Below are 55,244 nucleotides of genomic sequence, written 5' to 3' on the forward strand. Positions count from 1 at the left end.
CCTTTTTTTTTTTTGGGAATAATTTTATCATTATTCTTCGAATCGATCATGTTGCCTATAGTATAACACTAAAACCAGCCGCTCTTTTTTTTTTTTTTTTTCTTTTATTTATTTATTTATTATGTACGAATATTGGTGATTAATATATGCCAAACTGGACCAATAACTCATTTATTAATTTTTAATCAAGGACCAAATAATTCATTCAGGTTAAGTTCGGTATAAAACTTTTAATTTTTTTTTTTTTTTTAAGAAGTATCAAGTCTATCAACCTTTTTATTTGTTGATTCTCAACACAATATATATATATATATACACACACACACACACTCACACACACAAAAACTTAGCGTGAGTTTGAATATAATTGAAATTCAAACTCATGTCTGCATTAAATAATGGGTTTCTGCATTGTTTACAAAACTCACAATTACAAAATTTGATAAAATTAACTTTAAAATTGAATCAAACAATATTATTTACACATTTAAAAATGCCACCCTTACCCCTGTGTGTTCAGTCCGTGTCTTTTTTTTTTTAAATAATAATAATAATAATAATAAAATGATGCCATGCATAACCTGCTTTTATGTTGAAAAAAAAAAAGAATTAATTTTCATGAAAAGTGCAATCATGGACTGTATAGAGTCAGGCCAGCTGTTTCTGTCATTGATTGAATGCCTCACTGGGAATACTACAGAAATAATGTAGGCACTAGGCTGAGACTACTACATTGGCAATAGCAAAGCATATATTCTGGCAGATTCAGATCGGGTGATTCCATATTCTGCCATTGTAATTGTATTCTACAGCTCCACGGGTGGAGTGGACGGTTTACTTTATTCATTACCATCAACTTTATATTTTTATTCTAAATTTATCTTTATTATTTATATATTTTTTAATACATTTATTATTTAGATCTTTTTATATTTAAAGCACCAATAGATTTCCTTTCTAAGAAATTGTGGGGAGTACGTCATTCCTGAGTCTACAGGTTTACTTGGTTTGAGACTTTTAGGGGTGTTTTGTTGCTGAATTCAAACTCATATTTTCATATTTTAAGCAATATTATAAATTTTTTTATATACTTTTTCACTTATACAAATTTTAAAAAATTATAAATAATAATTTTCAAATTACTCTACCAAACACGTATTGTTATTTAATATTATAGAAATATATGTGGGTTAAAAAATGTTGTGAAAATATGTGTTTCAGCATTTAAATATTGAAAACTATTGTTTAAGTGCATGTACCAAACACCTGGGGTGATGAAAAAGTGAAAGGATAGAAAATAATGAGATAATGGAAAAGTGAAAATATAGAAAAAATTTAGTTTTCCCTCGTGTGTGTTTGGTTGGAGAGATAGAAAAGTGGAGGGATGAAAAACTTGTTTGTTTGAATGAGAAGAAAAATGAGAGGAAAAAAAATATAGTTGGTATAAATTTACTTTTATACCCCTATTATTTAAAATATTTTATTTTTATTTTTAATTATATTACCCACAAATATATAAATATATTTATAAGCAAGTCAATCTAATTTTTTTAATTACATATTTTTTTTTAGGAATATTACACAAAATATTTCTTATAAAAAAACTCTACATACAAATTTAATAAATTTTTCACGTTACGTGCTTACCTATTAAATAAAAAAGATTATATATATATGTAGGGTCTGTTTTTGTTGCCCAAGCCCAAAGGATATGAGTTAAAGGCCCAATGAACTCAGAACAATGAATTTGTAGAGAGTGGATCGAAGGTTTAGGCGCTCGCCGGCGTGCATGAAGCATGAACTACTTTCCTTTTATTGAAAAATACTAAGAACAGTTTACAACTGGGGGATGCTCCTCGGCCCATGGCCGAGGAGGTTTTTTCTTCCCCTTTAACTTTTTTTCCTCTCCCTTACACTTTGCTCACCTCTCTTATATATCCCTCTCTTCCTCCTCCTGTTGATCATCTATTGGTCTCCCTCCAGATCGTCTGTCCCATCAGAGGCCATATCCGTGCTCCAGTGGTTCACCCTGATCGATGTTGCTCTGTCAAGGGGTTACATCCCCATTAATGCGGCCAGAAGGGTTAGGTGAGCGTATTCAATGCCGAGGTGACAGTTCGCCCAGGACTTGCCCCTTCTTCGTACTTTTGTTGCCAACGCGTGGCACTGGGTCCTCTCTTCCTCGGATATTCCAAGAGTCCTTTGGTGGGGTGGTCCTCATGTTTTTCCCAGGTCTCGGACGACTGAGGACAGGATCGTCCTCGGCGTGGGCCACTTGGGCCTGGTTTGAAGTAGGCCGAGGCTGCCCGATTTTCTGGCACCACAATAGCCCCTCAAAATCTTGCTGCACGCATCCTTGGGCGGGGAGAAGGATTTTGACATCCTCGGCCTTACCCCCCCGGTCAGTACTGGGGTCTATTCATCTGCCCAAGGCACGTCGCTGACATTTCGAAGAACGTAACGTGTCCCTCATTAAATTCAGGCGACTCTGTGCTCCCCACGTCTAAAGAGGAGTTACCCATCCAACGGTGGAGGTTCGTCTCGCATTTATGGGTGGGAAAACCCGCATGGTTCCTCGATTTGGGGTATAAATACCCGTACGAACCGTTTCTTCCTGTTTCCCATTTGTAATCAAGGATTCTCGTGCGCCCCTCCTGAGTTCAGCCACACTCTCACTAGCACCTCCAGCACAAAAGCCTGTCCGAAGAGCCCTTCCTCTTTCCAGTAAGTCGCTCTGTCTCTCTCTGACCTCTCTTTCTCTTTACCCTTTTTTCTACTTCGCCTGTTCTTTCTTAGTTCTTTTAGGCGTCAACTGGGATGGGTAAGTTTAAGAAATACGTCGATACCGCGGAGGCGATGGAGAAATTCATCACCGACCGCAGAATTCCTGGAAATGTAGGTCTGAGATATTGTGAGGACGGGGAGTGGCGCATACACAGGCAGAAGGGCAAGGTGGTAATTCCTATAGTCGCCTTCCTTGAAGGGGGGATGACAATCCCCATGGGGCCGGTGATGAGGGATTACCTCATGCACTTCCAGTTGGCCCCCACCCAGTGTGGGATAAACGTCTTTAGGATTCTGGGCTGTGTGGACGCCCTGAACGAGAAGATGGGGCTGAGGTTGACCCACCACGACGTGAACTGGTGTTACAACCTTCAGCTTGTTAAGGGCAAGTCGTATTACCTGAAGACGAGAGACGACAGGGTGTGGCTCATTCAGTGCCTCCGCGAGTCCAACAAGGGGTTCAACGAGGATTTCCTCATCGTGTCAAGGGAGTGGCACGACGGCCTTCACTGCCCAATAACAGAGGGAATACCAGGTGGGACAGTGGGAAACAGAAGGGGTTTCAAGCTCTCATCTTTTTTCTTTCCTTTTTTTTTTTTTTTTTTTTACTAACGCGATGGTACTTTCCGTTTGTAGATCCGCACGCTTTTGAGCGTCACTTCCATCTGGTCAACCGGGAAGATTTGCAAAAGGTGCTGAGGGCGCCGGTGTATATAAACGAGGACGACAATCAGGTTAGGGCCGCCCACATAATTTTGGGGTATAAATCTACCCAGAAATCGTTCCCGGTTCCGAAGCACGTCATCCGAGCCAACGATCCTCGGCTTCAGAGGATTACTGTGACCGAGGACGGATTTTCGTTCCCCGAGGAGCCCTCCGACCAGGAAGCTGTCACACTAGCCGTCCCCTCCTCTTCCCAACCGTTCGCCGAGGTCGCCGAGGAAGCTTTAGAGGGGGAAGGGGACGCGTTTGACGTTTTCGATCAGCTTGATCAATCCGAGGACCCTCCCAGGGACTTGGGTGATCCCAATTTGACCGAAGCAGGCCTCCTTGCTTCAGAAGCCCCTCCTCGACCGACAATGGGTTACAAGAGGAAGCCCACCACCAACTTGCTGGACCTGATTGAGGGCCAGCCGGGGGAGTCCCAACAGAAACTTCCCACTCCACCTCCGAAGACTAGGTCGACTTCCGCTCAGCAGAAGCTCCCTCCTTCTCCTTCTCAGACGCGCTCGCCCTCTGGGTTCGTGCCTGCTGGCCCCAAGAAGAAGAAGGATAAGGGTAAAAGGCCTATGGGGGATAAGACCGTGTCCTCGCAGGAAGAGGACACTACTCTGCGATCGTCCAAGCAGCTTAAAATAGGCGACAAGAGCCAGGAGAGGCAGGTCACCGACACCACCTCTTCCGAGGCCCAGGCCTGGCTCCTAACCCCGATACTCCGTGGGGAGCCCTTGAGGGATAACGCCTCCCTTAGGGACTTCAATGAGGGCGAAGGTGCGCGTGTGGCCGATGCGCTAGAGAGGAGCCTACTACTCCCAGCAGATATGGCTGAGCTTAACTCTCTGACGAGCGAACAGGTCTTCCTCAGCCTCAAGCGATATGTGGGAATGGTAAGGGCTACAACCTCGACTCTTCTCCCACTCTTTTCCTTTTATTGGGTTTATAGCACATTGGTTATTCTGGCAGGCTGTCCAAGCTATCTTTATGTTGGAGCGGGCGGCAAACGATCAGAAGGAGGCCCTCAAACGGGAGCGTGATTGGCGCTTTCATGCTACCCGGGCTCTGAAGAATTCCGAGGCTGACCTCGCCAAGGCCTGAGAGGATTTGAAGGCGGCGACCAGGGAGCGGGACAGTGCCCTGTCCGATCTTGAGGGTGCCCAGAACTAGGCCAATGAGCAGACGAGGCGCCTGGTTGAGGCGGAGGAGCAACTGTAGACCGCGAGGGATCTGATAGCTGATCTGCAGGCTAAGGTGACAAAGGCCGAGGGGGCCCAAAGGGAGGCAGAATGGGCCAGAGACCAGGCTCGGCGGGCTAAGGACGAGGCTGACCATGGCAGGGAGATGGCCGAAAGTGCCAAGGAGGAGGCTGAGACCACAGCCTACGCTGATGGGATGGCTGCGGTAGAGGCCCACTACAAGGCTCAAGTCCCGGGAGTGTGTTGGCGATACTATTCCCAGGTTTGGGCTGAGGCCCTCAAACAGACTGGGGTGGAGGCCACGTCTGACCTATGGAAGGCAGAAAGCATCTACTACCCCCTGCTATCCGCGGGGCCACCCCTGATGGCGCTAAGGCTAGGGAAATTGTTGAAGAGGCGGGGGCAGCTGAACTGGTAGAGCATTCGAGCGAGGGGGTGCCCCAAGAGATAGTGGAGATCCCTTCCGATGATCCAACCCCCACCACCGAGGAGGTAGCTGTTCTCGCCGCACCCTTGCAAGTTGTCCCCTCAGGCCAGGGCTCGGAGGGGTCGGGGGTTGCCCCTGTCCAGCCTGAGCAAAAGGAGTAGACTTCCCGGCGTCTCGGCTCGTCCCACTTTCACGCCGTTTCATTTTATTTTGTTGTGCTTCTCCTCTATGTACTGTGGCTCTTGCCGTGCAATTTTTACGAACTCATTACTGTAATGCGAATTTAATTTCCTTTTCTATTTATTTCAATTGCTCATTTGTGTACACGCTGCCTGCTTTTCCTCTTTTCCTTTGATCTGCACGATTTTAGCTTGGATTGTATGTTGGCCAATTGCGCCAGTAACGATGATAAGGAGAGAGGACGTATGCATGGGCAGCCCTCTTGCGTCTCAATGGCTGGGTGGGGCTTGATCCTTTCCTAACTTGGGATATTTTGTTGCTAGTCTCCCTATAGGCCTGAGCTCGAAGACCATGAAATGCCCCTGTTCTGTCTAGTATCCAGGTATAGCTGAGCGGTTAGTTTCCCCATTGGCTTGAGTCCGAGGACCATGCAATGCCTTGGTCCTGTCTAACGCTTCCATTTCTCTGTAAGTATCTAGTTTCCCCATAGGCTTGAGTTCGAAGACCATGTAATACCTTGGTTCTGTCTGTACCCAGGTATAGCTGAGCGGTTAGTTTCCCCATAGGCTTGAGTCCGAGGACCTTGCAATGCCTTGGTTCTGTCTAACGCTTCCATTTCTCTGTAAGTATCTAGTTTCCCCATAGGCTTGAGTCCGAAGACCATGTAATACCTTGGTTCTGTCTAGTACCCAGGTATAGCTGAGCGGTTAGTTTCCCCATAGGCTTGAGTCCGAGGACCATGCAATGCCTTGGTTTTGTCTAACGCTTCCATTTCTCTGTAAGTATCTAGTTTTCCCATAGGCTTGAGTCCGAAGACCATGTAATACCTTGGTTCTGTCTAGTACCCAAGTATAGCTGAGCGGTTAGTTTCCCCATAGGCTTGAGTCCGAGAACCATGCAATGCCTTGGTTCTGTCTAACACTTCCATTTCTCTGTAAGTATCTAGTTTCCCCATAGGCTTGAGTCCGAAGACCATGCAATACCTTGGTTCTGTCTAGTACCCAGGTGTAGCTGAGCGGTTAGTTTCCCCATAGGCCTAAGTCCGAGGACCATACAGTGCCTTGGTTCTGTCTAACGCTTCCATTTCTCTGTAAATATCTAGTTTCCCCATAGGCTTGAGTCCGAAGACCATGCAATGCCTTGGTTCTGTCTAGTACCCAGGTATAGCCGAGCGATTAGTTTCCCCATAGGCTTGAGTCCGAGGACCATGCAATGCCTTGGTTCTGTCTAACGCTTCCATTTCTCTGTAAGTATCTAGTTTCCCCATAGGTTTGAGTCCGAAGACCATGCAATACCTTGGTTCTGTCTAGTACCCAGGTATAGCCGAGCGGTTAGTTTCCCCATAGGCTTGAGTCCGAGGACCATGCAATGCCTTGGTTCTGTCTAACGCTTCCATTTCTCTGTAAGTATCTAGTTTCCCCATAGGTTTGAGTCCGAGGACCATGCAATACCTTGGTTCTATCTAGTACCTAGGTATAGCCGAGCGGTTAGTTTCCCCATTGGCTTGAGTCCGAGGACCATGCAATGCCTTGGTTCTGTCTAACGCTTCCATTTCTCTGTAAGTATCTAGTTTCCCCATAGGTTTGAGTCCGAAGACCATGCAATACCTTGGTTCTGTCTAGTACCCAGATGTAGCTGAGCGGTTAGTTTCCCCATAGGCCTAAGTTCGAGGACCAAGCAGTGCCTTGGTTCTGTCTAACGCTTCCATTTCTCTGTAAGTATCTAGTTTCCCCATAGACTTGAGTCCGAGGACCATGCAATACTTTGGTTCTGTCAGTACCCAGGTATAGCTGAGCGGTTAGTTTCCCCATAGGCTTGAGTCCGAGGACCATGCAATGCCTTGGTTCTGTCTAACGCTTCCAATCCTCTGTAAGTATCTAGTTTTCCCATAGGTTTGAGTCCGAAGACCATGCAATACCTTGGTTCTGTCTAGTACCTAGGTATAGCTGAGCAGTTAGTTTCCCCATAGGCTTGAGTCTGAGGACAATGCAATGCCTTGGTTCTGTCTAACGCTTCCATTTCTCTGTATGAAGGGGTTTGTCCTCGGACCGCTTTATTGGAAACGATTCCTCCTTGGGTTGGACTATGATCTTACACATGGTGTTGACCTCGCCTCAAACTCGAGTCCCCCATCTTTTTCATTTACGAGGCGTCCCTTGGCCGTTCGCGTTCCGCGCTTGACGTTTCGGTGTGCAAGACGCGCCTTCATTAATGTCCTCGTGAATGAACGCAAATCCAGCGATCTACAGTCCCCTTGGAATTTGGTAGTTTCGTGATTAGCATTGCTGATAATTCTCTTTTCGAATTCTATGTGGATTAATTCTCACCAACCTTCATCCTTTATATAAGGCCTTCCGGAGGGATGGTTTCTCCATACTCCATGAACTTCCCAACACAAACAGAAAACACGCCCTTTCAACTCCCCAAGCCCCTTTAATAACCCCACCGAAATTGTGACTGGAGTTGGCAGATATGGGGCGGCTTTGGGTGGGTGTGAGGACATCCGTGCCAAGAGCCATTGTAACCGCAGCCCCCACTGGGCTTCCGGCGCAGCAGAGTCTAGGCGTAACATTGACAGTGCCGTACGTGGTGGCCAGGAGGGATGTCGCTGAAGTACCTAATGTCTCTCCCCGAAGCGCACCCCAGACGGAGGAGACGCGCGAACTCATGTCATGGCTGGTGCTCGAGTGTTGCCGTCTCCAACGGTCAACGCTCGTAAGGATTTGAGAGAATCAAGGGAACATCACGAGGGAGGGCGTCTCGGTGCCTCTGCATCTACTCCTCGCTTTGTTCAAGTTCCGCTGCACCGAGAAAGGAGTTGTTGGTGGCCTTGAAGTGAGCTAGCCTCAGCCCCCTTCCCCCATCTTATTGTCAAGTTCTCCCATTCTCTTGATGCCAATAAGAGTACGGGTTGACACTTCCTTCTAGCTAGTTTTAGGACAGGTCCACCTGGGCCTCTGATTGTAGAACTAGCTTGTAGGAATAGTTTTAAAACACGCCTGCCTGAGCCTCTAATTGTACATTGTAACTTTTTGTTTAATAAAGTAACGCGCAGTTTTTCTTTTTTGTTTCTGTTGGATCTTCTGCTTTGAACTTTTATCTTTCTGCAACGTCTGTTTGGTAGTTCTTTTTTTTTTTTTTTTTTTTGCGTCACCACCGATCTTCCGTAGAACGATTACTTAGAACGATCACCTATTGCGCCGGCCAGCGCACTAATCCTTCCCACAGACGGCTCCAATTGTAGGGTCTGTTTTTGTTGCCCAAGCCCAAAGGATATGGGTTAAAGGCCCAACAAACCCAGAACAATGAATTTGTAGAGGGTGGATCGAAGGATTAGGCGCTCACCGGCATGTATGAAGCATGAACTACTTTCCTTTTATTGAAAAATACTAAGAACAGTTTACAACTGGGGGATGCTCCTCGGCCCATGGCCGAGGAGGTTTTTTCTTCCCCTTTTACTTTTTTTCCTCTCCCTTACACTTTGCTCACCTCTCTTATAAATCTCTCTCTTCCTCCTCCTGTTGATCATCTATTGGTCTCCCTCCTGACCGTCTGTCTCATCAGAGGCCATATCCGTGCTCCAGTGGTTCACCCTAATCGATGTTACTCTGTCAAGGGGTTACATCCCCATTAATGCGGCCAGAAGGGTTAGGTGAGCGTATTCAATGCCGAGGTGACAGTTCGCCCCGGGCTTGCCCCTTCTTCACACTTCTGTTGCCAACGCGTGACACTGGGTCCTCTCCTTCTCGGATATTCTAGGAGTCCTTTGGTGGGGCGGTCCTCGTATTTTTCCCAGGTCTCGGACGACTAAGGAGAGGATCGTCCTCGGCGTGGGCCACTTGGGCCTGGTTTGAAGTGGGCCGAGGCTGCTCGATTTTCTGGCCCCACAATATATATATATATATATAAAGAAACTGCAGCACACACTTGCACATATAGAAAAATAGAAACAAACAAAAACAAAACCCATTCATATCAACCTTTTGTCTACCCATGGTCCCATATCCAGTTCCAATAACTAGAGCACGGAGAGGACATCAGAGGAATAAGAAACAAGATTTTGTGGGTGGCAAAGGTGACCTATGAGATTTTGTGGGAGGCGATTTGAAATTTTGTGGGTGGCGAAGTCAACGGCGTGAGATTTTGTGGGTGGCGAAGTTGACGACATGAAATTTTGATGAACGGCGTAGGGCGACGGCAACAGCAACTTGGCTGACCTTGACTCAGATGGGCAATTATGGGGGTATATGCGTCATTTCTAGATTGGAGCTTTTTCTCTCCTCTGTTTTCTTCTCGATTTGAGGAGATAAATTTTTGTGGGCCCAGGTGACTTGTTTTCTCCCCTATTTTCCCTCCCATCAGTTTTCTCTACTAAACCAAACGGTGGAAAATAACATTCCCCCCCCCCATTGCACACAAAAAAAAAAAAAAAAAAAAAAATTCATAATTCATTGTACAAAGTGAGAGCAGGAGTTGGAATTCAAGTCTCTAGAAGGGAGGGGAGCTTCATAAACACATACACTTAGATTAGACTTTCTATCTCCCAAAAAAAAAAAAAAAAAACTTATATGATCAGCTGCCAAATTTATGTCAAGTGTCAACCCAAATTGATGAATGACTGTTGCATTTTTTACATGGATAGAGACAGTAACCCAAATCAGAATTGAAGTTTACATGGAAAGAGAAAGTACCCTATTGAAACTTGTTTTGACTGTCAAATTTATGTCAGCCCCAACTTGTTGAATACAATTGCATATTTTTATCCTTGGTTAAAAATGTGCAACGCTGAAACAATCAAATTTAGTCATTCCGATATTTCTTTGTCTAAAACATGAGAAGTCTCTGCCAAATTTCAGGGAATCCTTCTTATTGAGGACAATGTTCGCTATCAAGTCTACCAAATTGTGTACTCCTTGTTGGCTAGTAATTATATGGTCTGACTATTCTCTAATTAGAACAATAATAGACACAATGATAATTTTTTGCCCCACTTGGATAAGTAGAGAGTGGGAATTATATATTCAGGTGGATAATGAGAGACATGGTGGGATTAGAACAAGATATATGAAGCATCACAAAAAATGCCATATCACTAGACCGCATCTCAAACCCTTTCCCCCAAACCTCCAAGTACTTTGTTTATGAAGAGGCGTCAAATAAGCTACAAGGCCCTTGGCCACTAAACTATCACTTAAACCTCTAATACAATGATATATACTTTCTTTTTCTTTTTTTTGGATGAGAAATACTGCAACTTTATTAAGATGAAGAGAGATTCAACATAGCTTGAGTTATGATTGGCTCTATAATAGTTGGATTTTCCTCTATATGCCAAATGACTAAGATGATATATATTTGATCGCAATATGAATGGGAATATCATTAATTTGGATAATGAGATACGGTCGTGGGACAAACTGTATGTCAAGCATGTTTGGTAATACATATTACAAAATAAATTAGTCATTCCAAAATATTAAGGTTAAAATATCTCAACCTTCCTTGGATTAGAACAACCCAATATCTTTCATGGAGAAATATTTTATGGAACCTATTATTTATATATATATTATATATATATAGAGAGAGAGAGAGAGAGAGAGAGAGAGAGAGAGAGAGAGAGAGAGAGAGATTGGGTTCAAGTTACACCTGATGTAACTCTAATCAAGGTTACACCACCCAATAACTTGTTATAGAATTCATATTTTGAAAATTCCACCGTTGAATTACATGTTTTATATGTTTTTAGCATTCTTGCCAATTTTCATGTCAGTTGGATGTTATTTACTATTTGATTCATAAACTCATATTTTATGTATTATTTTAAACTACAAAAATTTGAATTTAAACAGTTGACTGATGATATGACTATTAATTTTTGATTACTATGAAAATTTGTAGGAATGGAGAATATATGAAAATAATGTAATCTAATAGTGGATTTGTGAAAATTCGCATCCAATTAAAAAATATTAAGCGGTATAACATTGTTTAAAATTATATTATGTGTAACTTAAACCTAACCTCTATATATATATTTTGAACTCTAGAAGTCTTCATTAAAAATATTAGAAGGTGTCAACCAATTGAGGTAAAAACTCTTGATTTATAGAACCTATTGTTAAAGTATATGTTTGTCCCATCTTCAATTATACAAATAAATATCAAAATAATTAGAGATTAAAAATCATCTTGTATAATTTGTTCAAATTTTATTTTAAAATACATTAATTGCATAACTTTATAAATTGAATAGTAAGTGGAATTCGATTCATATGAAATTTGACGTGCATTACCATATTTAATTTTTTTTTTTATTATTATAAAGAATTATACGTGGAATATGACTTTATTGGATAGTAATAACATTCGAAGAGATGAATTGATTATATAGGCTTCTTCATTTTGCTCCATCATGGTTGTTGAATGGAGTTAACTGCATGCCAACTATTAACTTAAAGGAGGTATGAAAAATTAGTTTAAAAGAGAAGAAAATACACTTTACTTACCAATAATTTGGGGTGGAATTGAATTTCAATTAACAACATATAGCCCAAAAAGTTACGCTATTCATTCAATTGAAGTCTAATAATATTTATTTTAAATTCATGAATTTAATTTATTCAAACTGTAATTGTGTTACTGGAACTTTTCGATTTATACATGTAAATTTTAATGAATAAGAAAGTTTTTTTTTTTTTTGACATCATGTTAGTAAAATATAGGTTTACAAACCTCAATTAGTAAATCAAACTCGATCCCAAACATATGTAAACATAATTAAACCTTTTAAAACTACAAAGAAGATACATTCTGTCTTCCCTACGTTTGAATATTTTACCAAAATTTCAGCATGTTGCTCAAACAGCTATAGTTTACTATTTTCTTTTCTGGATAAACTCATAAACAGCTTAGTTTACTGTGTACTTATTAGTCAAAATGGTGTTTTATACATATCCATTTACTTATTAGTCAAACTCTTAGAAACACCAACGATAGATGATAAATCCAACAAATAAAAATAGCATTTGGAGAGAGAGAGAGAGAGAGAGAGAGAACCTTTCTTGGCCAGCAGTGTCCCAGATCTGGGCCTTGATGACTTTGCCTTTAATGGTAACAGTCCTGGTCTGGAATTCAACCCCAATGGTGGACTTGGAGTCAAAGCAGAACTCATTCTTAGTAAACCTGGACAAAAGCTGACTCTTCCCACAGCCGAGTCTCCGATCACCACCACTTGAACACATAATCAATTTTCTCATACCCATTCTCTTGGTAACTATCAGTGTCAACCCCATTCATTTCTTGATTCATTTTTTTCACACACAAAAGCCCACACAAAGAGGAAGCTAGCTAGCTGGGAGCTTAGTATATATACTATATGACAGTATGACACTCACTAAATGTTAATACAAAGTAAAGCTCAAAACTTTGGCTTTGGTCTAAAGTCTTTAGGTAAGTGGGAGTAAGTAAGAGAAAAGAAGAAAAAGCTGTGATGAGAGTGACAGAGTGAGGTCTCACTATATGGGGGGCTATTAATAACTATTCAGCGGCGGAAAAAGAGTGCTAAGTATGAAAAATGGTCTTGTCCTTGTCTTCAACTTTAATTGCTTTATCACAGTGGATGTACCATGCATTATGTTTGTATATGTATTGTTGTAGCATGATTCATGATTTTGGGGGCCATGGATATCACACAAAAACAATAGTACTTGACTGTCAGACAAAAAAAACTATAGCAGTTTTGCTCTAAAAATGGATAATTAAGGAATTGGGATTTGTGAGTGTAAATTGAAATGCCAGAGCTGAATAGCACTGATCATATCTTAGTTCCGTGCGTAATCTACGGCATTATTCCATACAAGTCATGGAGATGATCGTTTTAGAGTGGCTTTAGTTTATAATAAAGTCGATTTCATTATTTTTTTTTGAGTAAAAGTTGATTTCATTATTGAAAGCGAAAGAGGTGGGTCCTTCAACGTGGAACAGCTCATTCAATCCAAGTTGCGGGTTATGTTTGGATTTAATTGTGGGTTGCGTACTTCGCAATTTCTCGTAACTTATTTATATAGTATTTGTTTTTCAAACAAAATATATAGTGTTTGATAATTTTAAGACTAAAATGCAAAACTCATTTTTTAAATTTTTTTAGAAATCATTTCAATTTTTTAATTTTGTTTTCATTTATTTCAGTTCTTTAAGTTTTAGATTTATTCAATTAATATTTTTTTATCAACTTTTCTTAAATTTTTTTTGGAAAAAAAAATTCTGAAAATAATTTTTTAATCATTAACTAATTTTTTTTTTATTTAAAAATTTTGAAGAAATTAGAAAATTAACTACAAAATATAACAAAAGTTGATGGAAAATCCTTAATTGAATAAACTTAAAAATTATAAGACTGAAATGAATGAAAATAAAGTTAGGAGACTGAAATGAATTTTGGTCAGACATAAATAGTATGTTTTGCATTTTAGCCTAATTTTTATGTTCAACATGTGATAATAAATAAAATAAAAAAACTAAAAACAAACTTATTTTCTAAAAAATTAAAAAAAAATTATATTATTTGTAAAAGCTTGAAAAAAAAAAAAAAAAAAAGGCAAAAGTGTTTCAAAATATGGATATAAGTATAACATAAAGAGACATGGTCCTTAAAGTTGTATATTCGTATTTAGAATGAAACAACCTGAACCTAACAGCAAAAACTGAACTGACTAGGACTTCAACAAAGTTTTTTTTTTTTTTTTTTTTTATTGGGTTGAAATTTAAAAAAAAAACTTATAAATTTTTTTTTTCAAGTTGGTGTAATTTTGGTTTTTTCTTTTTTTGGGGGGGGGGGGGGGGTAGGCAGTNCGGGGGAAAATAACATTCCCCCCCCCCCCCCCTTTTTTCCTCTCTCCCTTGTTTTCCCTTGCCTTTTCACTCGAACCAAACATAGTGTTAGGGGTGTTTGGTGAGTGAGTTCAAACTCACATTTTCATATTTTAAATAACATTACACACTTTTTCACATACTTTTTCACTCATACGTATTTCAAAAAATTACAAACAACAATTCTCAAACTAATCTACCAAACATGTATTGTTGTTTAGTATTGTAGAAATATATATGGGTTAAAAAGTGTTGTGAAAATATGTGTTTTGGTGTTTAAATATTGAAAAACTGTTGTTTAAGTACATGTACCAAACACCTACTGCCTTTCAATTATGTGTTTCATCTTACCAAACAAAAATATCATCCACATGGACGGAGCCATTCATGGACTAGGGGGGCAATGACCCCCCCCCCCTAATTTTTTTTAAAATAATATAATAATATAATTATATATTTAGGTACTAATTTTAGCAATTTTGTTCAATAAAATTACATTTTGTCTCCCTTATTGATCATTATAAGAGAAATGCTACATTTACAACATTTTTATAGACTATTGAGGTAGCAAATTCTTACTTGTTTATATCTGGGTCCATCACTTATATCACTTTTTTCTTTACTAATAACCACTAATCACAACAAAAATTTGTAAAAAAATTTGTAGATCTAGTATTTTCCTCCTTTTTTAAAGTCCATAAAAAAAATTTATAGATCTAAAATCTAAAAAAACAATATACAAGCCCAAAATATTATCCCAACAACAAAAATTACCAATAGGCAATAGCAAAGCTAAAAAAAAAAATTTTGAGACTAATCAACTAATTTTACCAAAAACAAACAACTTAGCCCTTTAGAAAACTTTAAGCAAAATAATTTTGTCCTTACCAATAAAAGACACACTCTACACACACATAAAAATAATAATAATAAAAGAAAACCTTTGTTGGCTAAGTAATAGAGCTGAAAGTCGAAGCCATTACATATAGTTAATAATAAAACTGCCTCCCTAACTCCAAGTCCTGGTTTTGTCTCTGATCATCCATAGCAAAGCATTTTGAAAATTTTATTTTGTGCAATAGTGATATGTAACATCATTTACATATGAACCTTTTTTTTTTTTTTTTTTTAATAAAGCACTAATAGATTTTTATTTAAGAAATTATGGAAAGTACATCTTGTTGGAATGGGTGTTCCATCAAACCAAACTAAAGTCAAAAGATCATCCGTCGTGAAACATATTGGAATTTTTTATTTGTATAACTGTGATATTTTGTATGTAATGCCTCTTCCCATGGGAGTAAACCCCACCTCATATGAGAGGGGTGTTATTGTAGGCAAGTTTCTTTGCCTCTTTCTCCACTCTCAAATGAATGATAATGATTCAATGAAGAGTTTATTCTACTTGTGCTGTGCCTCAAAGACTTTAGCAAACTCTAAGATTAGAGAATGGTAACATGTACTCCTTTTACCACATAAATATTGTATAGAATATAGAGAAGGATAATGCGCATGAAAGTTGGTGAAAATTTTCAATGAGTAAGTTGACAGAGTAAATTCTTTATCCAATTTAATCTAATTGTAAGGCACCTAATATTCAAAAAACCCGTGTAAACAACACAAAATTAACGAAATGTCATGTGTCTTCAACTTAGTTAAAAAAATTAGAGGGAATTGGGGGATTTAAATGAGAGGAAATAGATAAATCAAGGGGCTTATTACATCCAATTTCTTGCTTTAATGAAATTACAAAATTTTGCATAACTTGTTGTCAAGAAATTTTTTTAACTGATGTGAGAAAAATTATAATTGTGCAAATAAGTTTTACACAATTCAGTTTTTTATTCAACTTTTAAAATGTTTGAATCCAACAAAAAGGTAGATTTGAAAGACACCAAACACCACAAAGGGTGTCGATGCCTTCGGGCTAACGACTTGAACCCAACTGTCAGACTAAAAATATTATTTTATCTAATCTAAAAACAGTATACTTAAATAGGTCATACTAAAAAAAAAAAAAAAAAAAAAAAAAAAAAAAACCTAAGATTAGGATTCGGATTCGATGAACTGCCCAAGTGGACACCTTTTTGGGCTTTACACAAAGCCCATACGCTATACCGACCATACCAAAGAAATGAATATGCAAAATTTCGTTTCATGAGTGAGAAATGCGAATACAGGAACAAAGATTCGTGCAGCCCAATTGGTTTAAAATGCTTGACATTATTGTCCGGAAACATAGTAACATACTAAAACACGAGAAGTAGTTGTCATTTCATTTTGTGATCGTTGCTTATTAAGAGCGATTTCATCATTTGTCAAAAGAAATAAGTTTTTAGTCATAATTATTTTTCAGAAAACGAAGGCATTCATTGAGATAGACCTAATATTCTATGGTTGTTGAAAAGAAAATAACTTTGTTCCCCGTTTATATTAGTTGTCACCAACCATACCTAACTCATCATTGTGCTTAGTTTGTTTTTGAAGGATGAAGTTCAGGTTAACCTACACAACCTTGTTCTTTGGAAGTACTCTTATGTCTTATCTGCGAGATGTATAATTGAGGCAGTTTGTTGGGTTTTATTGTCTTTTGGAACTTGGAACTTAGAAGGGGAACAATTATGCTCTGCCTACAAAATTTTGCTCACCAAAACATTCTCAAGAAAGGCGTGGGATTCTTTTAATGATAAGTGAAAAGTACTTTTAATTTGAATTGCTGATTTAATGTGAAGAGATGTTATTGGGAAATATAACTTATATATGATATGAAAAATTATTTAGTATATACGGTGAACTACATCTTCCTCTCACATAAATGTGAATCCCGTATAATCCACAAAATACATTGAATAATTTCATAGTAAAATTAATGTAGCCATACTGTACATTCCATGGCCCACTTAAAAAAGCATATAGATAATAAAGTCCAATAGTGTTCTGATATTTTATCTATAATTTAAGATTAAATCTTACGTTCGTTAAATTAGGAGACAAAGAAAAGTTCAAAGGTAAATTAAAGTTTGATAGAAAAATTACTACTTCAGTAAAGAGACTCTAATTGATATCATAAAAATAAGAAGTCTCTAATTAACTTTAATTGTTAAAAAGAAAAAAAAAAAGTTCAGGAACATGCCATATTGCCATATATAGTGAGACAAACAGTAGCACATGGATAATATCTTACTAAATTTCAAGTACCAAAATTGGTGTCCCAAAAATCCAACTCCCCCACTATTTACTTATCCAAAAACAATTATATTAAGCCATACATGGACTAAGAATTTTATTTTTCTTTCCTAGTCCACACGAGCAACTATAACTCAATCCTAAATCCCCATTTTTTTTTGGGTAGATCGGATTTGATTATAGTCTCTCATTTTTCAAGGACAAAAAAACTTTGTCAGCTAAGAGCTGACATTCATAGAGTTAAGACCTATCAATATAACACATATAAAAAAAAAAAAAAAAAAAATTAAGCATCTCCCCCTATATTACTCCCCTAAAAGATAGCCACCACAGAAGAGATTTACTTCTCAATAAAAGGATCTAACAAGAACATGCAGATAATTTCTTCATCTCACTAATTTCCAACTCAGCCCCAGAAATAACATCAATCTTGGACCCTTTGAGTGCCTGGGCATCACCACCATTAGATTTTCCATTGACACATTCCAAATTCTTCTTAGAAATCACACCATAAATTTCCTCTAGCAGCCTAAAAAATGCAGTGTCCACATTGTCACCACTGAGAGCTGATGTCTCTGAGAAGAAAAACCCTTTTATGAAAGAGGTTGGTTAGGTATGTTTAATGGACAAAACTAAATATTAATAAATTGAAAAAAGTACAAAACAAAATTAAACCAAAAAGAAGGTTGGTTGGGCATGTTTAATGAAAGATTTCAATGACTAATACTACCCCTACTTTTTTCTTATTATTATTATTATTATTATTTGTACGACCTTTACTTTTTCTTTTTCTTTTTTGAGAGTTTTATAATTTATAGCATTCGCTCTTGTTGATAACTATTTATTATCAGATCAAGATATCAATTAGTTTTTTATGTAGGCAGAAATTAAACTCCAGATCTCTTATTCAACCATAAAAAATTTTACCAGTTGAGTTAATTAGAACCCGCGTACAACCCTTACTTAAGTAAAGGTATACTCATCATATTTTAACCAATAGTTTTTATTCCAAAACATATCATTTATCTTTAATATTTTTTAACAAAACCTTATTGAAAAAATATTTTTTGTAACAAAAAAAAAAAATGAATATACCAACAAACTAACAATTTTATCTTGGCGTAAAACCCATTTTCGTCTCTACATTTTCATGCGATTCCCACTTTGGTCTCTAACTTTTTTTTTTCACCGCTTTTAGTCCCTACCTTGAAAAATGCGTCTTGTTTTTGTCCCTGTCGTTACATCAGAGACGAAAATTGCACATGTGGCAAACGGCATAAGTTAAGATCATTAAAATAATAATAATAAATTTTATTTTAGCATTAAAAAATGCCACGTCAGTATCTAAATTAAAAAAAATTAATTTATTAATTTAAAAATTAAAAACAGATTTAAAAACAAAAAATTACATTAACTGAGATCTAAGGGTGTCTTGGACAAGAACAACAAGAACATAAACTCAAATCTAAGGACACAAAATTAAAATCCAAAAATCACAAACCTAGAAACACAAACACAAAAACAACAGATCTTCCTTGTCAACCAAACACAAACCCAAACAACTTATTTTTCTTGTCAACCAATCACAAAAACAACAAACACAAACCCAAAAATCAGTAAGAATACAAACGCAAACCTAGAAATCCCGCCGATTCATCTTTTACCCTAGAAGATAAATTGGTCTCAGCACCCACATCCCCATATTCGTTAAACAAGCTTTCTAGGATAGGGGCCAAGCTCTGAGGCACTAAGCAATCCCTCACATCAATGAGTTCTTTCATGAAATCAGGGAGCTGAATCGGCAACGAAGTCGGCAGGGGCTTGGGCTCATTGTCGGCCCATCGCGACTTCCTCTTCCGCTGCCCGCTGCCCGATTCGACCTTGATCTTTATAACTTCATAGTCTGACTCGAGTTGGATCTTCGCAATTTCTAAGGACTTGAGATTCTATTCCAATTTGCGAACGTAGTCCGCCTGCTTGGACACGAGTGGCCATGCGCATAAAACAACATCCTTGACTGGGCCCACCAACTCGCCCACGGACATTGGTATTTATTTTATATAAACAAAATTTTGAATTGAAAATGACAAGAAAGGAGCAATGAGAGAAGCACTTACGGTGGAAAAAGGAGAGAGAAGGACTAGATCTAGTAGTGTTTAAAATGTCGCTTTGGACTGGGTAGTAGAGGCCACTTGATTTGAATGATTGTTTAGGTACAAGGAAGGATTGGATCATGGTGAGGAGCATTTTGACGTTATTCTTGAGGACGTCAATCTTGACGACATGCTAATTCATGAAATTGGATCTGAAACATTGAAACAGAGTAGATTTCGGTGATAGAGAGAGTGACAATCCAAAAAGTAAACGGGAGGAAAATAGTCAATAGACTTGGATTTTTTAATAGTCAATAGATTAGTTGCTGGGTTTGTATTTTGTGTTTGGTTGACAAGGAAGATATGTTGTTTTTGTGTTTGTGTTTTTGGGTTTTTGATTTTTGGATTTTAATTTTGTGTTCTTAAATCTGGGTTTATGTTGTTGTTCTTATCCAATACATCCTTATATCTCAATTAATGTAATTTTTTTAAAAAAAAATTTCTGTTTTTAATTTTTTTTATTTAGTTAAAATTAATAATTTTTTTTTAATTTAGATGCTGACGTGGCATTTTTTAATGCTAAAATAAAAATTTTATTATTATTTTAATGATCTTAACTTATGCCATTTGTCACCTGTGCAATTTCTGTCATTGATGTAACAGCAGTGGCAAAAAGGAGACGCTTTTTCTAGGATAGAGATTAAAAGTAGTAAAAAAAAGTTAGGAACCAAAGTAGGAATCGCATGAAAATGTAGGAACGAAAATGGGTTTTACACCTTTTATCTTCTATTAATAAAAGTCAACTTGTTTGAATTTTTATTTTTCAATTTTCTTTTTGTTGAGAAATGAGAATGATCTTAATTATCACACGATTACTAAAGATTTATTCACTAATAGTATGTCATATCATATGCCATTTATCATTCAAAGTTTTTGTCGGATAAAATGCTTAAACTAGTTATCTTGAATCCAATGTTTCATTACTTCATAACGTCTATTTTTCAAAAAAACAAAAACATTTTATAGAGAAATATATTTTTAATATTTTCCATAATTAATGTATTGGATCAATCAAAATTCCAGAGGCATCTAATGGAGAGTGGGTCCAGAACTTTCATTTTATGATATATTACTTTAAAAACTTTATACATATCTCCTTTTATTGATTGAATTAACGAGGCCGGAAGTGAATTGAATTTGTAATTCCAACCAAAGACCCATAATAAGAAACAGAATAGGAATTTTAATATAAAAAAAGAAAAAGAAAAAAGAAACAGAATGGGAAAGTTCTTAGAGATGTCTTACTCTCTTACCTGTACGAGTGGAGCTTATAATGTTGCACCGACAGAATTTGTTACAATGACATTCGTAAGAATGATGGTAATTTAAGGCCCGCATGGTTAAAAAGGAATATGAAATCGAGGACAACCATAGCCTGCAGGAATACGAACCAATGCTAATTATGGCTACTATAAATTATATATATATATATGGATTGGTTTTTTTTTTTTTTTTGAGAACCATATATATGGATTGTTGGGCCAATGTTAGAGAGTCTTTTGGCTGAATATTGCTAAATCTTGGGTTTATTTGCATTATGGGCACTGTTTCAAGTTATTTAGGAAATTGAGGAAATAGAGTGAATTTCGGCAACACTTTAGCTAAATATTGCTAAATCTTGGGTTTATTTGCATTATGGACACTGTTTCAAGTTATTTAGGAAATTGAGGAAAGAGAGTGAATTTCATCAACGATGTTGCCGAAATTCTAACAAAAGTATGAAAGAGAAAGAGAAAAAGGGGGAGAGAGAAAACTTTGAATCTCGACAATGACATTATTGAAATTACCTGCCCCCAAACATACGGATTAAGTGGGTGTGAAGTGCTCGAAGTGTGTGGGTACTCAAAGGAAACCAATTGCCGAAATAGGAGGAAAAATAATTTGTGGCAATGCCATTGCCGAAAATGGGAGGGGAAAAAAAAATAGTGGTTGCCGAAATCTGGGGAGGAATTAACAAAAAAATAATAATGTGCCACGTACACAATATTTTTACAACATTTTCACAACAAATCACAGGTAATTAGTTATTATTAGTTCAAATTTGAATTTAACATTGAGATTACTTTTTTAATTCAACAATAACAATCAGTAACAACCTACCACTTAGAATTTGTTGTAAAAATATTGTAAAAATTGAGTGCACTTATCTTTTCTCAAAAAAAAAAATGTGGAATGGATTTGTTTTGTGGCAATGACATTGTCGAAATAGGGAGGAAAATTTGTGGCAATTGTGGCAATGCCATTGCTGAAAATGGGAATGGAAAAAAAAAATAGTGGTTGCCAAAATTTGGGGAGAAATTAAAAAAAAAAAAGTGTTACGTCTACAATATTTTTACAATAATTTTCACAACAAATTATAGGTAATTAGTTATTATTAGTTCAAATTTGAATTTAACACTAAGATTAATTTTTCAATCTAACAATAATAACTAGTAACAACCTGCCACTTAGAATTTGTTGTAAAAATTATGTACACATATCATTTCTCAAAAAAAAAAAAAAAAAATTTTGTGGAATGGATTTGTGGCAATGGCATTGCCGAAATAGGAGGAAAAAAAATTTGTTGCAATTGATTTGTGGCAATGGCATTGCCGAAATAGGAGGAAAAATTTTGTGGCAATTTTGGCAATGGCATTACCGAAAATGGGAGGAAAAAAAAATGTTGCAATTGGTTTATGGCAATGGCACTGCCAAAATAGAGGAGAGAGAAATAAAAGTACGCATATTCTTATTCTTCAGTATATATATTTTTTTTTAAACTTGGTTTATGTGTATGTCATGTTCTTTCATTTCATATTGTAAAAGTACCCTATGAAACAAATAAGGATAGATTCAAGTACAATGAGTACATTGATTTTTATTCTATAAAAAGTACATAGATTCTTACAATATGAAATGGAAGAAAAAAAAATGATGTGCACGCTGTAAATAAAAACCAAAAAAAAAAAAAAAAGTACATAGATTTTTATAGAAGAAAAAATGATTGATGTGCACGCTGTAAATAAAAAAAGAAAAAAGAAAGTATATAAATTTTACAATAGAAAGAAAAAAATGATTGATGTGCACATTGTAAACAAAAAAGCAAAGAAAGTAAAAAAAAAAAAAAAAAACAAAGCTTCAATCAACCAATCACCTCAACTCCTTATTTCATATGATTCTTATTCTCTGCATCGAATATATTCACCTCAACTATTCAGAGTACCTTTTTTGTCTTTTTATTCTTCAGTATTTTTTTTACCAAAGCAGTTTGGTTTGTGTGTATGTCATGTTATTTCATTTCGTATTGTAAAAGTACCCTATGAAACAAATAATTATAGATTTAAGTACAATGAGTACATTGATTTTTATTCTAAAAAAAAGTACATAGATTCTTATAATATGAAATGGAAGAAAAAAAATGATTGATGTGTACGCTGTAAAAAAAAAAAAACAAAAAACAAAAAAAAAGTACGTAGATTCTAATAGAAAAAAAATGATTAATGTGCACGCTGTAAACAAAAAAAAAAAAAAAAAAGCAAAGAAAATACGTAAATTCTTATGTGCTCGTTGTAAACAAAAAATTAAAATTAAAAAATTAAAAAAAAAAGAGAAAAGAAAGTAAACAAAAAAACAAAGATTCAATCAACCAATCACCTCAACTCCTCATCTCATCTGATTTTTATTCTCTACATCAAATATACTCAGATCATGCATAAATCTAGATTCTATGTTGGATTTGTAGGAATGGACAGTTATAGTAAATAGATTTATGATTGATAATTGGGCCTAATTCAAATGCCAAAAAATGTGTACACATTTCTTTTTTTTGCAAAGGTCTTAGGTTAGTAGTATAATTGTATGTATATTATCTAGCATATATTTTTTGCTACAATGATGCATAAACAACATAATACTTTAATATATTCATTATCAAACAGTTATTTTACATTGATTAGTATTGCGCGATGGGTAACGAAGTTTTTGTTGTGTTCCACAAATGAAGATGCCTATTTACTCTTGTGGGTACCTTTGTGTTGGCACAAGACTTTTCCCCATGGCCTTAGGTGCATTCTAATTCAATCTCTGTTTGATAATTACCACTTCGTCACTTTCATTATCTAAGACACCTCCATATCTTCTGCATCTTCTGCATCTTCCCACTATCCTCATTTGAGGCATCTTCCTCAGAGTTTTACGGAGGCTCTTCTCAAGTTTGGAGCACATGCCCTGTATTTGGTGGTGCAGAAATCACCAACATGAGGGGCTGGTTGGGAAGTTGTGGTTGCAGAAATCATAGTGTACTGGTATCTTGGCATAATTGTATTGCCCAGCATAGGATGGAGGGGGATGGGTGGTAAGAGGGAAGGTGTTGAACTTGGTTGGGGATAATGGTCATAGTAAACAAACCCTCAAATCCTTGTCTATGGAAGTGGTAATCCAATTTGTTATTAAATTCATGCAATAGTTGTTGACATTAATTGGATTATACTCACTAAAGGTGGTTGGTCATTACCAGAGATGTTGACGCCGCTTGGGTAGAGTTGTACTATTTGTGTGTAAGGTGGATGGTCTGGCTTCATCATTTTCATTTCCAGTTGTGTAGAGGTGGACGGTAGTTTCATAGGGTTTGCGGCGTCTTCTTTTGTGCTTTGTCGTCGCCCAAGTTGTTACCCTTAGTAGGGACGGAGGAAATATTTTGTTCCATGATAACTTCACTGGGTAAGGCCCTCTACTATTGGTGAAGGACTTGCTTGCATGAGATCATTTCTTTGTTGGTTTGCAACAGCTAAATTTAACATATATTGATCTCATTTGCTGCCACAGAAAAGAAAAAAAAAAGACATTTATTAGTGCAGTATTATTGAAAAAGATAAAACAATAATTTGTTATCAATTAGTGCAGCATTCTATTTGTGTAAATAATTTGTTCTAATATTAGTACAGTATTATTGAAAAAGCTAAAATAATTACTTGGTACGCATGGGCAGCCGCCTCTGGTGTCGTGAATAGGTGACCATTTTGCTAGTACCATGTTGCGTAGTCCACACCTAACTCGAAATGCTCATCCCCAACTATATGTTCAGTGCGCGCGTTCCAAAGCTGGTAGTATTGTGTATGCTGCATAAGCTAATTGACATTGGACTTCCCTGTCATCTTTACACAATGCATAGAATTATCCAAATTGTCAGTAGGCCATTTTGGACATCTTTGCAATAATCCAAACTGTCGCATGACTCTTTCTGGATGGTAATACTCGACAATTTGGAAGCATAGCAATGGTGCTGTTATAGTCCATACATGTCTTTCTACAAGACATCATGGATGCAAATAATTATCATATGGTGTCCAAACAACCTGCAATTCCAATTACAATAACTATGTTATAATCAATAAAATTAATAATATAACTAGTAAATTAACCATTGATGCATTGTGATATATTACCTGTTCATTATATTGTGTGTCATGATTAGAACGGTACGCATGCAGAACATGCGTTGGTGTGTGAGTAAACGTTCTCCTAGCATCCCACCTATACACAATTAATGATTGCCACTGATTTTAGGGTTTGGAAGTATCAAGGATAAATGCTACAGTATACAATATTGTATAGAAATAGAAAGTAAATATTATACCTGCAACAGTATGGTTCATTGCCATTTAAATTTATTGGATTTATTGGAATTGGGGTCAAATATGGAAGATGCTCCCACGCCCATAATTGTAATATGAAAACAGGACCTGCAATCTCCATACTTTTTTGAATAGCAGCAATACACAGCTCTTTATAAAGGAAAGCAAGTGTGGCACTACCCCAGCTATATTCCCCAGCTTTTCCAAAGTCGTCTAGCAGGTTGAGAAAACAGCAATGCAATTTACTTTGGCTCTTATTTCCAAATAGTAAAGCCAAAACCCGGAACATGTATGTCCTAGCATACCGTTGGATTGTTATAGCATTGGCACCCTCTGGTAAGTTTGAGAATGTATCCCTTACCCATGTTATTTTAAGGCCACCATATTTCAATGCTGTTGCAGGTGGTGCCACCCTAAGTAAATTATCACAAACATCTTCCCATTTGAAAACGGTTGGGGTCGCACTCGTAAGGTGGAAACCTGTTTTTTTTTTTTTTTTTTTTAAATGTATAATGTTATATTACTAATGTTGAAATTATTTTCATGTAAATTGAATAATTGTAGATATTATTAGGACATTAATTAATTTGGATCACGCAACGTACATTGCCTTCCATTGCATCATTAGAGATGTGATATTGTTGTTGCTCCATTTCAAATATATCCTACATTAAATGCTACAATGAGTTAAACCATGCAACTTCCATTTGTAGTAAATAATAATAATACACATACATATCTTTATTATAAACCAAAAAACATATTATGCAATATATTTTTTCCAAGTAATAGATGTAATAATTGATAATAACAAAACACATATTGATTATAAAAAGATCACAATAATACAATTTATTACAATTTTTGTGGTCATGTACTAATAATAACAATAAATAATATTAAATAATTTCAAAAATAACAAATACAAATTTAATTAGAGAGTTGAGATGCTTACCACAACTGTGATACCAACTGAAAGAGTGAGAATTATAGAGTGATACTTGCCAAAAAAAAAAACACAATCAGATAACCATAAAAAATAATTCATTAATCTAAAATTTGAATAATAGCAACAACAACAACAACAACAATCATAATCATAGGCATACAAATAATATTAACTACAACTACAACAATACATAATATTTTACAATGTATTAGCTTTTAATATTTACAAAGCAAAAACACTTACATTAACAAAAAACTTACAATTCTTAGTTGTTCACCTAAAGCAAAGTAAAAGACTAACTGAACAATCGGAGGACCTTTTATGTGAGGAGATACAATTCTTCAGCGAAGGAGGAGAAATAAAAAGACACTTGCACTTGCACTTGACTTGCCTTTTATTACTTCACTAAGGAAGACATCTTTTATTACACAAGAAGAAGACAAAAAAAACTATCTCTGAGAGATATTACAATTAAGAAGAAAACAAAAAAGAATAGAGGTCTATCTGAGGGATTACAAAAGTGAAGAAAACAAAAAAAATCTCTCAGAGAGATTACGATAGTGAAGAAGACAAAAATGAATCCCTCTGAGAGTTAAGAATAGGTAAAATATATTCGATGCAAAGAATAAGAATCAGATGAGATGACAAAAACGAATCCCTCTGAGAGTTATGAATAGGTAAAATATATTCGATGCAGAGAATAAGAATCAGATGAGATGAGAAGTTGAGGTGATTGGTTGATTAAAGCTTTGTTTTTTTGTTTACAGTATGCACATAAGAATCTATGTACTTTCTTTATTTTCTTTTTGTTTATAGCGTGCACATCAATCATTTTTTTTTTCTTTCATATTATAAAAATCTGTGTACTTTCTTTACTTTTTTTTGGATTTACAACGTGCACGTCAATCATTTTTTTTCCTCCATTTTCGACAACGGCATGGCCACAATTGCCAAAAAAGATTCTACGCACAATTTTGGCAATGCATTGCCACAAACCCATTAAAACATTTTTTTTTCTCCCATTTTTGGCAATACCAAGGCCACAATTGGGAAAAAAGTTTTTATTTTTATTTTTTCTCAATTGTGGCAATGGCATTACAAACTGTGGAAAAATATTTTCCCCATAATTTCAGCAATACCATTGCCACAATTGGGGAAAAAAGTTTTTATTTTTATTTTTTTCTAATTGTGGCAATGGCATTGTTGAAATTGTGGAGAAAATTTTTCCCCCACAATTTCGGCAATACCATTGCCAAAATTGGGGAAAAAATTTCACAATTGGGAAAAAAAAGTTTTTATTTTTATTTTTTTTTACTAACTGGATCAATGGCATTGCCAAAATTGTGGGGAAAATTTTTTTCTCCACAATTTCGGCAATACCATTTGGGGAAAGAGTTTTTTTTTTTTTTTCAATTGTGGTAATGGCATTGATGAAATTGTGGGGAAATTTATTTTCCCACAATTTCGGCAAAATACCATTGGGGGAAAAAGTTTTTTTTATTTTTTTATTTTTCCCCAATTGTGGCAATGACATTGCCGAAATTGTGGGAAAAATTTTTCCCCACAATTTCGGCAATGTCATTGCCACAATTAAAAAAAAAAAAAAAAAAAAAAGAAAAAAAAAAACACAATCAGATAACCATAAAAAATAATTCATTAATATAAAATTTGAATAATAACAACAACAACAACAACATATACTAATAATAACAATAAATAATATTAAATAATTTCAAAATTAACAAAACACATACATAAATTTAATTAGAGAGTTGAGATGCTTACCACAATTGTGATACCAACTAAAAGAGTGAGAATTATAGAGTGATACTTGAAAAAAAAAAAACAAACACAATCAGATAAACATAAAAAATAATTCATTAATCTAAAATTTGAATAACAACAACAACAATAATCATAATCATAGGCATACAAATAATATTAACGACAACTACAACAATACATAATATTTTACAATGTATTAGCTTTTAATATTTACAAAGCACATGTTTATATAAAAATAATAAATCTGTTAATTTCTAGACCTGGAAGTTAATAAACAAAGCAAAAAAACTTACATTAACAAAAAACTTACAATCCTTAGTTGTTCACACTGAAGCAAAGCAAAAGACTAACTGAACAATTGGAGGACTTACAATCCTTTGTGAGGAGATACGATTCTTCAGTGAATGAGGAGAAATAAAAAGACAAGGGCACTTGCCTTGACTTTTATCACAATACTGAAGAATAAAAAGACAGAAAAGAATCTTGAGATAGATTTTGGCATGATCTGAAAATATTCGATGCAGAGAATAAGAATCAGATAAGATGAGGAATTGAGGTGATTGGTTGATTGAATCTTTGTTTTTTTGTTTACTTTCTTTGCTTTTTTTTTTTTTTTTTTTGTTTACAGCGTAAACATCAATCATATTTTTTTTCTTCCATATTGTAAAAATCTATGTATTTTCTTTGCTTTTTTTGGTTTACAATGTGCACATCAATCATTTTTTTTCTTTCCTATTGTAAGAATCTATATACTTTTTTTTTTTTTGTTTACAACATGCATATCAATCATTTTTTTTTTCTTCTATAAGAATCTATGTACTTTTTTTGTTTTTTGTTTTGTTTTTATTTATAGTGTGCACATCAATCATTTTTTTCTTCCATTTTGTATTGTAAGAATCTATGTACTCATGTGTACTTGAATCTATCCTTATTTGTTTCATAGGGTACTTTTACAATACGAAAGGAAAGAACATAACATACACAAACCAAACTGTTTCGGTCAAAAAAATACTGAAGAATAAGAATATGTGTATTTTTTTTTTTTGAGATTTCTCTCTTCTCTATTTCGACAGTGCCATTGCCACAAACCAATTGCAACATTTTTTTTCCTCTCATTTTCAGCAATGGCATTGCCAAAAATTTTCCCCCTATTTCAGCAATGCCATTGCCACAAACCAATTGCAACAAATTTTTTTTCCTCATATTTCGGCAATGTCATTGCCACAAATCCATTCCACTTTTTTTTTTTGAGAAATGATACGTGCACACAATTTTTACAACATTTTTACAATAAGTTCTAAATGGCAAGTTGTTACTGGTTATTATTGTTGGATTAAAAAAGTAATTCCAGTATTAAATTCAAATTTCAACTAATAATAACTAGTCACCTGTGATTTGTTATAAAAATATTGTAAAAATATTATGGACGTAGCACTTTTTTTTTTTTAAATTCCTCCCCAGATTTCAGCAACCACTATTTTTTTTCTCCCTCCCATTTTCGGCAATGGCATTGCCACAATTTTTTTATTTTAATTACTCCCCCTATTTTGGCAATGCCATTGCCACAAAACAATTGCAATAATTTTTTTTCCTCGTATTTTGGTAATGCCATTGCCACAAATCCATTCCACATTTTTTTAAGAAATGATAAGTGCACACAATTTTTACAACAAATTCTAAGTGATAGATTGTTAGTAGTTGTTATTATTGGATTAAAAAAGTAATCTCAATGTTAAATTCAAATTTGAATTAATAATAACTAATTACCTGTGATTTGTTGTGAAAATATTGTAAAAATATTGTGGACGTAGCACATTATATATATATATATATTTTTTTTTTAATTCCTCCCCAGATTTCGGCAACCACCATTTTTTTTCCCTCCCATTTTTAGCAATGGCATTGCCACAATTGCCACAATTTTTTTTCCCCTATTTCAGCAACAACATTGCCACAATTGGTTTCCTTTGGGCACCACTAGCACACTTTGAGCATTTCACAACTTCACACCCACTCGATTAGCATGTTCAGGCAGCAAGAATTTCGGTAATGCCATTGCCGAAATTCAAAATTTTCTCTCTCATACTTTTGTTAGAATTTTGGCAACATCGTTGCCGAAATTCAATCGCTTTCCTCATTTTCCTAAATAACTTGGAACAGTGCTCATAACGCAAATAAACCTGAGATTTAGCAATATTCAGCCAAAAGACTCCAATGTTAGACCTATTTATCTTTGAGAATATAGTTGGCTTTTAATAATAAATAATAAATGAAAAATTGGCGGGCCTAACATCTTAGTAAAACAATATATTATTTTACCAAAAAAAAAAAATACACACATTTTGTTACAATCACATGATTAACTGTTATTGATAAAAGAAAGTAATGGTTTCATGTGAAAGTAACATATAATTTATCATAGTCCACGTAGGAGAGTTTTGGCAAAAATAATGAATTTGTATGTGATAATAGAAAAACTTTGACATCTTATTTTTGTCAACCACACAAATACATAAACACGAGGCATGCTATCGATTGAGCAATATGTTTTGGGCAGTAACAAGTTGTGCAGCTTGTGCTACCTTTTGTGGTATATGCTTACATGAGTTCTATTTTGGCAACACGTTGGTGTCTTTGTGAATTGTGACTATAACGAATCCATGGTCATGGGCCATGGGCCATGGCTTGGCAAATTGCGGGTTATAACTTATAATGACTCTTATGAGTGTGATTGGTGAGCAGCGTGTGCGGTAGTGGGCCATGGCAATATTATGTGGGCTTGATCATAGATACGTAAGTTGATTGTGTGGGTTGCTTGTGTGCAAGGCAAGATTGGGTTGGTTAAGTGCGAGGCATGCTTGAATATTTTGAATCCACCTTCTTCCTCATTATTAACTATCAAATTATTAATAAATTAAAATAATAAAATTTATTACTTTTAAAACTCTCAACTATCCAACTTGTGTGACAATACAACAATACAAAAGTATCTAATGCAACTCTTCTCTAATAAAATGTCATTTTTCCCACAGGTTACTCGGGTGATAGACTCATTAGTCTGGAGTGTGACGTAAATTTAGAGATCTTAGATTCAATTCACCACACTATCCACACATGAAATTTTTGGAATATTTCATGAGTAAGAAGTGAAATGATTTGACCAAAGTCTTGAACACTACCATAAAATAAAATAAAAAGTCATTTTCCCCTCATAACGAAAATTGAATACTTGTATTAAACACAAGAACAACGCAAAATAAGGTGATTGGGCCCCCACTCATCTCCATCTATGACTATTACAACAGATCTTAGTGAAGTAGAAATTGGCAAAGGCCCAAATCTGTTACAAAAGCATACTCAATGGGCCAAAAAGTGAGCTGCCATGTTACAACTTAGATTAGCAAACTTCCATTGACTAGCCCAAATAATGAATTGGACACTCAACTACCAGTCTACCACATCTTTTTCAATCATATAAACCTTACAAATGACTGTTTCAAGTTACCGAAGGCTATTGGGCTTGCCAATGAGTCAATGACTGCAGTGGTCTAATCTAATGGCACCTTCCTACGTCTTCGGTTTGAGACCCAAAGAAGGTGAGCATATCTCTAAACCAAGCTAAATGAAAAATAAAAAATAAAAAAATTTGGTATGAGACTTTTTGTGGCTGAGAGCGATTCTCTGCGATTCTTCATCTCATCCAGCAACAGAAAAACCAAAATCTAAATCTTCTCTACCAGAAACAAATCTATTTCTTTGCTCCTTTTCCATGGATACTTTGTCAAGCTCAGTTTCAACCCTTAAAGTTCCAACCCCGTATCCAACTTCTCGTGAACTATGTTTCTTCAAGTCAACTCCTCAGACACCCCAATATTCCCACCTTTCCCCACAAACCCACCTTTCCTCTACCACCAAAACCACCAACAAAACCATAACTCTCACCCACAAGACCTTCACTCCCTCATTCCTCTCCCACTCTCAACCCTCATCTTTTACTCCAAATTCTCCAACCCTTTACCGAGAACCAGCCAGTGGTTATGCTGCCGCACTGGTAGACATAGCTCAATGCAACAATTCCCTTAACACACTTGGAAAAGACGTCCAAAGGTTCTTGAAGATCCTCAGAAATGAGCAAGTTCAAGAATTCTTGGATGACCAGTTTATGAGTGAGAAGGATAAGGGACAAGTTATTGGAGAAGTGGTCAAGAAGGGGAGATTCAATAGGCATTTGGTGAGCTTGATAAAGATGTTGATTCAGAAAAACAAGGTTGGAATTGTGAAAGAGGTGTTGGAGGAATTTGAGAGGATTCATGATGAGTTGAGCGGGACGCAAGTGGTGTTGGTCTCATCAGCAACAAAGATGGAAGAAGATCAGTTGTTTGGGATTGCTAAGAGGGTTCAAAAGCTTAGTGGGGCTACAAAGGTGAAGGTAAGGAATTTGGTTCATGATAGCTTACCTTCCTTTGCCGTATGAATACAATCATAAACAATGTAAGATTGCAGACCTTGAACGAAAAGAAAGAGCTGCAAGTATTATTCACCCCACCTTGAATACAATCATATGCTGAAATTCCATGTGTGGATGAATAACAGTATTTAAATGTAAGCGGGATGAATAATATGGATGAATAACAGTATGAATACAATCATATGCTGAAATTCCTTGTGTGGATGAATAACAGTATTTAAATGTAAGTGGGATTCGAATTTCAAACTTATAATTTGATGACCAAAAATCTTATTAGTCGAGTTAATTGAAATTCACAATAAAGTTTCATATTTTTGTGATAGATCAATTAGACATTGGAAGTTGATCAAAATAGCATGGCACCCAGCGATTTATACTCCATTGCTTTGTTTGTACAATACTAATATTTCCATTATTTGTTAAGTTTTTGTATTTTTTGTATTTTTTTTTGTTAGTGTTTATTTAAACGGTAATTGTGTTACTTTAGCTCTTATTAGTATTGCAAAAGAGAATGAAAAAGTTTTTATTTGCTTAGAACAATGCCCCCTTGTTTTTCTTCCCCATTTTATATAGTGATTTTCAAACAATAAAGTCTACTATAATTTTCTCTAAAAAAAAAATTTTTTTTTTTTTCTTCCACAATATTTTTTTACCACTCCTACATAAATTATTCCTTAATATATTCATTAAGCAACATTCTATCTTGGTTGAGATTACCTATATACGGTACATACAAAACAAAAAATAGATGTGTACCATAGAATGTTGGTAAATAGTACACATAGTGCATTTAGACTTTGCTATCTTACTTTTGCTTTTGTCTTTGGAATAAAAATAAAGCGTTGTGCTTATCAAAAATAAATAAAATAAAAAATAAAGCGTTGTGTTGTGTTGACGGGGGCATCATAAGGTTTTTGTTAACAACTTTGAATTTTTTTTGGTAATTTTTTTTTGTCTTTTTCTACAATTTTATGTCATATTTTTCAGTATGAGGTCAACTTTGTAAAGAGAAAAAAATATTAAAATAACCAAAATGATTAGTTTTATATCATTTTTTTATTTAACTTTTTTATTAAATAAGACTCACTTTTGTACAACTTTAACAATCACCTATGCGGTGCTTGTTAACATTTGCGAAAAATAAATTCACTTTGGATGCTCTTTTACTTTTCTAGCCTCAAAGGCACACCTTATTTTGCATTTTTAGGTTTTGCTTAATGCACTTTGGATACTTTAGATTTGTTAATGTTGTGCTTTACTCTTTTACTTTTAAGTGGACAATTAATTCAAAAAAAAATTAAATTTATTTTCTAGCTAGGAAATTTGTGGAAAACTCTAAAGATCGATAGATGCAACTTTCTTTCTGTTTCCACTTTCCTCTCATCGTTAATATCAAATAACTTTGATAATGATTCTTTAAGTTTATTCTTATATATCAATGCGTTTTTATTTTTTGGATATTAACTTAACATATTTGGAAAATGAATGTTTTTATAAGACCTGCACTCTCTTATTCTTAAGCCTCATCCTGCAAGACCTAATTTTGAAAGAGTAGTTCCCACAAAATATTTCCAAAAAACTAAAAATAATAATAATAATAAATAGTTATATTAAACATCTAGTACAAACTTTCAATTGTTTCTTATTTGTAACCAAGGAATATGCATCCAACAAAATCTAAAGTGTGTAAAGTGTATCTAACAAACTTCAAAGTATCCAAAATGTATCCAACAAATCCAAAATGCAAAATAAGTTGTGCATTTAGCATGAAAAAAAAGAGAGTATCAAAATTGAATTTATTTTCATTCTTAAGAAAAAAAGTAAAAGAAATCTAGTAGAGTCCAAAATGTAAGGTATGCATCCATCATTAGAAAGTAAAAAAGCGTCCAAAGTGATTCAAATAACCAACAATCATATAAAAGACGAAAAGCAAGATGCAAAGTAAATGAGCATTCACTGTCATCAAAATTCAAAAGTGACTTAAAAAGCCAATAATGAAATTGGAGACCATAAACCAATCAAAGACCAAATAATAACATGTAAGAGAATAAGCCGGTCAAAGACAATAGTGACTAAATGAAATTGACAAACTTCAAAAGTCTATGAGAAGTGAATTTCTCTTTACAAAAAGATATCACCTTATCTTTAGCTGTCTCTTTTAACCTTTCTTCCACCAATTTGATTATAATACTAGAAGTTTCAAATGGTAGAATGGACATTTGGGGTTGGGTTTTTTTTTTTTGGCATGGGTAAAAATATAAAAACCACGCTTGAGGTTTGGATAATACCAAGTACTACTCTAAAAAAATATTCAATTTGATCCCTAAGCACAAACGAAACTTAACACCATTTGAAAGTTTCCTGCCATTCTAAGTCATCTACTTCCTTCTAATAGCTTATCTTGATTGTGCATGTCTCATAATAATTACATTACGGTAATTATATGCAAGAGAGTGTCTAGCTAGCCAATGGTAGATAAATAGCAATTTGAGATGGAGAATGAAGCAAGAGAAAAAGGGGAATTTTCAAATGGTGTTAAATGACTTTTATGCATAAGAAGCAACTACTTTATACCAATAAAGTATTTTCACAGTTGGTTTTTCCCTTATTAATGGTGCAACAATAGAATAGCTCCTTCCACTAGCCCCTCACCCATTTTGCATTTGCATCTGGTTCGCACTCCGTGTGACTGAGTGTTAGAAGGATACATTTTCCTGTAGCAATTTTTAGAAGAAACTCTAAATCCCCTATCGAAGTGAGTCATTCTCTAAGGTCTTCCCTCTACTATTATTTTTATTTCAAACATACTAAACACACCCAATTTCATAACTTACTAAAGTAATCATTTGTAAGTTATAGAAAAAAGTGTTGGGTCCTCGAAAAAATTGATAGGTAGAAAGTGTCCGCCACTCCCAATTGACTTCTCCAAACGATGTCAAATTGGGTGTTGAATTGTATGTTGTTGAATATTAGCTTTGATACCATGTTGAATATTAGGTCTGATACCATGTTAAATGGAGAATATTATCAAACGCAATGTGTTATACCATGTTGTGTATGCTAGAGTTGATGCGGAAGAGGAAGCATAGAATAGGAACATCAAGAACACGAGGGTTACGTGGTTCAGCCTTGACGGCCTACATCCACGGAGGAATCCCTTAAGAGCTACATCTTTATTGTATAGGAGTATAGTACAATAACCTGTGTTATAATGAACCCTAACATGAATATATATAGGCGACTAAACCCTAGACTATTAGTACAAGCAGGAATGGGCTTGGGCCTATTACATTGGGCTAATATGACTAATATATATCTCTAACACCCTCCCTCAAACTCAAGGCGGAAGCTCGATGAAGGTTTGAGGTTGGATAAGCATGAGAAGATCACTTGGAGATGCCTTGAAGAATGCCTTTGAAGAAACCAAAATGAAGAATGTGCCAATTGACCAATTTCGGAGTTCCAAATGAAGAAACGGAGTCCAAAATTGGAATCTACGCGAAAAACTGAGCAAGATAGGCCATTTCGGAAATTTTAACTTTTGGTCAAAAGTCAACGCAAAAGTCAAACTCAACGAAAGTCAACGGATTTGGTCAAAGTCAACGGTCAGTGCTCACGGGTCAGATCCGGGTGGTCCGGGTCGGGTCGGTCCGGGTCAACAGTCAGCTAGGTGACGTGGTGCTGACGAGGCGACACTGCTGACGTGGCTAGCGACGCGGCTGATGACGTGGTGATGACTTGGATTAGGGCTGACGTGGCAAAGGCTGGCTTGTGCTGACGTGGCAAGATGATGTCATCGGATGACGTCAGCAGCAGTTTTCCGGCGCGTGGAGGAGCGTGATAAGTCCACCGGCGCGTGAACGAGATGCCAGAAACGCTAGCGGCGCGTGTGGGCGCGTGTCTTTGTTTCGGCTGCCGGGCTTCCTGGGTTTTGTAGATCGGTGGGTGACGACGCCGACAGAGCGGCGCGTGTACCATAATGCAGTCTGAATTCCAGAATTTCGGCGGCGCGTGGGAGGAGCAAACGGAGGCTTTGTCAGCGCGTGGAGGCGCGTTCAGCCGTCGTTAGATTCTAGGTTCCTGGGTTTTGATCGCGAGAGGCCGTGGAGCACATCTGTATGGTTGGTTTCATCAGGTGAAGCATCGATTTGCACAGATCTGAGATTGAAGCCACGGGTTTGCTTGAGTTTGTGATCTTTGGGCACAGCAGTTACATAACAACGATGATTTCGTGGGAGCTGTGTGATGCAGTGGGTCCTGATCTGAAAGCAAGCATAGGTGACTTTAGATGATGGTGTGCACGTGATGATCTTCTTTGCTGTGTAGAGATGTTTGTTTGATGCCAAGAACGAAGTTTGGCTCTGATACCATGTTGAATATTAGCTCTGATACCATGTTGAATATTAGGTCTGATACCATGTTAAATGGAGAATATTATCAAACGCAATGTGTTATACCATGTTGTGTATGCTAGAGTTGATGCGGAAGAGGAAGCATAGAATAGGAACATCAAGAACACGAGGGTTACGTGGTTCAGCCTTGACGGCCTACATCTACGGAGGAATCCCTTAAGGGCTACATCTTTATTGTATAGGAGTATAGTACAATAACCTGTGTTATAATGAACCCTAACATGAATATATATAGGCGACTAAACCCTAGACTATTAGTACAAGCAGGAATGGGCTTGGGCCTATTACATTGGGCTAATATGACTAATATATATCTCTAACATATGTGTACCTAAATTTATTCTTTTTTTCCCCCCTCGAAGGGAAAAAACTCAAAACAATGGAAAAGTACGAATGACCACAAAAAATAGTTGAGAACAGTTTCCAATTTGGGTAAGGTTTTCCTTTAAACGAAGTTTGGAGAAATCTTTTCCAATCCACTACTTGACAATTTATAAGATTGTTCGTATTTATCATTTAAAACTGGTAAATGTTAACAAGCATTGTATAGTGCTTGTTAAGGTTTGCTAATGTGAGTCCCACATCAATAAAAAATTGAGTAAATAAGAGAAAAAGTACCACACGGTTGGCAAGAAAGATTTGGACAAATTTGCCCTCTTAAAGAAGATGTAGCTAGTAGGGATATTTTTTCTTCTTTGGACAAAATTACCCTTTTAACACATTTCCCTCCATTTTACTTTTTATTTCTAATCAAATTTTATTTTACCAATATTTTACTATCCACTTTCTTTCACTTTACCAATATCAAATTCAAAATTTTCCCCTTTATCAATATCAAAGAGAAGAAGGGATGAAGAAATGTCAATGAAGGATTGAGGAATAATTAAACAAGGTACCACTATTGTATTTTATTTGATTCGTAGTTATTTTTTAAAAAATAGGCTAAAATTAATATGATGTTAATTTTTTATTTTTGATACATGTATTTTGTAGCACTAATGGATGAGAATGTAGTTGCAAGTGAGACTCAATACTTTGCCCCAAAAGATTGCTTTGACTTAAATGAACCACTTCAAGAAGGTATTATCATTTTATTTTATTTGTGATTTACATTTCGTTTATCATAGAATATTTTTAAACTTTTGTTTTAATATAGCACCAAATTAATATGATGTTAATTTTTTTTTTCTAATACATGTATTATAGCACCAATGAATGGGAATGTAGTTGTAAGTGAGACTCACTACTTTACTCCAAAAAATTGTTTTGACTTAAATGAACCCCTTCAAGAAGGTATTATAATTTTATTTTTTTTTTTTGTAAATTTACATTTCATTTATCATAGAATATGATGTTTATATTTTAAACTCTTGTTTTAATATAGCACCAATGGATGACAATGTAGATGCAAGTGAGACTCATCAATTTGTTCCAATGAATTGTTTCAACTTAAATGAATTATCTCAAGAATCTATTATTATTTTCATTTTACTTGTAATATATAATTCATATATCATATAATATAATGTTTATTGTTTTTTTTTTAATTTTGTTTTAATATAGCACAAGTTGATGGTGATTTGATTGCAAGTAAGGTTCATGGAAGTGTTTCAAAGAATTGTGTTGAATTAAATGAGCTTCCAAATGATGGAAAAAATAATAATACTTATGGAGATGAAATAATTGATTGGAATGAATGTCCAATAGATGAAATGGAAATTATTGAAGAACATGAAGATATAAATTCAATAGAAAAGAAGTTTGAGCCTTTTGTTGGTCAATGTTTTCCTAGTGAAGAAGCAGCTTTCATTTTCTATAAAATTTATGCAAATCGATATGGGTTTAGAATTCGAAAAGGTCATACTGAGGAAAAAAAAATGAGAAATAGTAAGATGTGATATTTTTTGTCATCGATAAGGTAAACAACCACTAAAAATAGTGAATCCATCTAAGGAGCAACAAAATAGGAAGTCTTTAAAATGTGGATGTAAAGCTTATTTAAGTATCATTTTGCAAAAGTCATTTGATATTTTTCCTTGAGAATGACATGTCACTAAGCTTGTTGTAGACCATAATCATGATTTGTTCTCCCCTTCGGAAGTGTGATTTCTTCCAGCCAATTGAGTTATCACTATAGATGTTGAAAAACACATTTTCTTATTGAAAGAAGCCGGACTTTCAATTAGAGAGGTAATGTGTGTTATGGAACTTGAGAGACATTTGAAACATGGACAACTTCCATTTTTTCAAATGGATATTCGTAATCTTTATGCGAAAATGAGGAGGAAGAATGCAAAGAATGATGCCATGGATCTCCTATATTTTTGCAAAGTTGCCAAGGAAGAGAACTCTAGATTTCAATATTCATTTACAACCGATGAAGAAAATAGATTGGAGCATATTTTTTTGGTCAACTACTCATTGTTTTGATTGGTACAAAAAATATGGAGATGTGGTTGTTTTTGATACTATGCCTTTTGGTATTTTTGTTGGTGTCAATAATTATGGAAAGACAATTCTCTTTGGTTGAGGACTTCTTTTAAATGAAACAACAAGTGTCTTTCGATGGTTAATGAAGGTACATTCTGTTTTATAAATTTGTACAATCATTTTATAAATTTTATTTAATTAATTAGTAGAATAATAACGTATATCCTTTGAAACATTTTCATGCTTTAGTAAATTTGTATTTGATTAGCAAACTTTTGCATGCTTAATGGAGAATCAACCCAAGGCAATTTTGACGGATCAAGATTCATGGATTACAGAGGCAATATTAAAAGAATTGCTAACTACAAAGCATGCATTTTGTATATGACATATTATTGCTAAATTTAGCAATTGGTTTATATCAATTATTTGTAATCAATATTCAAATTGGTACATGGACTTCTATAAGTTATACAAGTTAGAGTCGTGTGAAGAGTTTGACAATCAATGGCTTCACTTTATGATAAAATATGACACGCTCTCTAACAAACATGTAATTGGTTTATATCAAATCAAGCACTTTTGGGTACCATGTTACATTTGTAGGCATTTTTTTTGGTGGAATGACAACAACTAGAAGATTATAAAGTATAAATGTATTTATTAAAAGGTTTGTTAGTTCTCACACAAATTTGATCCAGCTCATCAAACAAGTAAGTCATTATTTACCATTGATTTCTTTTGTTGTATAGTTTTTTTTTTTTTTTTTATTTGATAATATTTGCAGTCTTCATGTGTCATGCAAAAGTTTTTAATTTATTTTACTATTTGTAATTTTAGGTTGATTTTGCCATTGAAGATATTGAGCAAACACAATCATATGATATGATGTTGGACACATATAGAGGTTCTTCTTTAAGATCAATGTCACCATTAGAAGACCAAGCACATAGTGTTGTGACGCCCTATGCTTTCAAGATTTTTCAAGAGGAGTTTGGGAGAGCAACAAAATATTCGGTACTTTAAGAAAATGGTATTAAATTTGTGCTATAATATTATAAAGATGAAACTAGTCAAAGGTACAAAGTATTATGGGATGGTAAGATGACATATAGTAATTGCAAGAAATTTGAATTTTCAAGTAAACTTTGTCATCACGCACTTAGTGTATTCCTTCATAAAGATTATTACCAAATTCCTTCCTCGTATTTACCACCATGTTGGTGTCGTGAAGCATCATCAAGTGAACAAAAAAATTGCTAATGGTGGATGATGAAAATTTAATAGACAAGGAAAATATGGTTGATGCTAATGTTAATGATATAATTGATGGAGATTGCTTCATTAATTGTCCTCCACTCTTAAAGACAAAAGGTTGCTCGAAGCAAAAAAAAAAAAGAAAAAAAAAAGAAAAAGAAAAAGAAAGGTGGAATAGAATTAGGAAAGAATAAAAAAAGTCTTGTGGCCTTTACAAGCGTGTTGGCCATAACATCTCAACATGTCCGGAAAGAGATAATTGTACTTCCTCAAATGGTGCGGAAAAAAAAAATGTACTTCAAGAGAAATGAGATTGAATCCAATATTTTCTTTGAAATGTTAGGCATAAACTCTTGAGCTTGTAAAAGAGAAAAAACTATGACAATATTGTGTTTGTTAATTTTGATGCTTCTCTTGTCCTTTGTTTTTTTTTTTTTTTTGGTTTTACATTTACATTTTGACAATATTATGTTAGTGAATATTCACATTATCGTTTTCAATATTATGTCATTGTACTAAAACGCTTCTTCCTACTTTTTTTTTTAAATGAATTTACCTAAATTTTTATAAGGGATTCAATAATACTAATTTAACTTAAATAATCTTGAAGAAATTCAAACCTAAAATCTGATCCATGCTGATATTACATTGTTAGTCTCTAATATTTATCTGCCAATGCTATAGTCCCTAAAGTATCAAGTGAATGTTACTTGTTATTGTTTTAAAGTAATCTGCCAATGCTGCCAACTTAATGTATTTGTTATTGTTTTAACTTTCTTTTTTGGTGTACTGTAAGGTGTCTGTTAACATAATTCTTTAAAAATTCACTTGACTCATTTAAAAAATCATGCGAGCTAATGTACACATGGATGATCTTTTTAAATATCACATAGTGGGTTGGAGGTAATATTTTTCCTTTAGGCCCCATTTAGTTGGGTGATTTTAGGAGGATGGAAAAGGGAAATAGGAAAATAGGGGAGATTTTAGTGAGATTGTTTGGTTGGGGGGATTTTGGCCCAAAAATTTTTGAACACCTTTCTTGAGCTTTTTAGATAATTCCTTTAATTTTTTGAAGTCTTGACGTAAGGTAGACTGTTGAGGACATGAAATGGTATGAGAATTCATCGTATTTTCTTCAAAGCATGCAATTGACTGGCTATTCCATTTCCTCATACTATCACTTCGATGCAGTAATGGATGGGTCATATTTTATAAATCGCATATATTTGAGATCCTCCCAAAACATTTGTGCTCCATCTCTTAACTTCAACTTTGCATGCCTAACCTATCTCTTATGTTATCTGCAAAATTTGCTTACTCAAAGAATTGCTCCAGCTCCTTTAACCAATATACAAGAATTCATGAATTTTGATCTTCATGACCGGAAAAATAAGGTGTATCTGAAAATTACCACGATTCTCTAAAATAGTGCTTCAATAGGTGATAACTAACATGGAGTTTGAAGTGGTGACTAGATTTTTTACTTGACTGTTCTGGATTTGTCATTATTGAGTGAGGCTTGATGGACTGATTTTTTTTTTTTTTTTTTCTCGTTGGGTCAGGCAAGGTTTTATGGTCCGATATAGTATTGGGTTGTCAAACAATAGGCTTAGGCTTGGTTTTGTTTGGAAATTGGGATGATGGGTTGAGGTAAAAAGATGTGGGTAAGGGGTAAATGGGTCGGGCACAAGATATGTGTCGTATGAGGTCATCTGGATTAGATTGAGGGTTTTTAATTTTAAAACAAAAAGGCCAGTTACTGTTAATGAGATTAGATTGAGGGGTGCTGGTGAGATTGTGGCAGAGTGGAACAGAGGTGATGGTGGAGACAACCAGTCGAAGTGGTGGCTCACGGAGGTGACTACAGTGATGGATTCTTATTTCTCTTCTCTCTTTGTCTTTGTGGTTGCAAGGGATTTGGAGACTTGATTGTGGGTTTTTGGACTACAGTTTTTGGTTAGCTTGAATATCTGAGTTTTCTAGTACTAAGCAGAAAAATTATGAAGACAACTTTCTGGTACTAACCATAACATTTGAACAGTTAAATTGAAAGTCCAGAAAATAAAGAGTAAGCAACTAAAAGAGTTTTTTTGCTTGGATACTACTTTTAGAGGTGATTTTGCATTCAAGTGAACTTTTTTTGTTGCTATTATTCATAGTGAAATGCATGACACATTTAAGGCTAGCAACCTGGCAGTGATTATGGATAAAAATTAAAATGAGAGTATATGCATTATGGAGTTTGGGTAGCACCTTGTGGTGAATGTTTGATGAAGTTCCTTGAATTGATGTGCTCTTTATTTTAATAACTGTTTTAGGTGCATTTAAATCATGTAATTGCTCTTAGAATGGATATATATTTTTCTTACCAATTCCATTATATGGATATTATTCTTTTAAGGTCTCTATGATGCAGGACAACTAGAACAAAACTAAAATAATGGAAAAATAAAAGATAGACCTAGGAGTCAGCACCTAGGCCTTACTTGGAGTTAGCACCAAGCGGGAAAACCACTAGGAGTCAGCACCTAGGGTAGACCTAGAGTCAGCACCAAACCAAAGAAAGACCAAACGATCATTTTTTCATTCATCAAAATATCAACTATCTCCTCAAGGAGTACAATAGGTTGCTTATAAAGGATTACTAAACCCTAGTTCTAATTGGCTAGGAAACCCTAATTGCCTTATTACAAAAATAACCTTGCTTCCCAAATTAAAATACTAATAGCCCAATAAACTAATAAGACCTAAAACATAAAAATACAATTGACTTACAAACATAAATAATACTAAATAAAAATCTTCTTGCGTCTCCTGCATCATTCTCCTCCGGTTGGAGAAAACTCGACCTCAAGTTTTAAAGCATTGAAGGATTAGGATGCTAACAAGTAACACTTGCTTCAAGTCTGGAATCACCCTAGGGAGCACAGGGAAAAGAAAAACCTTGAATTCTACCATGTCAAACTCTTCTGGAATAACAAAATCAATGTGTGGAATCAACATAATCTTATGTTGCACCATTAGAAGCACTATGTTATCCACTTTCTCCACTTTAGCAAATTGTTTGTCTTTATTCACCATGGAAGGCTGATCAAAAGCAGATTCATTAGCTTCCACTATCACATCATGTGCACCCTCTAACAAAGTACTCTCTTTAGACACCATCTTTTCACCTTGTTACTCTTCAATAGATTCATTTCCTTGCACGCATGTTAAAGTAACACTTGTCGAGGCATGTACGTCTGTGTCAACATTAGACTTTGGTGTTGTTGGAGGATTCTCCATGACTAAGATATCATCATCAATGTTGTCTTCTATTGGGGCAGCAATACGTTCATTGTGATATAGTATCCTTGGTTTTCCAATTGAATCGGTTTGAGTCTTCTTTTGCTTCATCTGAGCAATCCTGTCTTGAACATTTTTTATGAGCTCCTTTAATTCCTTGGTAGATAATTCCTTGGTAGATTGTTCAAAAGTGCGCTGAGGACATGAAATGGGATGAGCATGAAGATTCATCTTATTTGCTTCAACTTGAAAAGTACCATACTGAGATTGGGGTAGATACTTAGCTTGATAGTATGGTGACAAATACTCATCACAAAACTTTTCTTTCATATCTTCTCACACACTGATGACAAGTTCATAATCCATATAGTGGAAATATTCAAGCTTCTCTCAAAACCTTTGTGCGTTACCTTTTAACTTTAACTTGGCATACCTAACCTTTTTGTTATTTGCAAAATTTGCTTGCTCAAAGAATTGCTCCATCCCATTCATCCAGTTGACAAAATCTCTTGTTGTACCACGGCTCGTGGTTTTGAGGTATGAGAGTTGGGACTGGCCTAATTGAAACACACCTTAGACTAGCTTGTGCACAAGTTGGGCCATCCCCACATAGACACACCCTAGTAGGAGCCTTAGATTTACCATGTGCTCACAGCAGGAATGACTATTACAAATGTTACAACAGAAGGCACTATGCAGCAAGATAACTAAAACATTTCTACCAATTAATAATAATACATAAATAACACGATAAGGGAGAGTAGAGCAATAAAATCACAAATAACAAGATTACAGCAAACAGTCTATCAATAGGATAACGAGTTAGTCATTTATAAAAAAAAATCATATTCGTCTACCAAAGAAATTGGCTTAGCTGTTCAGCGAACACAAGCCTAAAAGGGAGCCAATCTCTAATGTGGGTAACCTTAGAGGGAATTCCTGTTGTAGAGATTACACACTTTGGAAAGAGGACCTAGATGGTTGAAGCTTGAGTTCTTAGCTTATCAAAGACAGAGAGTGGGTCTATTGAGAGGGAGAGAAATGGGTAACCCATTGATACATGTCTCTATTCCCGACACTTTCCTTTCTTTGGGATTTTTATATTTTTCCTTTTCTTTTTTACTTCTTTATTCTCTCTCTCTCTCTCTCTCTCTCTCTCTCTCTCTCTCTCTCTCTCACCATTGTTCCTCCTTCCCATCTCTCTCTCTCTCTCTCTCTCTCTCTCTCTCTCTCTCTCTCTCTCACCATTGTTCCTCCTTCCCATGTCCCCCCTTTTCATTGTTCACAACTATGGCATTTTATATTGCCTGCTAGGACAAGATTTATCATTTTTACCCTTCAACTGCTTTTGGCTCATTGTGGGCGTCCTTCCAAGACTATCCATAGCCTTGCTGGCTGTCCAGCTACCACCATTACACTGTGTTGGCTGCACCACGTCTCATTCCCAGACAAAAGTGGTTTTGTTTTGTCTCTTACCTATCTTAATACTCTCATCTAAATAAGGGTTAAATCTCTCCCTTACCTACCTCTATGGTATGCATCTAGTAGTTCTAGCTCATGTTTACTTATTTTGGGTGAAATGCCATCCCAGCAGGACATTTTTCCCCAAAAGAGTTTGAGCAGTAATCCCAAAATGGGCTCCCCCTTCTCTCTACCACCAAACCATACCCTCTCATATCTCTAACTTGTGGCCCACCTCCCATGTATTGACTAGGTATAGGTAGGTGGTGCCTAAGCCTAGTGTGCATGCTCCACTTTCATCTGAATCCATTACTTTTCTAGCCTTCAAGCATTTGCCATTGCCTTTACTTTTGTATGATTCTGCTGCATATTCTAGTATTCGTTTAACTCTTGCGGCATGAATGATACATAGGCCTTTAGGCTTTCGTTCTCTGCATTCCATCTCCTCTTTGAATTGGGCATTGTTTGAGTGTGGGCCCTCTCCTTTTTACCTGACCCAGGTTCCTTTTTGTCCCATGTTCGTGGGCTAGCTAGTGTTCCTACCATGCCACTGCACTATTCCTGCTATAATATCACTTATCATTTTACCTTGTTGTTACCTCTAGGCTTACAGGTTGAAGCTCTTGCCAATCTGTTTCTTACAGTCTTTCTTCTTTTGGGCTTTACTGGCCAGCATTCTTGCTGGGCCAGCCCATTCCATGCCTTGGGCATCCTCGGCCCATTTCTTTCCTTGGGCATCTTCGGCCCATTTCATTCTTCGGGCTTCCTCGACCCATTTTCTTCTTCCTTACCTCTTTCACTTCCATGGGTTTTTACTAAATCTTTTGGACTTTCCTGACCCAATTACCATATCCTTACCTTTCAGGCTTATTGGCCTTTATGCCAACCTTATGAATTTATTAATTCCTTTCTTGGGCTTCCCTGACCCATTTTACTTTTTCTTCATCTCTTATAATTCTCATGGGTTTACTACCTTCATTCTTTGGGCTTCCTTGGCCCATTTGCTTCTTATTGGCCACTTATTATTTTTGTGAGCCTGTTGACCATTACTCCTGCCATTTTGGCCTGATGGTCTTACTTTACTATTTTCTCTCCCCATCTTTTTCATATTGTTTGGCTTCTTCTGCCATTGAGCCCTTTTGTCAAAAGTGGGCATCAACACACAAGTATTATAGAAACTACATTATGGTAATTATTTGTGCAAAAGAGTGTCTAGCTAGCCAATGGTAGATAAATAACAATTAGAATTGGAGAATGAAGCAAGAGAAATAAGGGAATTCTCAAGCAGTGTTAAATGACGTTTGTGCTTACAAAGCAAATACTTTATACCAATAAAGTATTTTCATGGTTGGTATTCCCCTTTATTAATGGTGTGATAGCAGAATAACTCCTTCAGCCGATCCCCCACCCACTTTGCATTTGTAGTTGGTTTGCACTCTATGTGACCAGATGTTAGAAGGATATTGTTTCATGTAGCAACTTTTGGAAGAAACTTTGAATACCCTATCAAAGTGAGTCCTACTCGAAGGTCTTCTCTCTATTATTATTTTTCTTTTGACAATACTATAGATACACCCAATTTTATAACTTGCTAAAATAGTTAATCGTAAGTTATGGGAAAAGTGTTGGGTCCATGAAAAAAGTGGTGGACAAAAAGTGTCAATTACTCACAATTGACTACTCCAAATATTGTGAAATTAGGTGTTGAATTAGATGTATACCAAAATTTATTTATTTATTTTTAAATCTAAACAATGGAAAACCTTATGAGTTACCACAAAAATTAGTTGGGAACAGTTTTTAGTTTGGACAAGGTTTTCCTTTAAATTGAGAGTTTCAACCTATAGCGTTCGCTCTTGATAATAACTCTTTATTATTAGGTCAAAACACCAATAAGTTTTTGGTGTAGGCAAGGATTGAACCTCGGGTCTCTTATCCAACTATCAAAGACTTTACCAACTGAGCTGCCTGGAACCCACAGGTTTCCTTTAAATCAGTTTTGGAAAACCTTATAAGGGCATCTCCAATAGCCTTTCTAAAACTATGTTTGGAGAGCAAACCCACAAAAATTAGCTCCAACAACCTCTCCAAATTGTAAAAAATAGAGTAGATAAGCTACAGTACTCTCCACACATGAAGAGTTATTATTGCTCTTCATATGAATTCTTGTGACTAAAATATTCAATCTCTCTCTCTTTTTTTGTGCACATTAAGTTAATAATAATATTAAAGAAATGATGAAAAAATAATATTTAAGTGTAATAGAGATTGGTTAGAGAGTTTGTTGGAAAATTATATTTGAAAAAGTAAGTAGGTAAAACTGTTTACTCTCCAAACAGTGTGAAAATTTGGCTAAACTGCTAGAGATGCTCTAAGTTACCACAAAAATTAGTTGGGAATAGTTTTTAGTTTGGACAAGGTTTTCCTTAAATCAGTTTGGAGAATAGGAGGAATCTTCTCCAATCTAGTACTTGGTCATTTAACATTTATTATTTAAAAAGTTCATATGACTTGTTAAATAAATCATGTGACTAAAAGTACACATAAATGATCTTTTAAATAGTCATGTAGCAAGTTATAGGTAAACTTTTCTTTTACACCTTGTTTGGTTGAGTGATTTTTGGGGAGAAAGAGAATAGGAGGGGAAAATATGGGAGATTTTGAATAGTGGGGTTTTTTTGGTCAAGGGGGTGATTTTGGTGGTGTATTTTGTAATCAAAGAGAAAATGAAAGTGAAAGAGATGACTTAGATGGAAATTTACCCATCTACCCCTCTCCTCCTTCCACATTAGTTTCACTTTCTTCTTCTTCTTCTTCTTCTTCTTCATTTTTTTTTTTGGATAAACAAAATAGATTTTATTACTAAACAAGAAAGATACGAAGAGGGGAAGATATAATCCTCTCTGATTACAATTCTTCAAAACAAGGAGAGCCACAAGCCATAACAAAATGACCTTTAAAGACCATTCGGTCAAGTCATGAGTTGCACCATTTGCTGTTCTAAGAACCCAAGAAACAAAGCAATTTGAGACTTGTGACAGCAAAGCAGATATATCATAGCAAATACTCTTAATTCTCCGAGGGATGCCTTGGCAGGGTATACAACAGCATTAACAAGTATTCTTCTTCTTATTCTTTATCTTTTGTTTTTCAATGTTAAGTTAACTATTCCAAAATATTAATAATTTGTTTTGTGGGGACACGTTTTGCAACCCAAGCCTAAGGTGTATGGGATCTTAGCCTAGTAAGTCCAATACAATAAATTGTAGAGAATGGATTAGAGAAATAGGCCCTAATGAATTTGACAATGGCTAGTATGGATTCAAGAAATGATCAGGCAAGAACAAGGCATATAAGACTGAATGAACTCTCTGTTCGAGGAGGCAAATCTTATTATAAATGAATAAAACAGGTTACAATTGTTACTTTGATTGCTACAATCTTCTTTCTCTATTTTTCCGATCTCCCTTCGTTCAGGGGTCTCTTACATTATATATCTCATTCTCAGTGATCTTGGCCCTCCATTTGTCAATCGTCCAAGCCACTACTTGAGTGTCTGTCTCATCAGACACCCCTTCTAGCTCTCTATGAGTTGCGGTGGCCAAGGAAGTATTGTTCAGGGGTCTTCTCCACATAAATGCAGCTAGAAAAGTAGCTGCAATGCATTTAATACAGAGGTATCAGCTTTTCCTTAGATATTTTTGGGTTCCCTTCCTTCTAGTGTGTTCATGAGTCACACTTCTAACACTGGAGCTTCTATGGAGGTCATTTTCATCGTTGGAGTACATATCTGAGCTATATTTGTTATAGCCGAGGAGGAATTCCTCCTCGGACCGCTTTCTACTCCTTTCTTACTCATGAAACTCTAAACTAGAATCCCTCATAACTATTTGTCCCTCCTCGGACATGCCAACATCCTCGGATAAGGCCTAAGGCTCAACATACAATTTTAGGCCCTTATCCCTACAATAGCCTCTTAAAACTTCAGTTTTTCCCTCTCATTTGAGGAGAAAAGGCGGGGTTTTGATTTTTAAGAGACAAAACCGTTTATCTCTCTGGTTCACATAGGCAGGAGTGCCATTTTACGTGCCCCATGATTGCTACTGACGCTTTGTGGCTTGTGAGGTGTCATTAATTGCTCTAGATAGCGTTATGTTTCCCACATCCAATAGCGAGACACAGATCCAATGGCCGACATTTTTCCTTAGGTTTTGAGTGGGATAACTCCCACTCAATCCCACCCTTTATATAAAGCATCTAGAGAAATCATTTCCCTCATTTTACAAGTCTTCAAGCTCTCCAGAGATCCCAAGCGCTTAAACTCACAAAGCTCTCTCAGCCACTAAATTTCCCTAAATCTTTTCCTTAAGAAATTTCCAATATATTTTTCCAAAAGGTTCAGGGTTTAGTACACCTATTCTCGTAAGTATCTATCTCTTAAAACTTTCTTTTTCTCCTTGGCCGAGCTCCTCGACCTTTTTCCTTATTAGAAAACTTTCTCATTGTCATCCACATTCGCATAGATGGGTAGATTTAAGCACTTAGTGGATTCTTCGGCTGATATGGAGGGTTTTAGGGCTAAATATCATATCCCACAGGGAGTGGGCTTATAATATTGTCCCCCAGACCGAATACTTACTAATAGAGAGGTGGGTGAAGTTGTCATTCCAATGATCGTTTTTATAGAGGGAGGAATGACTCTTCCCATAGGTAGGATAACTAGAGATTACTTGCTCAACCACAGGTTGTCCCCATCAATATGCTCCTAACCTATTTAGAGTCCTAGGGTGTATAGATGCTCTGAACGATCAGTTGAACTTAGGGCTCACATGGTATGACGTCGTTCATATGTACGAGTACCATTCCCTTATTAGCGCGGGATATTACCTCAAATCCTGGTCCAATGTCGCTAGGTTGATATCCTGCCTTCCTAAGTCCAACAAGCGCTTGAAGGATGACTATCTGGTCGTCTCTAGGGCATGGTACGACGATCTTCCTTGCCCAACTCGGGCAAGAGAGCTAGGTGGGGTACATTAGGATCAATTCTTTTGAACAAAGGGTTTAACCCTTTCACTTTTAACACTTCATCTTCTTCTGATGATAATCTTCATCAGTCTGACTATGATTTCCTTCTCGGATGTTTTTGCAGATAAAAGCCAAGATGCTTCGAGGATCAGTTTGACCAACGTTCTAGCTCTCAACTACCTACTAAGGTCAGAGATATTTATTAGTGAGGACGGACAGCTACGAGCCACTCACTTAATTTTGGATTACGAGCCTCTGTCTCGTGTATTCCAGGACGCATGCCAAGAAATAAGGGTTGGAAGTTCTAGATTATTTCAAATAGACGTCTTCAAACTAGGGTTTTTAGCTTAGAGAGATCTTTCACCCGTTTAGCTGCCCATTCAACGCGTCCTTCAAGAGGTAGCCGCTCCAAGGGAGGAGATAGCTTCTACACACTCATCCCTCAAGGCCGAGATTGACCAATTCTGCTTCGACGAGGAAGGTGAAGTGCCAACAAGGCCAGTAGAACTCTCAGACTCTGAAGCTGACTTTAACCGACTTTCTATTGCACATTCTCCGAGGTTAATAGTTGCTCAAATCGATACCAGCTCAGAAGTAAAAGAAGAAGGCATGGACCTGAAGCAAAGGGCCGACTTAAAGGGCTTAATGGCCAACAGGAACAAGGCACAAGCTTCGAAAGAAGTCCCTAAGACCCAAGTTACTCCCAATCTTCGTCCTCCTCCCCTTTCGCTCCTTACTAACCTCGAACTGAAGGCCATTCCGGACTTAAGGAAGAAAAGGCCAGTTGAGGATCTGGAGGAAGGTGAGGTGGGACTTCAAAAGGGAGCCAAGCAACAATAGAAAGCTAAGGACCCCAAGGACAAGAGGGCCCACTCGGTGGAGAGCTGGGATAAGGTTGAAGTGCGCTGAGGGCAGCGTTCCTAGGCTTACTGGCTAGAGGTGGATGGTGCTCCCTTTTCTTGGGACGCCATGATCTAGGAGTCTCAAAGGGGGCACGCCGGCATCCTCGCCAAGGCCCTAGAGCAGCCCCTTCTCCTCCCCAAAGATATGGAGGGCCTTAGGCGTATTAGGCAACCTGACCTCTTCATGTCATTGAAGAGGGACCTTGTAATGGTAAGTTAACTAGTATCCTTTTTCGTTAAATACTAAACTACATGTTTATTCATATATGTGTATATTCTTTATGACCCCTTTGCTACTTTAATGCAGATTACCTAGCAGATTTATGTAGTTGAGGAGTGGGTTAGGAACAATAATGATGAGGTTAGGGTTGAGGCCCACTCCTGTTTAGAGGTTGAGAAGTAGTTGGGGGCTTTAAAGCAGGAGCAAGTCGAGCTATCCGAGAAGCTAAAAGAAGCGGACAAAGCTCATTTGAGTGCCTTGGTAGGTCTAAAAACTGTGGAGAGGCAGGCTGAGGATCAGCGCCAACAACTACACATAACCGAGATAAACCTGGCCATCGAAAAACAAACCATTTTGGACCTTAAGGTGGAGCCGCAGAAAGCCAAGGAGGCAGCTCGGTGGCCAGGGAAGCCGCTGAGGCCGCAATGGTGGCATTCTATGAGCACGGGGTGCGGGACATGAAGACCCGATTGACTAAGGAGGTAGTCGTAGTGTGCAGGGACTACTGCACCGTGTCTTGGGGAGTAGCAATGGACCGAGCGGGAGTCCCTGCAGACTCCAGGTTGAGGAGGGCCGAGAATATCTTCTTCCCAAAGGACATTCGAGAAATTTCAGGTGCGGACCCTTCTCCTAAGTAACTCCTTACCACTCAAGCTCCCCCTCCTAAGGCTGAAGTTTTTGAAAGGGCTGGAGTGGGTAAGGAGACTCAACCACCAGTGAAAGTTAAGCCCTCTGAGGATGCCCTTACAATTAAGAATGTGATCTCCTAGGCCAAGGACGCAAAGGCTAAGTCTAAACCTGATGATGTCCATTACAAGGCTGTCGATCCCAAGAAAGACCCTCACTCAACCATGGCCTAGATGTAGGACTTCCTTTTGTAGTTTTTTTTTTTCTTTTTTTCTTTTAATGTATATGTAAGTTTTTTTTTTTTTTTTGGTAATGGCAATCTGCTATCAAACATAATGTATTCCCATTTCTGTTTAACGAAAATGTTTTTTCCTTTTATCTCTCGTACCTTTATTGTTGTGTGCTTCGAAGCTTATTATTACTACTCTCAACAAAATTTAACAATAGTATGCTGACAACAATCTAAGTACTTTGATTAAGTACCAGAAATAATGAGGTCTAACACACATTTGTATTGAGAATTGAATCTTCTATACTTAAGTAAACGTATACCTTTGGGAGAAATGAAAGGGAGAGACAACCCTTATTTTGCTCATCACTTGGATAAATGTACAAGGACTTCAACTCATTTAACACTTGTAAAGATGGCAACTGGTGTTAATTTTACGAAAGTATGCGGTCCGAGGGACCTGACATAATTTAGGTTCTGTTTAATACTTAAAAAGATGCACTAGTGTATTAATTTCCCCAAAGCATCTGGTCTGAGGACTTCAGGCATGACTAAGATTCTGTTTAAACACTTATAAAAGATGTCATAGTGTATTAATTTCTCCAAAACATCTGGTCCGAGAACTCAAGCATGACTAAGGTTTTATTTAAACACTTATAAAATATGTCATAGTGTATTAATTTCCTCAAAGCATCTAGTCCGAGGACTCAGACATGACTAAGATTCTATTTAAACACTTATAAAAGATGTCATAGTGTATTAATTTCCCTAAAGCATCTAGTTCGAGGACTCAGGCATAACTAAGATTCTATTTAATCACTTATAAAAGATGTCACTGAGTGTTAATTTCACCCAAGTATGTGGTCCGAGAGATCTGACAAAATTTAGGATTTGTTTAACATTTATGAAAGATTGAATAATGAGAAGTATAGTGCCTTTAATAAATGAATATATTGACAAAAGAGACTTTCATTAATAATAGCACTTTTTCAGATTGTTTACATTCTACGGGCGTGGTATTACATGCTCATCTAAGTCTTCTAGAAAATATGCTCTTATACTAGCCACCGAGGTAATGTGATATGGTCCTCCCCAATTGGACCCTAACTTTCCCCACGCTAGGTTCTTTACAGTACCCAGAACCTTTCTTAACACCAAGTCACCAGACACTAATGGTCTCAGTTTTACATTGGCATCATAACCTTGCTTGAGCTTGTGTTGGTAGTATGCCAGTTGGACCATTGCATTTTCTCTCCTCTCATCAATCAGGTTTAGTTTTCCAATAATCCGTTGTTATTACTTAAATAAAAAATACTTCTCCTCAGTGTCGGGAAGCCAGTCTCTAAAAGGATAATGGCTTCGGCTCCATATGTCATTGAAAAATGAGTCTCCCTTGTTGACCTGCGAGGTGTGGTTCGGTATGTCCACAAGACATGTGGCAATTCTTGCACCCATTTTCCCTTCGCATCATCCAACCTCTTCTTGAGTTCGCTTACAATGACCTTGTTAACAGCCTTAGCTTGTCCATTTCTTTGGGGATAGGTTAGGGTAGAATATCTATTTGTAATTTCCAAGTCATAGCAGTACCTCTTGAAAGATTTGCTATCAAACTGAAGGCCATTGTTTGAGATAAGGGTACGAGGGGCTCCGAATTGTGTGACGATGTTCTTCCATACAAATTTCTTGGCATCCACATCTCTGATGTTTGCTAGAGGCTCAGCTTCAATCCATTTGGTGAAGTAGTCCGTGCCGACCAGCAAATATTTCTTATTTTTTGCTGCCTTAGGGAAAGGGCCCACAATGTCTAAGCCCCACTGAGTGAATGACTAAGGGATGGATAGTGGATTAAGGACTCCCCCTGGTTCGTGTACGTTTGGTGTGAATCTTTGACACTGGTTGCACTTCTTTACATATTCTTGTGCTTCCTTTTGCATACTTGGCCATCAATAGCCTTAAGTGATGGCTCTGTGTGTCAAGGATCTGCCTCTGGTGTGGTTCCCGCAAATCCCCTTATGTAACTCCTTAAGGAGTAATTCTGTTGCCTCGGGGTGTATGTATAGTAGGTATGGCCCAGAAAAGGAGCGTTTATATAACTTTTGGTTCTCGGACAGCCAGAACCGAGGAGCCTTTCTACGTACTTTGTCTGCTTCTGATTTCTCCTAGGGTAGGGTGTCCTCTTTTAAGAACAGTACTATGGGGTCCATCCAGCTAGGCTCTACCCTAACTTGGAGAACATGAACCACCTCTCTGTTCATCTCTGTGGGCTTGCATAGGTCTTTTACAAGGATAACCCGAGGTAAGCTCTGCGCTGAGGAGGTTACAAGTGTGGTTGGGGAATCGACATGTGTGTTTCCACTCCTGAGGATGTGCAACAAGCTGAAAGATTCGAATTCTGATTGTAGGTGCCAACCTGACTCAAGTACCCCTGCATTCTTTCATCCCTCAATTCAAATTCTCCTTTCACTTAGTTGACAACCAATCTAGAGTCCGAGAACATATTTACAGCCTTTCTGCCAATTTTTCAGACCATGGCCACTTCTATTAGTAGAGCCTCATATTCAGTTTTGTTATTGGTGGTCGAGAATCCCAATCTTAATGATTTCTCGATGGTGATCCTTTCAAGGGATACTAGTACTAACCCCACTCCGGAACCCTTCTGATTTACTGCACCATCAACGTACATTTTCCAGGATAGAGGACCCTATTGGGAGATTGTGCCACCCAGTTTTCCATCCATTTGTTGTGTTTCTATTTCTTCTTCTAACGGGGATTCAACAAATTTGGCTACCAGATCCGTGAGGATTTGACCCTTGACAGAGGTGCGAAGCATGTATTTGATGTTAAAAGCCCTTAGGATTGTGGCCCATTTAGCAATCTTCCCCATGTAATTAGCGCTCCGAAGCAGAGCTCTGAGCGGAAACTGAGTTAGGACAATAACTATGTGTGCTTAAAAGTAATAAGGGAGTTTACGTGTGGCATGTACCACTGCCAAAATAGCATTTTTCAATGACAAATAATGGATCTTAGCCTCATGTAGTGACCTGCTCACATAATAAACTAGCATTTGT

At 36.2% G+C, this 55,244-nt stretch overlaps 2 protein-coding genes across 2 annotated transcripts; one reads left to right on the forward strand and one right to left on the reverse strand.

The window, feature by feature from the left end:
- Nucleotides 1-24,471: 24,471 nt before the first annotated feature.
- Nucleotides 24,472-25,585, reverse strand: LOC136063646 (serine/threonine-protein phosphatase 7 long form homolog). Its single transcript, XM_065764311.1, has 3 exons — nt 25,129-25,585; nt 24,938-25,025; nt 24,472-24,847 (listed from the first exon to the last, which is right to left on the reverse strand). Exons 1-3 carry the CDS (start codon nt 25,413-25,415, stop codon nt 24,809-24,811), a joined length of 414 nt encoding a protein of 137 aa, XP_065620383.1. The 5' UTR covers nt 25,416-25,585; the 3' UTR covers nt 24,472-24,808.
- A 5,831-nt stretch (nt 25,586-31,416) lies between these two features.
- LOC111983242 (ATP synthase delta chain, chloroplastic) lies at nt 31,417-32,506 on the forward strand. The gene is made up of 2 exons (XM_024014909.2): nt 31,417-31,456; nt 31,517-32,506. Exons 1-2 carry the CDS (start codon nt 31,417-31,419, stop codon nt 32,332-32,334), a joined length of 858 nt encoding a protein of 285 aa, XP_023870677.2. The 3' UTR covers nt 32,335-32,506.
- Nucleotides 32,507-55,244: the final 22,738 nt, after the last annotated feature.

This window comes from Quercus suber, unplaced genomic scaffold (assembly GCF_002906115.3).
Source record: "Quercus suber isolate HL8 unplaced genomic scaffold, Cork oak 2.0 scaffold_550, whole genome shotgun sequence".
Lineage (NCBI taxonomy): Eukaryota > Viridiplantae > Streptophyta > Magnoliopsida > Fagales > Fagaceae > Quercus > Quercus suber.

What these genes read in the sequence shown, in the direction of transcription:
- LOC136063646 (XM_065764311.1), bottom strand. Translation starts at nt 25,415, where the DNA reads ATGTTCCGGGTTTTGGCTTTACTATTTGGAAATAAGAGCCAAAGTAAA. An exon ending in AATGAACCATACTGTTGCAG is followed by an intron (nt 25,026 to 25,128) that starts GTATAATATTTA and finishes AATTGTGTATAG; the next exon opens with GTGGGATGCTAGGAGAACGT. An exon ending in ACACACAATATAATGAACAG is followed by an intron (nt 24,848 to 24,937) that starts GTAATATATCAC and finishes TTGGAATTGCAG; the next exon opens with GTTGTTTGGACACCATATGA.
- LOC111983242 (XM_024014909.2), top strand. Translation starts at nt 31,417, where the DNA reads ATGGCACCTTCCTACGTCTTCGGTTTGAGACCCAAAGAAG. An exon ending in CGGTTTGAGACCCAAAGAAG is followed by an intron (nt 31,457 to 31,516) that starts GTGAGCATATCT and finishes ATTTGGTATGAG; the next exon opens with ACTTTTTGTGGCTGAGAGCG.